Below are 71,811 nucleotides of genomic sequence, written 5' to 3'. Positions count from 1 at the left end.
CACAGCCTCTGGTCTTTGATGAATGTGGCTAATGCAAACTACTGGTTCCTTGGTGTGGATACAGCCTCCGAGGTCACCGAGAGCTTCAAGGATGTGGACAGCAGTAAGGATGGAGAGAGCTTTGAGATGAACGTGAAGGTGGTGCAGGTCACGCTGGAGTCAGGTTTGGGGCATCGGACTGTTCCCCTGCTGCTTGCAGAATCGTCTTTCACCGGTACTGCTCAGAACTGGTCGTCATTGCTCAGTGTCTCTGCAGATATGACACTGGAGGTGAATTACTTCAATGAGACTCATGCAGTTTGGGAGCCACTGCTTGAGAGAGTGGACAACGGCAAACGGAGGTGGAACCTTAAATTAGATGTTAGTAGAATTGCATCTCTTTTTTCACCCAGCTCCAACCCTGTCAGATATGTTGCGGGTTGTTCTGTTGGTGATTATTTGTTTGTGTTTCTGTGTGTAGATGAAGAATAACCCTGTTCGGGATAAAAGTCCATTTCTTGGGGATGATTTTATTATGTTGCCAGATCCTCGCACAGCCATCACCATATGTTCCAAAGACACCATGAACATCACAGTGTCCAAGTGCTGCCTCACTGTCTTCATCAACCTGGCTAAGGTAAACCATTCAGTCCAAAGAACAGCATTCACACACACACACACACACACACACACACACACACACACAAACTCATTTTCTGAGCATGCAATATCATTGTAACATTATTTAATTTCCCCATACATTTACTTAGACCTACATTTTTGAATTACACCTGAATCTTTTTGGTTTTTTATTGATTAATTAATCTTTTTAATAAGTTGGCATTTTACATTTTCTTTTTAATGGTGTCAAATCAGCATATTAGAATGACTTCTGATGGACACTGAAGACTGAAGTAATGGCTGTGAAAAATTCAGCTTTGTGGTAACTCTTTATTTTAAGGACCTGTCCTCACGATTAACTAGTTATGCTTATTAGCATGCATATTATTAGCATATTGACTGTTTATTAGTACTTATAAAGCACATATTAATGCCTAATTCTGCATGAGCCTATTTTAGATCCCATAATCCTACCATACCTAGACTTAACAGCTAACTTACTATTAATAAGCAGCAAATTAGGAGTTTATCGAGGCAAAAGTCAAAGGTAATAAATAATTAGTTGGTAATAGTCTATTAAGAATTGGTCCCTAAACTAAATTGTTGCCAGCTTTGCCATCAGAGCAATAAGAAAGTTATTCTAGTTTTTATTAATGTGTTTTTGATCAAATAAATGCAGCCTTGGTGAGCATAAGAGACTTTTAAAAAAGCCTCACCAGCCTCAAACCTTTGAATGGTAATATATGCTACACATCTAAAAATAACATTTCTCTCTCGTCAGGCGTTCTCAGAGAGCACAGCCTCCACGTTTGACCATTCTCTGAAGGAGAAATCTCCCTACACCATCCGCAATGCATTAGGCATTCCTCTCTTTGTTCAGCACAGTGCTAACCTGCGTTTGACTGGCTCGTCCTCGCTGGTTAAACTGCATGAATTGGCCGTGGATAAAAGTGTGGATTTCGAACATTCATCCTTTGAGCGTTCATCACCACTGTCTGCCCTGCAGAGGCAGGAAAGCTGCTTATTCAATCTCAGCATAGGTCAGTAACACGGACAACATACACCTCGTAAACTGTACAAATGCCTTGGCTAATGCCTCACCTAAACCTACCTAGACAGCATTTTTTGGGCATAATATGTTCTTAGAAAGTTCAAGCAGGTCTTTAATCCCCAAAAATGCTGTCTTGGCAGGTCACTCTTAAAAGTTTTGAACAGTCTAAATTCCTATACAAAAATAAAAGAAGTCAGATCTGTTGTTCTATTTGTTAAATTACCTTTATATATTTTGATGTTATCCTATAATATTTCAGCTATAGTCTAATCATTTTTAGGTCATGAATTATAGGTAAATTCATAAATGTCCCCTGTGCAGTTCCCTCAGGTTACAGTGAGATTTCAAATATCCCGTTGGGTAAGCCTGGCCGTAGACTCTATAATGTCAGAGGACCCATGCAACGGGATGCTGTGTCTGTTCTGCTTCAGATCGATGCCAGCGAGGGCAACAAGGTCATCACAGTACGCTCCCCCCTACAGGTTCGTCTGCTCACTTTAACTACAGAGTCCATACATCTGTTTACTTGTCTGGATAAAGAAATCATTAGTGAAAATGACCCTGTCAAAATCCCTGTGACATTGATTTCTTTTTTATGTGTTAACAGATTAAAAACCATTTTTCGGTGCCTTTTGCCATTCTGAAGTATTCTTCTGAACTTGGAGGGATGGTGAATGTAGGGGTTGCCGAGCCTGAGAAGGAGTGTCATGTTCCTCTAGAAGCTTACAGGTATAAATGAAGGACAAATGTAATTGCTTACTTCATTTGATTGAATTTTGCATTCATATGAGTCAAATACCGTGAAGAGCAACTTCTTTCAAGAAGAGCAAGAAGTTCTTTCACTACATATCATGCATATTTACTATTCAGTCACTATATCAGAGGTGTCAAACTTATAGTTTTTTTTTTTAACCTAGGCATACACATGTGGAGCACATGATGAACAATAGTCTAGAATCAACTTTATGCTTTGTTATGAATTAATTTCATATGAACTAATCCAAATGGAAACACTTGCTAGTTGCTTATTTAATGCACCGGTGGGCTTTAGATAACATCTACATTATATGAAATTGCTAATTGGAGAATATAAATTAAACACAAACACACAAAAAAACACATACTTTAGATTTTTTTCCACATAACTGCTCTTGGTTGGATAACTGTAGCTTTAATTTGCCATCTTAGAGTGAATATTAATACAAAGCTAAAACAAAGACCTAAAAATGGTCCAAAATAAATACATTAAAGAATTCTGCTACTCTGTCCTGCGGTAACTGGAAATATATATAGTTTTCTTTTCCTTGCAGGCAGTGTGTTTTTATTGGTTTTGTGCTTTATGATGTAACTTTCTGTGCTCTGTGTATTACTTCAGGAGTCAGTTGTTCTTGCTGCCTGTCGGTCCTTTAGAACATCTGTATGGTGCGTCCACCACATGCATCGCATGGAAGGAGCAGGTGCATGTGAGCTTAGAGGTTCAAGCAGTGCTGCAGTGTCCCGCAACAGACAGTAGCTTTCTGCCACTGGTGGTGAACACACTGGCCGTGCCTGATGACCTCAGCCACATCGGCAGCCATGAGGAAGGGGACTGGGACCCTGCTTACGTCATCCACCTGCACCCAGCTGTCACTCTCAAAAACCTGCTACCTTACTCAATACGTTACCTGCTGGAGGTGCAGAATATTGCTGTTTTGATACACAAATGCCTCAGCACATTTGGCATACACATGTTGGGGCTTGTTGACATTTTTATGTTTTTGAAGGAAGGCTGCATCAATTTAATAAAAAATACAGTAAAAACAGTAATATGGTGAAATATTGTTACAATTCAAAATAAGTGTTTTCTATTTTGAGTCTTCAGTGTCACATAATTCTTCAGAAATCATTCTATTAATTTACTCAACAAATACATATGCATATAATGATAAAAAATATAATGCATCCTTGCTGAATAAAACTATAAAAAAATCATAATCAAAATCATACTCGCCACAAATATTTGTATATGACACATTTGTATTGATTATAAAATCAGTATTGACATCAGTGTAATATTAGCCAGCAGTTGTTTATTAGAAACGCATCTCATCTCCCACAGGGTTCTGCCGACTTCTACGAGCTTCAGGAGGGCAGTTCGGCGGATGTGCTGAATTCGAATGTTGGCGGTGAATTAATGAAGCTTGTTTTGATCAAGTACCACGGTCGCAACTGGAATGGAAATATGAGGATTAGCAAAGAAATGCCTGAGTTCTTGTCCATCAGCTTCACCTGTGACACACAAGAAGGACTGACCGTGGACCTGTGTGTGCATGTGTCTCGAATGAATGGCAAAATGGTCCTCTCTGTTTACAGTCCGTACTGGATCATCAATAAAACGTCCCGTGTGCTGCAGTATCGTGCAGAAGATACATATATGAAACACCCATCTGACTTCAGAGACGTCATTCTGTTCTCCTTCAAAAAGAAGAATTTCTTCAACAAGAATAAGGTTGGATTGGGCTCTTTGGCAGTGTTTGATGGATATGCCTGTACAGCTATATTAGCCAAATATCTAAATCAATTAAATCATAAATATCAACATGAAGCTTAATGTGTTTGGGCTGTAATGTTCAGAAAGCCATGTTTTACTCCACTGTTTTAGATTTTGGTACGAAATGTTCTGCAAGTACTTCATAAATGTACATGCTGCTCTTCCTTTTAGTTGCAGCTCTGTGTGTCCACCAGCTCATGGTCCAATGGCTTCTCGCTGGACACCGTTGGTAGCTACGGATGTGTCCGTTGTCCAAACAAAAGCGGGGACTACTTGGTAAATGCTTTGAACATTTAATGAAATAAGATCAGAGATGCACTCTGAGAGTGATTACATTTGACTAAAATCTGTTTTGATGTCCAGGTTGGGGTTAGCATCCAGATGAGCAGCTTTAATCTGACACGGATTGTTACCATGAGTCCTTTCTACACGCTAGTCAATAAGTCCTCGTTTGAGCTGGAGGTTGGAGAGGTGCAAAACAACAATGGTTTCAGCTGCAAGTGGCACTACATCTCCTCCACAGAGGTCAGTGCTGAATTCATCTTTTATTAAAGGCAGAAGTATTCCTACACCATGTGTGTGTTTACCGTATGATTGTGTGTGTTACAGTGTTTGCCTTTTTGGCCTGAGGCCAGCACTGGGAAGCTGTGTGCACGAGTTGTGGGATCTGAATCTAGCTCCAAATCGTTCTTCTTCAACAAGCAGGACAACGGGACTCTGCTGCGCATGGAACAGGTGAACATGATCTGCCTGTAAACATGATGCTAAATATACTTTATTGAACCATACTGATCGCTTAATTCTAATCTTGGTTCCCATCAGTATGGTGGCGTGATAGTGGATGTGAATATTGCAGACCACTCCACTGTCATCAGCTTCACTGATTACTATGATGGAGCTGCACCTGCATTGGTTTTGAATCACACAACTGCAGCCACTGTCAACTTCAGACAGAGGTCAGTACCTCTTCAGTATTTTACTTCATATATACTTGATGAATGAAAAGTCTGAATATGTCTGATTAGAAAGTCCCTGAAAAACATTTCTGTGATTATAACGATGTTTCAGTAGTTAATAGTATCAATACCATAATTTCGCAAATCTTTTTTACTAGTTATGATACCATAGCAAAAACTAATTGTTATTAAAAAACATTGTTATTTAAACGTTAATGTAAATAATTACATGAGAACAATGTTTACTTACATGAGAAATACTTGAAGAGTATTACTAGGTTACTAGAAAAAAAGGTTACTAGAAATATAAATAAATTGTTTGTTTGATTTTTTTTTCATTTTTTAAATTTTTTATTTATCAAATAATCCTGAAAAAAAAAAATATATATATATATCACTGTTTCCACACATTTATCAACATTGATAATAATAAGAAATGTTTCCTGAGCACATTAGAACGATTTCTGAAGGATCATGTGAAATGATATACAGTACTAGGGTGGACTAAAAATTCAACTTTGCCATCATAGGAATACATTAAATTTGAAATTATATTAAAATAGAATATATTTTAGTTTGGCCAAATTTAAATAGTCTAATGCACAGATTCAGTACAGTATTCAGTTTTCATGAATTCAAATGAAGTGCCTTTTGACCATTCATAAGCACACCTGTATGATTATCAGGCACAAATGCTCCTTTTTATCAGCTGTGGTACCAAAATAATGGTACTTTTGACTGTGTCTCTGTGCTTGTGCAGAGGCTGTGAGGAGTCTTGGGCACTGAGACCAGGTGAAGCTCAGCGTTTTGCATGGGATGATCCAGCAGGGGAGCGGAAGCTTTGCTGGAGCTGTGAGGACCACAGCGGAGAACTGGACCTTGTAAAGGTTAGAGAGAAATCCTGGGTTAGTGAATCTCATGATCTGCTAATATTACTGGTCATGTCATTGCCATGTTGTTTTCTTTAGGACGAGTGTGGGCAGTTTGCTTACAGCAGCTTAGTTCAGATACACTGGGTGTCTTTCCTGGACGGCCGACAGCGGGTGCTGATCTTCACTGAGGATGTTGGCATAGTCTCAAAAGCACGGCAGGCAGAGGCACTGGAGCAGTCCCAGCAAGAAGTCAACATTTCATTAAAGAACCTGGGCCTGTCACTCATCAACAATGACATCAGGCAGGAGATCGCATACGTTGGCATCACCAGGTAACTAAACCCACACACAGCAGCCGTAAAATTACATTACATTATTAATTTAGCTGACGCTTTTATCCAAAGCGACTTACAATTGCTATATATGTCAGAGGTCGCACGCCTCTGGAGCAACTAGGGGTTGTCTTGCTCAGGGACACATTGGTGTCTCACAGTGGATTCAAACCCCGGTCTCTCACACCAAAGGCATGTGTCTTATCCACTGCGCCATCAACACCCCACTAATGAATCAATCAGAAAGATTATGGACTTTTAAAGAGGAACATAAATGCCACTCTTGTGATTGTTGATGGTTAAGAACTGTGTTTTTAAGTTCTGGTGTGGTTTGGGAGATGAGACCAAAGAACCGCTGGAAGTCCTTTAACCACAAGAACATTGGACTGTTGGAGAAAGCCTACCAGGACCTTATCAACAGCAAGAGTGAACCAGGCTGGACTAGACTAGAAACTGGCCTAGAGGTAATAAAGGATTTTACTGAAAAAAGTTTGATTAGTAAGATCATTATGATGCTGAGACATTATCGTCTTCTCTTTTTTGTTTATATTAAAACAGGTGAACTTTGAAAGATTTCCTATGGTGATGAGACAGCCAATTCCCTGCGCTATCAGGAGAAACTTCCTGCCTGGCATTCGTATTGAGTTGAAACAGTCGCCTCACCAGAGGAGTTTACGTGCACAGCTCTATTGGCTACAGGTAATGCCCACACACAATGTACCTGTTGAATATCACACTTCCATCATTTTTGCCATTTGTTCAATTGTTATGTGCACCATTCCAGGTGGATAATCAGCTTCCTGGAGCTATATTTCCTACCGTGTTTCATCCTGTTCCTCTTCCAAAATCTATTGTTCAAGACTCAGGTACGAGCACCAGTTAGCATATGAAGGCTTCATTTAGGCTAATCCGCTTCTGAGTGCACATTTAGAGTGAGTGGACATGAACACACCATATCTTAACTTTTATCTTTAGAGCCGAAGCCGTTTATCGACGTTAGCATCATCACAAGGTTTAATGAGCACAGCCAAGTCATGCAGTTTAAGTAAGTGATGGCACAGTTATTTCATAGTTTTGATGACTATTGTTTTAATTTGGGAAATATAGTGAAGTAAAGAATGAGTAGATCCAGCCTTTGACTGGCATCGTTTGTTTTTGTGTAGGTACTTTATGGCATTAGTGCAGGAGATGGCAGTGAAGATCGATCAGGGCTTCTTGGGAGCAATCCTCGCCTTGTTTACCCCAGCTACCGACTCCCAGGATAGTAAAGAAAGGGTAACTACTGCTTTTTTCTGACATGTGTTGTTGTCAGTAAAAAATTTTTACTAATAAAATAATCCATAATGATTGCATTAGTAACCACTTCCTCCAAAATTACTTTCTTTTGTTCTTGTGTTGTAATCCCGTGTGGCTTTATGTAATGTGACTGAAGAGGGGACTGGAGACATCAGTTTGTGTTTCTCTCTGCTTCAGAATAAGCTGATAGAGAAGGATCTGGAGGCGCTGCAGGCTCAGCTGATGGAGAGCTCCATGACAGACACCTCAGGCCTGAGCTTCTTTGAGCATTTCCACATCTCTCCTATTAAAGTAATGAACCAGCACCACTGTCCACTCCAAAACACAGCACATGTTCTCTTCAGGCTCACTTGTCACAGAATTCTCAGAAAAGACCTGCTCTCTAGTTTCAGTTTTTCACATGCAATAGCATGGCAGGACTGTTACATACAGTGCACTACCATTCAGTACATTGGGGTCGATAAAATGTTTCTCAACAAAGTCTCAACAATATTGCATTTATTTGTCAAATATACAGAAAAACAGTATTATTGAGATGTTGAATAACATTGAATTAAAATAATTGTTTGGAAAAATATGATGACAAAGCTGAATTTTCAGCAGCCATTACTCCAGTCTTCAGTATCACATGATCCTTCAGAAATGTCTTAATTATTTTATTATTATTGAACATGCTGAAAAACTGTGATCTTTAATTCTTTGATTTAATAGAAGGTTCAAAAGAACCAGGTTTATTTATAATAGAAATCTTAAAGGGATAGTTCACCCAAAAATCTAAATGATGTCATTAATGACTCACCCTCATGTTGTTCCAAACCCGTAAGTCCTTTGTTTATCTTTGTAACACAGTTTAAGATATTTTAGATTTAGTCCGAGAGCTCTCAGTCCCTCCATTGAAGCTGTGTGTATGGTATACTGTCCATGTCCAGAAAGGTAAGAAAAACATAATCAAAGTAGTCCATGTGACATCAGAGGGTCAGTTAGAATATTTTGAAGCATCAAAAATACATTTTGGTCCAAAAATAACAAAAATTACGACTTTATTCAGCATTGTCTTCTCTTCCGGGTCTGTTGTGAGAGAAAGTTCAAAACAAAGCAGTATGTGATATCCGGTTCGCGAACGAATCACTCAATGTAACCAGATCTTTTTGAACCAGTTCACCAAATCGAACTGAATCGTTTTAAACGGTTCGCGTCTCCAATTTAAATTATTTGCGTCGCGTGTTCCGAAGATAAACGCAGGTCTTACGGGTTTTGGACCAACATGAGGGTAAGTTATTAATGACATAATTTTAATATTTGGCTGAACTAACCCTTTAAATGTGTTTATTCTTTTGTAATAATGTCAAATGATTAATAAATTGCTAAAGGATTTCCTTGACAGGTAGCCACATCAAACTGTAAAATGAGATGTGATTGTTTATGACTGTGTGTGTTCATGTAGCTGCACCTGAGTCTGTCTCTGGGCTCCAGTGGAGATGAATCTGAGCAGGGTGATATGGTTGCAATCCAGTCCGTCAACCTCCTGCTCAAAAGCATAGGTGCCACACTCACTGATGTAGATGATCTGATTTTCAAGTAAGACTTTGAGCTGTGCATGCACCCTAAAAATGTCTTCCACATGAGCGTCGACTGACGTCCTTTTGTCTCACTCTTTGTTACAGACTGGCTTACTTTGAGGTGAAATATCAGTTCTACCGACGAGAGAAACTGATGTGGACGGTGATCAGACACTACTCTGAACAAGTGGGTGATCTAAATACACCCTCGTGCAATGTCAGAGTTCATTACATGAACAAACGCTCTCCAACACAATTACATTTTCACTTGAAATCAATGTATCAGAAGGATGTTCAGAGTCTGTTTCTCTCCTCATAGTTCCTAACGCAGATGTACGTGCTGGTTTTGGGTCTGGATGTTCTTGGAAATCCATTCGGGCTGATCCGAGGCTTATCAGAAGGAGTGGAGGCTTTCTTCTACGAGCCCATCCAGGTCTGACACATGCTGTTCATTTATCTGTTCAGGCCACATCATTTCATTCACTACAGATGTGAGTGTGTTGTCTTTCAAATGACAGACATGAGTACAGCTTTGACTACAACCCGAATTCCGGAAAAGTTGGGACGTTTTTTAAATTTTAATAAAATGAAAACTAAAAGACTTTCAAATCACATGAGCCAATATTTTATTCTCAATAGAACATAGATAACATAGCAAATGTTTAAACTGAGAAAGTTTACAATTTTATGCACAAAATGAGCTCATTTCAATTTTGATTTCTGCTACAGGTCTCAAAATAGTTGGGACGGGGCATGTTTACCATGGTGTAGCATCTCCTTTTCTTTTCAAAACAGTTTGAAGACGTCTGGGCATTGAGGCTATGAGTTGCTGGAGTTTTGCTGTTGGAATTTGGTCCCATTCTTGCCTTATATAGATTTCCAGATGCTGAAGAGTTCGTGGTCGTCTTTGACGTATTTTTCGTTTAATGATGCGCCTAATGTTCTCTATAGGTGAAAGATCTGGACTGCAGGCAGGCCAGGTTAGCACCCGGACTCTTCTACGACGAAGCCATGCTGTTGTTATAGCTGCAGTATGTGGTTTTGCATTGTCCTGCTGAAATAAACAAGGCCTTCCCTGAAATAGACGTTGTTTGGAGGGAAGCATATGTTGCTCTAAAACCTTTATATACCTTTCAGCATTCACAGAGCCTTCCAAAACATGCAAGCTGCCCATACCGTATGCACTTATGCACCCCCATACCATCAGAGATGCTGGCTTTTGAACTGAACGCTGATAACATGCTGGAAGGTCTCCCTCCTCTTTAGCCCGGAGGACACGGCGTCCGTGATTTCCAACAAGAATGTCAAATTTGGACTCGTCTGACCATAAAACACTAATCCACTTTGAAATAGTCCATTTTAAATGAGCCTTGGCCCACAGGACACGACGGTGCTTCTGGACCATGTTCACATATGGCTTCCTTTTTGCATGATAGAGCTTTAGTTGGCATCTGCTGATGGCACGGCGGATTGTGTTTACCGACAGTGGTTTCTGAAAGTATTCCTGGGCCCATTTAGTAATGTCATTGACACAATCATGCCGATGAGTGATGCAGTGTCGTCTGAGAGCCCGAAGACCACGGGCATCCAATAAAGGTCTCCGGCCTTGTCCCTTACGCACAGAGATTTCTCCAGTTTCTCTGAATCTTTTGATGATGTTATGCACTGTAGATAATGAGATCTGCAAAGCCTTTGCAATTTGACATTGAGGAACATTGTTTTTAAAGTTTTCCACAATTTTTTTTACGCAGTCTTTCACAGATTGGAGAGCCTCTGCCCATCTTTACTTCTGAGAGACTCTGCTTCTCTAAGACAAAGCTTTTATAGCTAATCATGTTACAGACCTGATATCAATTAACTTAATTAATCACTAGATGTTCTCCCAGCTGAATCTTTTCAAAACTGCTTGCTTTTTTAGCCATTTGTTGCCCCCGTGCCAACTTTTTTGAGACCTGTAGCAGGCATTAAATTTTAAATGAGCTAATTAAGTGGATAAAAGTGTAAAATTTCTCAGTTTAAACATTTGCTACGTTATCTATGTTCTATTGTAAATAAAATATTGGCTCATGTGATTTGAAATTCCTTTAGTTTTCATTTTATTAAAATTCAAAAAACGTCCCAACTTTTCCGGAATTCGGGTTGTACATAGAAAAGAGTGTGTCAGATATGATACCACAGGTATTTGAGGAAAAAATGTAAATGTCAGTCACCACTGTAATGCATGTAATGCTGTATTATGGCCATTAAACTGACCATCAAATCAGTTAATCCTTAAATTAAACAATACCATTTTAAGATATTTTTAGAGTGGGAAATGATATGTACATGTATTTTTATATACAGTCGTGGCCAAAAGTTTTGAGAATTACATAAATATTGGAAATTGGAAAAGTTGCTGCTTAAGTTTTTATAATAGCAATTTGCATGTACTCCAGAATGTTATGAAGAGTGATCATATGAATTGCATAGTCCTTCTTTGCCATGAAAATGAACTTAATCCCAAAAAAACCTTTCCACTGCATTTCATTGCTGTCATTAAAGGACCTGCTGAGATCATTTCAGTAATCGTTTTGTTAACTGAGGTGAGAATGTTGACGAGCACAAGGCTGGAGATCATTATGTCAGGCTGATTGGGTTAGAATGGCAGACTTGACATGTTAAAAGGAGGGTGATGCTTGAAATCATTGTTCTTCCATTGTTAACCATGGTGACCTGCAAAGAAACGCGTGCAGCCATCATTGCATTGCATAAAAATGGCTTCACAGGCAAGGATATTGTGGCTACTAAGATTACACCTAAATCAACAATTTATAGGATCATCAAGAACTTCAAGGAAAGAGGTTCAATTCTTGTAAAGAAGGCTTCAGGGCGTCCAAGAAAGTCCAGCAAGCGCCAGGATCGTCTCCTAAAGAGGATTCAGCTGCGGGATCGGAGTGCCACCAGTGCAGAGCTTGCTCAGGAATGGCAGCAGGCAGGTGTGAGCACATCTGCACGCACAGTGAGGCCAAGACTTTTGGAAGATGGCCTGGTGTCAAGAAGGGCAGCAAAGAAGCCACTTCTCTCCAAAAAAAACACCAGGGACAGATTGATCTTCTGCAGAAAGTATAGTGAATGGACTGCTGAGGACTGGGGCAAAGTCATATTCTCCGATGAAGCCCCTTTCCGATTGTTTGGGGCATCTGGAAAAAGGCTTGTCCGTAGAAGAAAAGGTGAGCGCTACCATCAGTCCTGTGTCATGCCAACAGTAAAGCATCCTGACACCATTCATGTGTGGGGTTGCTTCTCATCCAAGGGAGTGGGCTCACTCACAATTCTGCCCAAAAACACAGCCATGAATAAAGAATGGTACCAAAACACCCTCCAACAGCAACTTCTTCCAACAATCCAACAACAGTTTGGTGAAGAACAATGCATTTTCCAGCACGATGGAGCACCGTGCCATAAGGCAAAAGTGAGAACTAAGTGGCTCGGGGACCAGAATGTTGAAATTTTGGGTCCATGGCCTGGAAACTCCCCAGATCTTAATTCCATTGAGAACTTGTGGTCAATCCTCAAGAGGCGGGTGGACAAACAAAAACCCACTAATTCTGACAAACTCCAAGAAGTGATTATGAAAGAATGGGTTGCTATCAGTCAGGATTTGGCCCAGAAGTTGATTGAGAGCATGCCCAGTCGAATTGCAGTCTTGAAAAAGAAGGGCCAACACTGCAAATACATAAATGTCATGTTATTGTCGATAAAAGATCTAAAAGCAGTTTAGCAGCAAACTTTTTGAAAACTAATATTTATGTAATTCTCAAAACTTTTGGCCACGAGCTGTACAGTATGTAGCCTGCTATATTATTAATTAAATGTCTATAAATGTATATATATATATATTATTTATTTATATGACTTTAATATATTAAAATTCCGCTTTTTGTCTCGTGGTTCTACAGTTCGATTTAAAAAAACTTCTACATTTCTGACAGTTCTTTCATGTGTCAGGTTTTACAAGGTTATCATGTTATGATTTGTGTCGATTGATAACATTTGTTTGTGTGTGTGTAGGGGGCTGTTCAAGGACCCGAGGAATTTGCAGAAGGTTTTGTTATCGGTGTTCGAAGTTTACTGGGCCACACCGTGGGTGAGACTCCCTGCTTTCCTGCTTTTCTCTCTCAAACCCACATACAGTATACTCACAGAGGATCCTTAATGCACATTATTTTTGACATTATCTTTCTAGGGGGCGCAGCTGGCATGGTGTCTCGTATAACAGGCACTGTAGGAAAAGGCTTGGCTGCCATCACTATGGACAAAGAGTATCAGCAGAAACGGAGGGAGGAGATGAACAGACCCACTAAAGACTTTGGAGAGAGTCTGGCTAAAGGAGGAAAGGGTTTCCTCAAGGTACACAAATAGAAAAGAATCCAAGACGACATCAAAGCATTTTCCTTTCCAGTTTATGCAATATAGATAATACCACTCCATTGTTTTTTAGCATGAACTGACTTCTGTCATTCCTCTGTTCTCCTTCAGGGAGTGGTTGGTGGAGTAACAGGAATTGTGACTAAACCAGTGGAAGGTATGGCTATTTACTGCTCATGCAACACTCACTTGTATAACTTTGATCTTTTATGTATTCAGTAATGCCAAAAATGATTGGGAATTGAAAATGCACAAATACATATAAATCCGACCTTCACAGTGATGCATAATATATTGTCATGGGTTTAGGGGCGAAGAAAGAGGGGGCTGCAGGCTTCTTCAAGGGCATTGGGAAAGGCCTGGTTGGAGTGGTGGCCAGACCTACAGGGGGCATCATAGACATGGCAAGCAGTACTTTTCAGGGCATTCAAAGGTGAGAGACAGATGCACATGAATATTATATCTACATCCACACATATAAACACAGGCTCACACATTCGGACAGCCATGTACACATATACCACCGCTCAAATGTTTTGGGTTTGTAAGGTTTTTTTTTACTTATACTGGCATATTAATTCAGCAAAGACACATTAAATATATTTCAAATAGAGCTATTTTTAATTTTTATATTTCACAATATTACTGTTTCTGATCAAATAAATGCTGCCTTGTTGAGCATAAGAGACTTTTTTATTAAAAAACAAAACAAAAAAGAAAATCTTACTGACCCCAAACATTTAAGCGCATAATTCTTACTTCTAAATGATTTTTGTTTAAGCAATATTTTGAACCCAAAACTTGTATGTGGTCATAATAATACCACAAGTGGTTTTACAAGGGCACACGTTTAGTCATTTTTGCAGAGTAGAAATCTTGTCATTCCTACTGATGTGCACTTTACATACACATTTTGGAAAAGAAAATTAGATTAATGATATCCATTAATTTTCTAATATACTGTCAGCTGTCAACTGAGTGTCGGTGTCCTAATTCGTGTCTATGTTGTCTGTTTTTTGTTTTTTTTCTCACATTGTGTTGCTTTTGTTTTTCTGTGTGTCAACTAATTTTGTGACTCTTTCTTTCATGTTTTTCATAAGTTAATTCCTGGATGTGTTTGTTCTTTTTAGTTCAGTGAGTATTTGGAAGCTCATGAGTGTATATATGTACAAATGTGCATATGAAGGACTGAATGACTGAAGTGTGAATGTATGTTACCCAAATACATGACGGTGAATGATCCCTCTGCATTCACTCAGTAGGGTTTGCTTGTTTTCTTGGGTCTAACAAAAGTGAATTTTGCAGCATGAAAGAATTTTTAATCTACAGGGAATGAATGGTTGAAAGGTAAGCATTGCATCATGGGAAGCAAAGGATGTGAGCTGTAGTGCAGAGCATTCTGCCATAATCTACAGTTCAAGAATCCCCTTATAACTGGAGTAATTAACATGTGCCTATTTTCCATCATTGTTACATTTGCTTCTGATCTCCACACCCCTTTCACTGGTGCATTTTGGGGCCAATGGAAAGTCTGATGAGCAGAGCACAGTACAAAATAAGTACAGATAAGCACATATACTCATGTAATATGCTCCTTTAAACCAAAGGTTCAAATGGTGTGTAATAGTCATCATTTACTCACCTTTATGTCATTTCAAACCTGTTTGAAATTCATTCTTCTGTGGAACATAAAATAAGTTATTTTTTTAAAATGTTCCATGGACCCTTTTTACAGACAAGTTTGTATGTGATAACGAGTTATTATTAACATCATTAATCTAGTAAAGAGTATATACTTTTGTTTCATTTCACATTATTTCGGGCTCAAAGATCCATATCAAAAGACAAAAATACAAACATAAGCAGAAAACACACATACACACACAAGTCTGACCAGTGTAATCAGTCTCTTTTTCTTTCTTTTTTTCTTTTATAAAGTCAGAGAAATGCTATCATGCATAGTTTTTTCTTCTTTAGCTATTGGAGCAAATGGAAATTCAAAAATGATATTTGTTGTTGTGTCCGTTTGCCGCTGTTTTAGAAATTTACCAAACTTTGATGACTTCTGCTGTTGACATCTGCAATGACTGACACCTAATGTGAAAAGGATCTATTGAGTTTCATTATATGGACAAATTCATCTTTTGTGTTCCACAAAAGGAAGAATGTCGTAAAGATTTGGACCAACATGAGGTTGTGTAAATGAGTGTAATTTTGGGTGAACTTTGGATAATGTCCCTCTTTCTGACTGCTCTGCTTGTCAGACCCAGTCCTCTGCATGAGCTCACTGCGCTGGACTCTATGATACAGCACTGCCTAGTGTGACCATGCACTCTCCAACCAATAGCAAAAGAAGCATTATGATTTCAAAGGCAGTCGATGACCAGGCTAACCAAACACATTGTGCACCCACGCCTTTAATTCTGCCCTGGAAAGATTAATTGGCCAGTCTGTGGTGTTCCTGCCCCTGGCTTTTTCATGCCAAACCTTTCACGACAAGCTGGAACAATGATGCCCCCGACAACCCCTCCAGTGATTCTCTAGCATATATGCACTCAATCATCACCATTCATTCTGCTCTCCATCTTATACACTTGAATCAATCTACTGTCTGTATGAACTAATCATATTGCTTTTCCATGCTCCAACTATAGAAGTAACCAAAGGTGAGAGAGGGCTCAAGGAATCAACACACTGCACGCAATAGCACAAAGAAACTTTGTAGTTTGATGATTTTTAAATGACTCTTGAGATGAATTGTATTTGTTCGAGGCTGTTCGGGCATGAACTTCATTTGAGTAGATTCTGTTCACTACCTGTTGTTAAGAATGACTCACCCATTGCCCACACATTTTAGATGAACAAAAAACACTAGATCCCAGGATGTTATCTTTGTGAGAGTTATGTAACATGCTGCTGATGATTTGATTTGCAGAGTGGCAGAATCGACTGAAGAGGTGACTAAATTAAGGCCAGTGCGTCTCATACAAGAGGACGGCATCCTACGGCCCTACGACCAACATGAGTCGGAGGGCTATGACCTCTTTCAGGTGAGGTCACCTGTCAACCCCACTGACCAGACTACTAGACCCTGATGAGATGGATTTTAATCAGCATAACCCTCCGTTTTAATTTACAACCACTAACTACTAACAGCCAAATTGTTTTAAGGACTGGAGTCAGTTTGACAAATGAAGGCAAAACCATTGTTTTTTCATGAACTGGTCAATTTCAAGATTTTGGACTATTTTGCTTCCATAGCATTGTCATATTTCGACTATTCCTCATGCACTGAGCAATAAAACTCCACTTCAGTAGGACTTACATGCACTAGATTTATTCTTATTTATATTCAGAAGGTTTTTACAGAGGGGTTCGTTCATATATAATATATCATCCTTATTTATGAAACATTTTATTCCTAAAAATGTGTAGTTTTTTTTTCTATCTCCTGAATGTTAACAGCACTTTCTGATTTATGGAATAATGATAATAATAATGATAAAAATATTCTCTCTAAAATCCTCTCTGTAAAACCTTCTCAGAGGTTGAACTGACTCCTGCCATGCTGTGAAGAAATTAATTCCTGTTTGCCTACTCATTTTTTCTTTTTCTCTCTTTTCTGTCCTTTCCCAAATGCAGCCTGAGGAAATGTAAATTGGGAGTGGGAGATGGGATTGGAACTATTACCTTAAATATGTTACTGAAAACATTTGAGAACACAGAGATATTGTAGCACTTAAATGAACCAAACTGGATATCCAGTACTGGACTCAGTCTAGCCTGGTCCACCTACAGTAGAATGTTACATCATTGTGTTTAGAAAATTATATATTATCCTAAGTCTGCATCTGAAGTTGTCTGTCTTGTGCACTTTTATGAATGTGCTACTTTTCTTATCTAGAAAACATTTGTTTTGTTTATTGAAAATAATTTCAGCATTATACCTCAGACATTTTTTAAGTTATAACAGTTTTATATCAGTATAATATATATATATAATTGCATTTAGTAGTTATATATATATATATGAACTCACTAGTCAATATCATATTTCTTTCTAGAATCTATTATTTGAAATTCACAAAAACAAGGTCATTTTAAGACTTTAGAGCCACACTGGCAAACAATAACAGATTTTCATTATTAATATTTAAACAATTATAAGATTTGTTAGAAATAGGATGTGGAACTTCCAAAGTTGATCTATTTTTCTAAACTTCATTTTAGTTTCTTTGAATTTATGTCTTTAAATATATTTCCATGAATCTCAAGTCTGTTAACACAATATCACAGTCTATATAAAAGTCATTCATTAAAAATATAATGTAAACATTATGAATACATAAAAATGCATATTAATATATGCAAACCTATATTTATGCACTAAATAGGCATTTTACAGTGCATGTTGGAATTAATGTCTGATGTATTTTCCTATATTTATATGCTATATCTTATATGAGACGCATGGTTCATAACTGTCGTGTGATTGTTTGTTTTAATGTGGCTTTACTGTATTGTAATTGTATTCATTGAAGAGGTTGCTTGAGGCCTGTGTTTTGACCCAAATAATCTGGAATAAATCAATACTCCTCTTTGCCACGATTGGTTTTATGCATTTTCTGATTTTTTTAGTTAATTTTGATGCAGGTCATTATTGCTGAAAATACTGCGGTGCAGTCACTACTGTATTTTGTGTATTGTGCTGTATGAGTGTGCATGTTTTTCAGAGGTCTGAGATTAAACAGTTGAAGGGAGAGATCTTCAGAGAGCACTATGTGTACCCGGGGCGCAAAAAAACAAACATCATTATCACCAACAGGTATTCCAACAACCGAAAAATGATGAAACGGTGGCATTTTGCCAGTTTTCCCTCCTCCATATGTTCTTGCTGTGTGTTGGTTTATTTATCATGCAGGAGAGTGATGTGTGTGAAGGAGATCGACGTGATTGGACATTTCAATAAAGAATGGGAATGTAAATTTGAGTACTTTCAAAGCCCTCCAAGCACAGAAGGAGGAGATTTGAAGATATATTACCGGGTACATAAATGGCTTCCTTTTACATGCTTCCTAACAGCACAGTGATAAGTGTATAATTTAAAACATACTGATCAAGTCATGATCAACTAATTAACATTGCTTAACAACCATCTGGATGTCGGTGCAGGAACACAACAAATTAAACCTCATTAGGAAGGATGGACAGACGCCTGTCAAAGTGATACACATGAGACATGCTGACATGGCTGAGGTAAAAATCACAAGACATGTGGCTTTTGTGTGTGTGTGTGTGTGTGTGTGTGTGTGTGTGTGTGTGTTTGTGGATTATAAGTTAAAACTGCTGCTTGAAAATGATTTAGCTTTTGAAGGGATAGATCACTATTGAAAAATTGCTGAAAATGCATTCATCCTCGGCCCATGTAGAATATAGATGTGTTTGTTTCTTCATCGGAATAGATTTGGAGAGATGTAGTATAACATCATCCTCAGCACTGAATGGGCGCCATCAGAATGAGAGTTCAGAAAGCCTAAAAAAAACCAACATTGTGGATTGTGATATTTTTATAAGATGTCATGCTAATGGCACCCATCCACTGCAGAGGATCCACTGGTGAGCAACTGATCTGTTTTAAATGAAGAATCAATCTCATCTAGATCTTGCATGGGCTAGTACGTTTTCAGATCATTTCTCATTTTTGAGTAAACTATTCCTAAAATGAATGTAATTTCATTCATGTGAAACTGGCAAGCAAAATGTCAATGTCCAGTGTTGAACATGACACTTTACATTTAGCTTGCTGTTTCAGAGATGCCAAGATGTGATTAAGCTAGTTCTACAGGTTGCACTAGTTTTATCTCCTTCAAGCTCACATGCCTTTATGCTGAGTAAAAGTACAAAATGACTGCTCTTCATTTTCTGTCAAGAAGAAGCGGTGGCTTCTTTGACCTCTTTTGCTTCACACTCCACAGAGACTGCGACAAGGAATTGACAGTGCCCAGTTTGCACGCACGCAGTATCGGATGGCACGGCAGAAATCACAGCGCTTCATCAAAATGGGCAACATTTAAATCAGCCAGTCGAACCATGTAAATGCATTCCCACATCTTAGTTTAACATACTGCCTAGCATTCAAAGCATCAATTATGTATAGAAATATATGTTAGCAAATGTATTAGTTAATCTTTAATGTGTCTGAATTTTTGGAGTAAGAACTACTTTTTTATGTTTTAAGCACTTCCTCTTGTGTTTTGCTCAAGGTCTTTTTGATGGGATAAAAAACAAATATGGAAAAGAGATTTCGTTGTTAAATATTTTGTTTGATTATTTTGCACTTGCCATAAAAACATACATCGCTTCGATATGTGCAATATGAGTCTTGAGCAGTTTAGCTCACTTATCTGTCAGGAAAGAATGGTATACAACATTTTGTGTTCTAGCTCAACACACATAATACACAAAGTTGCTCTCAGCTTCTTAAAAATTTTAACCCTACAAAATTGTTCTCTCTCGTATTGTTTTAAAGACACACATATGCATCTTTTATCCGTTGCAGAGGGAAGTCAGTGTACTATGAAAAAAAGTTACAATTACAGACCACACCTGCTATTTGAGGTGGAGAATATGATATAAGCTTTACCTTTCATGATTACTTGTTTGTTTTGGAAGTAACCAAGAAATTGTTAAAGGGTGTGTGTCTATATGGCAATGAAAGATTGGGCTGTATTCCACAGTTTTCCCACAATGATGTACAGTGAATAGATCCTCTCCATGTTGCTAAGTAACTGGGCTTCCTGTATGTTGGTGCAAGTTGGCCTGGTGTGGGCAGGAAAGGAGAGGTTGGTTATCCCATGCCCTAGCGCTGGGTATTTCCATGTCCTCTTATTTCCTATACATCAGTTGATAAGACATACACCCACAGGTCAATGCCACTGTGTGTAGACAGCTGTAACAACTGAAGACACCAAATGTCCTAAATAATCTCCACTTATCCATTGCAAACACTGGGAATGTCAGGGGTTACAAAAGAATTTTCCAATCTCATCTGCCTCTCTACATAATAGCTGTTCTGAGAAACATTCAGTTTACTGTAACTCTTATCACAACCTCATACGTCAATGCAGCACAGTAAATCTGCAGTATCTCAGATCAGTCTCATGACTGAACTCTACTGTAAAAACTATCATGGGTTCATGCCACTGTAATTAAAACTATAGTATTGCACCTAAAATTAAAAGCTTAAGAGAATCCAGTTGGCTAAAAAATAAGGGAATATAACATTACACATTATTTTCATGACATTTTAATATAATTACATTTCTAACAAAGCTCTGTTGTGCATTATATAATATAGTAATGTTTATTCTCATACATAACGTTATTAAGTATTATCTAGCAGATCTATATTTTATACTGGGAAAATTGCGTCTTTAAAAGTTGCAATTCTCAATAGTAAAATACTTTTAAAAACTTGAAAAGACCTAATACCTAATAAATGTTTTGGACTCGTCATAAATCTGTTGTTTCTCTGTCTTTCTTATAGTGATTCTAGCTTTAAGATAAACTTCTTCATACACGACCGACCACACATGCGCCTCGATCGATTCTTGCAGGCTCTGAACGGTGTTTAGCGGAAGTACGTCAGCAGTAGAGTTGTGACGTTCGCGAACGAACCGATTCTTTTGAACGGCTCATAAACATGAACGATGGGAGCCGAGTCGCGGCTGGAGGGGAGCCGTTCTTTCTGTCGTTCTTTTTTCCTATGCGTGTTTCACACAGATGCACACAAATGAGCTCCTCCGCGAGACAGAACAGTTATAGGGGGAGGGGCGCATCCAGCGCAGGCCAACCCTTTATAGCGTGATGATATTAGTTATTAGTTGTGCACGCATCCTTCACGTGAGTAGGACTCCAGTGGAAAAAAAACCCTGCGTGCCTCTGTCATTGTCAGCTGTCACAGACATTCATTGCAGCCCACTTTGTTATTGTTCATTGACTTGAAGTGGCTGATGTCCTATTTGCAAAGTTTACAGTAGTATGTAGAAATTTCCATTTTATTTATTAGAATTTTATCTACTTTAAATATTTTTAGTTTTCTATCAAAATGTTCTTGTGTGATAACAATGTTCTTGTGTGGAAGTGTTTGTAGTAAAAGCTGTTTTGCACAGAAATTCATTGCAGCTGGCTTTGTTTTTGATGTTTATTTGTGAGTAGGTATTGCATGAATAACATAAGTCAACGTAGCTTTACACACACACACACACACTTTGTACTAAAGGTAAATCCAAAATAGTGATGTCACTGTCTAAGCAGAGGGATTTGTGCAACCCTATGGAATATAGTCCACACATGACAAACGAGGTAATAATCAATATTTCAGAATAATTCAAACTCAGATATTGGTGTGTGATATCTGAGTTTTAATTATTTGACTACAAATCTCACCTCATCATTCCTCCCAGTGATTATTTCCAGGATAAACTGAGATGCCCCCAAGCTGGCTTCTTAAAACTGACTAAATATTTAAAAGAGCCGTTCTTTTGAACGGCTCTTTGAAAGGAACGGATCGCGAAGATCCGGATCCCCTCAAAGAGCCATAAATCCCATCACTAGTCAGCAGCATGTTCGCTCATCACATGTCAAGCATGCTGTGTGCGTGTTTGTGTGAGTGAGGGAAAGAATCTAGGCGACACAACATTTGAGTCTCTGAGAACATACGGGCATTTATTTATAACATCCTGCATCTTGAGATAAAGAACTTGACAATGCAAATAAATTGTTAAATTAATATTCTAAAAAATAATATATATAACTCAAATATTAACGACGAGCCTCACTCAATTGTCCATATGAGCAGTTATACCTGCCAAAGATTATTAAAGTGCACCGATGAACAAATATGAGTCGAACCGGTTGAACTGATTTTGATCTATATTTGATTATGTGTCTGTCTAAACGATTCATTCGTTAACTGAATAGTTTCGAAAGGAATCGCGGTGATTACGGTAAAAATTCACAACTCACCGACTCATTGAGCCCTTTAAGTATGTTTAGTTGCAGTAAACGTTAACAAATGAAGAAGATTTTAAATACGATATAGTTTAATTATTTATTTTAATGAATAACAATTAGCATTTTTACTTTTACTAGGAAGAGATGTAAAAAAAATTAATGTTATTGTGGTTCATTTTAGATGCAAATTACATTTAGGTTCTAAATTAGGCTACATTTACATTAGTATTAACTGATTCATGGTTGCAACAAACACAATTATGAAGCAAGCAACTATTTAACACTCATGTAAATAAATCTTAAGCGAAATGTCCCCCTTATGGCTTCGCTGGAATGTTTGGAGCATGTCAGTGTATGTTTTGTGTGACTGTGACCGTGTCTCGCGCTCAACAGCGCTGTCTGTGGACAGAAGGGCCACACCCGCTCCCATGAACACTAACAGATCTGTCACACGCTAAAGTGCAATCCGCACCAAAAGACGATGTAAAACGAATCCGAGTTGTTCAACAAAGCTTTCCCTTTGTAATAGTAACTGAAGCCCGCAGATGAACATGGAGTCTCCGCCAGAGTCCGTCTCGTCGCCGCGCAAGGGCGCTTCTGAAGCGGACGCTTCGGTGGAGGACAGCCCGGTGAAACTGGACAGCAAAGCTGAAACCGACAAACCAGCACCAGTTCGGCGGCAGAGTTGCTCGAGTACCAACAAGGGTAAGGCTTGAAGAAAAAGAACCGAATCTTGCTTGTGAATTATTTTCCATCTTAATCAAGTTGACGGAGATCAAATCTAGAACTAATTTGATCTAGAACTAACGTTAGCTGTTTCATACTTGCGCTGAATTTACAATTGATTAAATAGATTAAACATCATGTTATTTTACCTATATATGGAGGCCTGGTGGAAGTCAAGTTAGCATATTAACTGATGATATACACATTTGTCGGCGAGCCCAAACATTCAGGGCTACTTGCTATCTGTCATTTCTTAATTAAGTAGTTAATGAAGAAGTGCTGTTGTTTTTCACGACTGTCACAGCTTTATTTTCTGCTCTCATTGTGTTTGTAGTCGATAGACAGCGCTGTGGCCAACGTGTCCGTGTTTCAGCACTACTACACAGAATCTCTTATTTGTGGATGTAAGTCAAAGAAATGTCTGTGTCATTCGGTAGACGATCATAATTGACACAGTCAAAGCAGATTTCGGGTCCGCTTGGCTTTTGGCAGTCATGTCTGCGGCTGTGTCTCAAAACCTAGTCTGTCTATCAATGCAGCATTCTTGGGCATCATATGCAACCATGTAGCCTTCATATGCAGTCTAAATAGGCAGCTTATTCGGTATTGAGACCCGTGTGTCTGGCAGGCGTGCTGTGCTTGCGCGCGCGCTGTTATGTAACAGGTTAAGTCACACACACAAGGAGAGGAAATGAAGGGGTATTTTCACGTCTTTACCGCTCGTGTAAACAATTTGGGATTTATGTCATACTTCGGTTTTTAAAGCACGCCATATTTTCCCTGTTTTTGACACAGTTGCACAGTTTTCTCTTCGCGGACACACTGTCTAGTGTAGTGTCCCTGTTACATAACCAGAGGACGGAGCCATGTAGGCTACGGTTATGGATCCGGCTGCTCGGGGAGTTTCAGTTAGACTCGTTAGACTCGGGAAAAGAGTTAGGATACTCCTAACCCGCGAACTTATATTCTCATATTCTCCTGCTTAGTTAAGATAACTGTCCCTGAGGATTGGCCAAATGAGTCGCTCAGTATTAAAGACTAATTTCAAGGTGCGCAGGAGAATGTATTTATTTATTTATTATTTTACACTGGCTGAGATTTACAACATAGTTTACTTAAAAAAAAAGATCCCCATGAATCCATTTCTCCTTGGTAAATTCAAAAAAAACTTTTCGCTGTCTTTGACCCATGTGAGTTAAATAGGCTATTTGCGATTTTATGTGAGGGTGTTAGTATGAAACATGAAGACCAATAAAGTCAGCATGGAATTAATATTCACCCTAAAGTCATCTGGCTGAACTTGTGAATGATTCATCCATGAATGTGTTTCATTTGTAAGGTTTTTTTCTTCTTCTCAAGCTCGCATTCACATCTGCCTCCATCCAATCAACAAATGATGGATCAGACTAGTCTCCACCCTAATTTTTTTTTCTTTTTTTAATAATTTATTTTACTTGGATGTACATCACAATACGGAAGAAAATATGTCACATCTCAACTTTAAAATGATTCTTATATTATTCCTCACACCAAGGCCCAAACAATGGAAATTCTGTCCTCATTTACTCATTCTTATGTTGTTTCTAAACCTGAATCACTTTCTTCAGCATTTGTCAAAATATCTTATTTTGTGTTTGACATTTTTGGGTGAACTATCGCTTTAATGTAGTCTTCTTCCGCTTCAGCAGCTGAGACTCTTCCTCTCAGCAGTCTCTAAAAGCTCCATATTTTACACAAGTGCAGGGACTACCTACCCAAACTGATGTGAGTTACATAACTCTGTTTCCGCAAATTATTCACCTCAGTGGAGGTGGTGGGCTTCAGGGTGGACAAGTTGCTACACACTAGCACTCTGCTAAAAATGTGCAAGGCCATCGCAGAGCATCTAATGTCCACTTGAAGCTATTGTGCAGTGGGCCTCAAAATTGATCCTGATTGAGCCGACTTGTGGGATGTTTTTCAACTTTGTGGGTTGACGCGACCCCACTAATGCGATGTTTATTTAGTAAACAGCTATACAAAAAAATCGGATTTGAGAAAAAATTGTAATTGAGCACTTAGGCTCGCAGTGTGAACGTAGCCTATGAAACATACTCTCAGAAAGAGAGCAGACACCCAAGCCTAGGGTTTTGTACTGTAACAGAGGGTTTTTGCAGTGGTGACAGGCATAATTGGCTACAGGTGCGCCCCATCTAATGCTGCTGGGCAAAGTACTTTACACACCCTCCAAATCACAGTTGCAAAATGGCCATTGCATGATGTTTGGTGAGAGTAGGTGTATGCATCAAAGTGAGAGTTATGTAGGATCTTCACTTCACTTCACTCACTCTAGGCTAATAGAATATTGCTACCAGGCCTGACGGTAACCTGAGATTTGCTGGGGATTTAGACAAGTTCAAAAGTACAGAACACTGACGTGATTGTAAATGTGGTTGTTGAGGAGCTGTTGATATGAAGGCAAGGTCTCAGGTAGATACTAATCACTAACTGCTGCTTTTAGGTAGAGTAGAAGCGTGTTGTCCATCTGGTGGAATATTTGATTGCGTGATACACTCTGATCATGGGCGCCGTATAGGGGGGAAAAGTTAGGACAATTCCGAGGGCCCCTGGCTGACAGGGGGCCCAACAAATAGGTAAAAACTAATTAAAAATTTGTATTATATTATACACTATATAAACCATCATCGAGTATATTTCAAATAATAATAAAATGAATGATGTATTTGATTTTACTTATTTTGGCAATAAAAGTTATATCACCATTGACCAAAAAATAAAACATCCATATTGATACCCCCCTGTATCTGCATGAAATGGTTTGGTCCTGCCTTAGCGCACTCATCAGTGACGGTGTTTAGTTAAGCCTGGTTCACACGGGACGATTTTAAAATTGTCGGCCGATTTTCCAAACCTGAGAGACCCCACACACGGCGATAAAAAATCACGGGTCTTACAGTTGTGGTCATACAGCGTGTGGTGTGCAGCCACACGGCAAAATCAACACATCACACACGAACCGATTCGACTCCCGAGCATTCCCAGGTCAGACGGGAAATCTCGCAAAATCCCTCGAGATCAAACGTGACTTCAGAGTAAACAATCATGGCGGCCGAAGAGGATGCAGTGGCCATAGTTTGTGCTTTGTTTGTAACCGAAAAAAAACCATAAGAAAAACAAGAAAAGGCGATGGTCAAAGAAGTGGAGACAAAGTCCTCCATCTCCGACATCCACCGGACGATCTGGTGCGCCAAGCCGCCGGCTGTTTTGATTCTGTTTCCCGGTACTTCCTCGTCACCTCGCTTTCTGATTGGCTACACGCTACAGTCCACAGGCTGCGTGATCGTTTGTCCTCGGGGGACACCACACACGAGAAGAAATCGGGCCAAATAAATCCAACATGTTGGATATCCCCGATTTGAGATCGGAGCGGTCCCGACGTCCTTCCGAGCAGAGGAGAGCAGTCTTAACACACCACACACGGCAGGAATATCTGATCAGATTATTTTACGATAATCGGAGCATCCTTAAGATTGTCGGAAGGTGTCAATCGGGGCTAAAATCGGCCTAATTATCCTGCCGTGTGAACCAGGCTTTAGTTGCAAACAGTCAATCAATGCACAGCGCGCTAATAAATAATAAAATGCAAACTAGCAATCTGAAACAATGGCCTCATCACCCGAAGGGGCAGGGATGAGGTGACCAGACGACCCGTTTTTCCCGGGAGTCACAAATAGTGGTCGATTAACTTAAAAATAATGAAGGTGGGGATAGGCGGAATCACTCTGATAGAAGTTCTCTCTCGCGCGCGCTCTCCATTTCAGTGTCAGTATTTAATGCATGCCTTCCGTCTGAAAAGGACAGCATTCCAAATTAAAAACCTATGTCATTAATTTTAACCAACAAAAGGCGTTAAATAAATGTATATGTTAAGTAAAACCTACAGTATCTGAAAAATGAGTTTCATTGTTGCTCCTTTTTCACTTCTGTTGAATGGATAGTTCACACAAAAATGAAAATTGTCATAATTTATTCAAGATTTTCCAAATGTATTCCTTGATTTAAAATTCTCATAAGCTTAATTGATTTGGTCTAAAGAGAGAAGAATTAATGATTATTTTAATTTGAAAACTACATATAAATTAGCTACCACTGTGTTAATGACTTAGCGTCATTCCAGGGACTCCAGGGAGGCATAAGTGCCTTTCACCCTGTTACAACTTGATGAACCACTGAAACGATTTTGGAAACATTATTTTAAGGTAAAAAAAAGTTACAGTGTTGCTTTAAGGACATTTTTATGGTGGCTAGGGCTGGGATAAACGATTGTTTTTTAAACGATTAATCTAGCGATTATTTTTTTCGATGCATCGATTAATCTAACGATTAATTTTTCGGGCCGATTCGATTTCGATTATCTCCCCATTAATTGACTACTAACAATTTATACATGTTGATTTACATATCTGAATGAAAAAAACATGAATTCCTTAACATTGCGATATATGTTTATTGCTCTTAAAATTACAAAATAAAAGACTGACTAAGAATGCATTACTTTGCAATTGTATAGAGCATAGCATTCAATAAAACCTTGAAGCCTTGAAAACACATAGCTTACTGAAACAAGCTTACTGAACACATAGGGCCTAGCTTACTGAAAAAAAGTTCTTCTTTCAGATGAAAATAAAACAACTTGATGTTTAGCATTCAATAAAAAAGTTCACCCAAAATACTTGTTTAGAGCAATTGAAAGAATACAGTAACCAATGTAAACTTTAGGGCTTTAAGCTAATACAGAGAGTGCTTTTCCAAAATAAAAATAAAAAATTTAACAGTGGGAGCCAGCAGCCTGTCATGGAGAAAAAAAATCCCCGATTGCTCCACGTGAAACTTTGGCGTTCCGCCCTTTTTCTATCGTGTCTAATGATTTTGGTTAATATTCACGAGGGGTGGGGGAAGAGAGAGAGAGAGCGCTCGTGTAGTTTGAAGACTGTGAGTGAAACTGCGCGTGAAACTTTGGTGTTTCGCCCTTTTTCTATCGTGTTTAATGATTTTGATTTTGCACAAGGGAGGGAGAGAGCAAGAAGCGCTTGTGTTGTTTGAAGACTGTGAGTGCGCGCGCAGCCGGGGCTCTCTCTCGTACGCGCTCTGTCACTGTCACTCACCGATCAAATAAGGCTTTGACACCCGCCAAAAAAAAAGATCAATGCAGAAAAACCCCTGGATTGGTTATATAACGTTGGACAGAATGTTGATCCGGCCATCGCGTATATTCAGCGCACATAAGGTAAACGTTTTGCAAACGTTTTATAGAGAAATAAAAACAGGTCGACGAATCAATGCGCATATTTTGCGTCGACGTATTTTTTGCGTCGACGTCATCGATGACCTCGACGCGTTGTCTCAGCCCTAATGGTGTCTTTTAATCTTGCATCAACTAGTGAACTGCATACTGTATGCAGATTTGCATTTACAAATCACCAGCAGTAAATATTGTACTAGCCTTTAATCATCCTTTGGGGTCAAAATGACCCCAATGGATTTTTCCTTCATTTTTTAAAAGTGTTACCTTCATCGCAGGGGCATGAAACTCGGTGACATTTCCTAAATCATCTATCTAAACATGCACAAAAAAACTGGGCTTGATTTGGTTGTTCTAAAGGTGTGTAAAAAAAAATTTACCTTTTAAGGTCTTCCACATTGAAAATGAATGGGAAAATGCAAAAAATGACTTTTTAAAATTTTGTTTGTCAAAAAAATAAAACTAAATCCATTATAAATCTGAAAATTTCTACAAATAAACCAAGATCTGGTCCTAGAGCATAAATAAAAAGTAGAACGAACTTTGTATCTCATACACACACACACACACACACACACACAAACACACACATGTATGTGACTGCAACAGAGAGCATTTTTACAGAAATTGGCAAATAAAATTAACTAAACTGGCATAAATCTAAAAATTTTTACATTTATTTCAAGGTCTGGTCCTAGAGCATAAACCCAAAGTGGAACAAACTTTCTATCTCATACACACACACACACACACACACACAAACATACGTATGCCACTGCAACAGAGAGCATTTTTATAGAAATTGGCAAATAAAATTATCTAAACTGGCATAAATCTAAAAAATTTTACATTTAATTCAAGGTCTGGTCCTAGAGCATAAACGCAAAGTGGAACAAACTTTCTATCTCATACACACACACGCACACACGCACACACACACAAACATACGTATGCCACTGCAACAGAGAGCATTTTTATAGAAATTGGCAAATAAAATTAACTAAACTGGCATAAATCTAAAAATTTTTACATTTAATTCAAGGTCTGGTCCTAGAGCATAAACCCAAAGTGGAACAAACTTTCTATCTCATACACACACACACACACACACACATACACACACACACAAACATACGTATGCCACTGCAACAGAGAGCATTTTTATAGAAATTGGCAAATAAAATTAACTAAACTGGCATAAATCTAAAAAATTTTACATTTAATTCAAGGTCTGGTCCTAGAGCATAAACCCAAAGTGGAACAAACTTTCTATCTCATACACACACACACACACACACACATACACACACACACAAACATACGTATGCCACTGCAACAGAGAGCATTTTTATAGAAATTGGCAAATAAAATTAACTAAACTGGCATAAATCTAAAAAATTTTACATTTAATTCAAGGTCTGGTCCTAGAGCATAAACCCAAAGTGGAACAAACTTTCTATCTCATACACACACACACACACACACACACACACAAACATACGTATGCCACTGCAACAGAGAGCATTTTTATAGAAATTGGCAAATAAAATTAACTAAACTGGCATAAATCTAAAAATTTTTACATTTAATTCAAGGTCTGGTCCTAGAGCATAAACCCAAAGTGGAACAAACTTTCTATCTCATACACACACACACACACACACACACACACACAAACATACGTATGCCACTGCAACAGAGAGCATTTTTATAGAAATTGGCAAATAAAATTAACTAAACTGGCATAAATCTAAAAAATTTTACATTTAATTCAAGGTCTGGTCCTAGAGCATAAACCCAAAGTGGAACAAACTTTCTATCTCATACACACACACACACACACACACACACACACACACACAAACATACGTATGCCACTGCAACAGACAGCATTTTTATAGAAATTGGCAAATAAAATTAACTAAACTGGCATAAATCTAAAAATTTTTACATTTAATTCAAGGTCTGGTCCTAGAGCATAAACCCAAAGTGGAACAAACTTTCTATCTCATACACACACACACACACACACACATACACACACACACAAACATACGTATGCCACTGCAACAGAGAGCATTTTTATAGAAATTGGCAAATAAAATCAACTAAACTGGCACAAATCTGAAAAATGTCACATATGCAACATGGAACAAGCTTGTAATATATATTCTATAATATTCTGCTTGTTCTTTCACATGTTTATTAGCCATGTGATTTATAAAAAAAGTTGTTCTGTGTACCCTTCACTCCTGTTCATTACAGTTTATTGGTGCTGTTGTTTTGTATTATATTGGTTTATTTACTTTTAAAATTCATCTTGTTCTAAAATCTCTTGTTCTAAAAAAATAAATAGTTGTTGATAAATAATTTTCTGAAATAAATAGTGTGTGATTACAATCATGTCATAGTGGTGACTTGTTTTTTTCAAATGTATGTATAATAATTTGCAAAAGCAGATAATTCAAAATATATTAGAAAACAACAACAAATTCTAACTCTGACAAAACTACAGATTTTTTTATGTATTTCAAAATGTTTAAATAAATATTCACAAAATATATATCATAAAGTTGTGAGGAGAATTTGAAGCATCAAGAAAAATTAAGTGAAAATGAATGAGTCTCTATAGCACTCTAGTGGATACATGTGGCCATTGCACTTTAATTCCTAACCCATAAGAAATAAAGTTTTTTGACTAACCTTTAGATGGCAGTATTCTATCCCTAACACATAGAGCAATGTCCAGAAACTATTTAGATTTAATTAAGATCATCATTTAAGTGATTTTTTCTTTAAAAAATCATTTTTCATGAGCCAATTTATGGCCTAGTTATGTAATTGTGCAGTAAATAGGTAAAAAACTTCAAAATTTCCACAAAAACACAGCATAAATGTATAGTTGAGAAGTAAATAAAAAAAATGATATATAGTTTTCCATATAAAAAATGTATATTTCCTTATGCAATCGCTTTTTAAAAGTTTGGGGTAAAAATGACCCCAAAGACTTTAAGTGTTGTCCTTTTTTAGGAGTGATTAAAGGCTAGTACTAGTATTGAACTACAAGCAGCAAGACAGTTGCAAGCCTTTGATTAGAGTTATGTAAAGCTTTTGATGGGACAGTTAGGTCCTAGAGATGTGGTGACAACAGCTGCACAGAGGGGGCCCAATTAGATTTTTTTGTCATGGGGCCCAAAATTCCTGGCAGCGCCCCTGCTGATGCATGGAATCTCACTTTACACTCATTTACTACAAGTCGGTAGTTTGAGGAAATTGTCCGTTTGTTATGTGTAAAGCTTCCATTTCTTTCCAAGGTTTTGTATTTTGTTTGAAATGCCAAATACAAAATCAAAGATTGAAAATGACTGAAAATGACTCTTTGTAAACCACTTATACTAAGTCAGAGAGAAACATGTAGGTAAGCTGACATTCTCAGGAAAGGTGTTTTTTTTTTTTTTTTGCTGTTTTTACCTTGTTGCTCAGTCAGATTCCAGAAGAATGGGGGGCAAGCGTTCTGGTTGAGTTTATCTGAATACTCTGCACTGTACTCTGTGTACTCCCCGCTGGGCTGTAACCGTGGTTCGAGTCCCTTCGATGGCCTCATGTTTCCCCTGCAGCATATACCAGAAAGCTGCTAGATTGTTTACATTTAGAGCAGCTTCAGCTTGCGGGTTCCTCATGAACCATTCTGGTATATATTGTGTAATAATCAGGTGATTTCTATAGTTGGAAATCAAAAAAAAGTTGAAGTTTGTGCTCCATAGGAGTGGAGCTAATTTGTCAGTGATGCTGACTAGCACAGAGGTTTTCAAAATGCGGTCCTGATTTCTAAAGACCATGTGAAGTCAAAAATCATAAAATGAACTGAAATAATTTTATTCTACTGGCAGCCCTAATATTTAACAGAATAAAAGAAATAAAATTTAATTCAAAGCATCTCTTTTCAGGTTTAAACGTGTACCACTAATAGTTTGTAGAAATAATACGTTAATATACTGAACATTTAAAAGTAAAATATGTTCCAGATAATATTTGATTCCATTTCTTTAGTACAGTCATGAAGACATAAAAGCTGCTTTTTAGCAGAAATTTGGATTTACCTTATTTTTTGAAGTTTGCATCATTGATTCTATTACTTTCCTGTTCACTACTGTAAATCTGCTTTGAAACAACCTCTGTTTTATGAAGTGCTATGGCTATAACAATAAAGGTGACATGGCATAGTTTTGACATAGCATTTTCAGATAGTTTACTTGTATTACTATGAGTTGGAGAAAGTTAAATGTGCAGAATAATAGGAAAAAAGAGACAATCACCAGTTGGTAAAGTCTAGGGCTGTAGCTATCGAATATTTTAGTAATCGAGTATTCTACCAAAAATTCCATCGATTAATCGAGTAATCGGATAAAATGTGTTTTTGCTTAAACGTGCAGTATGGAATTTTTGGCCACCAGGGGTCACTCAATCAAAACAATTACATGAGACGTACTTTGATGACGTCGGGAAAGAGCGTAGGCTCATGGGAGTTGTTGTTCATTGGAACACGCGCTCTGTCACTCCCCACATTCCTCACTCATTTTAACTGAGGCCGGCGACACACTGGATGCGTGGCGCAAGCGTCTCAGCTGCGTGGCGTGTCAGTTTTTAATTCGGTTCCCATGTTAATAGGTTAGAGCTTGCAGACTGCTGCGCGGAAAACGTGTGCATGCTAGAAATAGAACCCACGCCCATTTTTCACGCGACACGCACACGTGTTGGAAGCGTTTCCAGGCAAAATATAATAGGAAAATATGTTTATATGTAATTTTGTACACAAATACATATTAATTCATGACATTTTGATGTTTGAAAGTCTATAGGTTGACATAAATTCAGATAAAAATGTAATTTAAAAAATAAATAAATAATTATCGATTTTCAAATATTGCACCTGTCAAACATAAGTCTATTTTGCCGTCAATACTGTTGACGGTGTCCTTTATCAGTAGGCTTTATATTTATGTTCAACATGAAGTATAGATATTGTTGTCATGAAGACAAGAGCCTGGTCTGTCGGCGGTCTCCCTCTATGTCACCTACAGCAGCAGCAGCAGCGCGCCGCGCAGCCAGTGTGTCACCAGCCTTAGTATTTTGACAATCACGTATTTTCGAACTGAGAGATATATGAATTATCAGACCCCTATCAAATCAATATTCCATCTAGCTAGTAGTAATATATGTTAAAAAAAAACACGGATGCCTTTCGTTAATAATTATGATTAGGCTACGTTTATACTATGATATCGAACAAGATAGTGAACTGCATTTGAAGCTACTTTATCCAGCTAGATATAGAACACATGTAGATTTACATTATATTCTACATGAGAGCTAGTCTGTCTGCGTTTTACACAAGACATCATCGTTTCACAAAATATATGGATAGATATAACGTTAGTTAGCTGAAAGGATGCATACCTGTTTATTATAATGCAAGCATCTCTCTGTAGTTTCAGCTTGTCACGAAGCTCTCTCTATCTTGGAAATGCAACTCCAATATTTACCCGTGTCTCGTTTCTTCTTCGTCCCAAAACCTTCTCAGGTCATTTATTCAACCGTACGTTTGTGCTTCACAAAACGTGCAGGCAAAGCATAATCATGATCCATAACTAAGTTATTGATTGAGGTATAAATACGAATATAAACAATATAAATATAAAATATAATAGTCTCGACCAAGGCTAGCTACTTCTTTTTCTTCTTCGTCTTTGCTTCTGTTCACCTTTGTATTTGGCGGTTCTGCAGGAAGTTAGATAAACTAGAGGGGTCAAAGTTTATATGACGCCATAGACGGGCGACAAAACGAAATAAAGAAACGTGCCGTGTCTTCTAATTAAACTATAATTTTCTCCGGATTTTAAAGTTCGTGGAAACTGTCGGGATAAAGTAAGTACACAAAAAAAAAAATATATAACATAGATATAGTGATATCTGCTATTTTTAAAGCAGAAAAATTACATATTGTGCCTTTAATTAAAGTGCAATATTAATTATGCAAGAGAAAATAAGACTCCTGGGTCTCTTAAAATGAACAACTAAGTTTCCTTTAAATGCATAGAATGCAATGCATACATCAAAAATAAACATTTAATTATTACCCATTGTTTCTCTGTCTGTACTTGTAATGTGAACAATGACAATAAAGTTGACAGATGAATTAAGTGCATTTAAGTGCCATTAAGTTGGGGTTTTAAATAAAGCATTTTCTGAGATGCACATTAAACATTAAACACATAAAACATTAATTTAATTGTTTTAATTATTGAAAATTAACTTAACTTTTTGGTAAACAAAGGGGATTTACTATTAAAAATAAAACATGGAAGAAATGTTGTGTGATTAAACCTTAAAAAAATATGCTTGATTTTTTTTTTTTTCAGTAGTAGGCTATGTACATTCTTTAACCGGACTTTTATTTTGACGTGTTGACGTACCTTTACAGTTCTGTGTATGTGATGTGACGCTAGTTTTACTCAAATCAAACAGTCAAATGCTCATGAAGTGACTGTCAGAGCAGTTCTGGAGATGTTGTTCATGTGTTCACGTCTTATTTAGTGAGACAGCAGACGCTGAAATTACCGCGAGGGTCACGCGCGCTTCCGTGTGTTTAATAAAGGAAGACGCGCTTCTGCTCCATTAATTAACAGAGACACGCAGAACATGCAGGATTCATATTTAAATAGACTGTTCCGGCTTAATATTTACAGATATTAGTCCATATCATGATTTGGTGTAAGTGCAATGACCTATTTTTTTAATTAATTCAAAACGTAACAAATTCCTTGGCATTCCGCGTTAAACTGTAAAATCCGTTTTTATGACTGGATTCCGCGTTTTCTGCATCGCGGAAATCAAAGGGCCCTAGTTGTGGTATGCCAGCTCTATTTTACAATGGACACACGCCACGACGTTCTCTTTACGTTTTCCCTCAAATCAAAACACTGACTCCTTGCAGTATGCGATTTCAGACTCAGCGCTTGTGTCTCCTTCCGCTTTGTGGTAAACGCGTTGTCACATTAAAAAAAATCATTGCGAAAGAAGCTGACGTGAGATTTAAAATAAATTAAAAGAGGCTTCGAGGCAGAGGAATTTGCCTTGATCATTTTTGTAATCGAGTTACTCAAGGAATCGTTTCAGCCCTATTAAAGTCATCGCATTACTGCAGCTGCCATTAGAAACTCCAGTTCCCATAGAAACAGCCAGGGACCTGAGATGCACACTTGGTCTAACCAATGAGCGCATACAGTCCCAACATGAAATATACACTTTTTAATGCTATTTGAGCATAGAAACAATATTTAAGCAAAAGGTCATGTCAGAAACAAGTTTTTAAATGTGGGTTTGCTAAGCTTTATTGTTGCAATTTTGATATTTCTCCACTCAAGGAAATGGGAGGTGTTCTTGGATGCCTGAAATAGCTGCTCAGAGGTGTTGCAAATACATTTTTTACTTGGAAAAACAACCCCCAGCCCAGTTAAACAGGGCTTTCTTAAGACTTATCAATCAAACAGTTGGTCAGCTAAAGCAGCCAAGTCTCTCCGAGTGACTATTTCATCATCGCTGATGATGTTCACAACATTCTTGTGACAGAAGCTTTAGTGCTTGGGTTTAGTCGAAGCATTTCTTTAATCTGATCGGCTGTCAGTACGCACACTGGCCTTCCAAGAGAAGATGTTTTGTGTTGAATCCCATTTTCCAGTGAGCTGCTTTCCAGTCTAAACACTGCGATAATCTCTGTGCAATATATCAGAGTGTCATGTCAGGCAAGCTGGACAAAACATCTTCCTTTGTTTTGTGCAGCTGGGGGAATACACACACACACACACACACATTCCTGGATGGATGCATGATTCGTGGCATTGGCAGAAAGTTACACTTTTGTTGAATGATGTCAGAGCAGCTGGAAGACAAACCATAATCTCAAACAGCACATTGTTAATTCAGCACAGAGAAGTGAGTGAATTAAATATTCAGGGTGCATCTGGTTTTCCTTTAATGTGGCCTGTGATACCTGCACAAGGGCAGCACTTAATGGGTTTCACAGACACTTTTGTCCAAAGTGACAAAGATTACGTCCAATCCATCCCTGGGAATTGAACCCATGACCTTGCTGTTGCCAGCGCCGAGCTCTACTGTTTGAGCCACTGCAGTGCATCTAAAGACACAGCTGTAAAAGACTTTTAGTTTGTGTTCAGAATACATTTGTAGTTTAGTGCTAGTATGAGAATAATGCACAGTATATACTGTATAGCAGCCAAATCCAGCCTGTTTCACAATTTCAGTTTTAAAATCAGACTATCCATCATTTTGATGCATGTACACTTTCACCAGAGAAGTCATTGTTCTATAAAACATAGTAACACTTGATCTTTTTAAGATGACTTCTCTTTTATTTCAGTTTTAGCTGTATTTTATCTGAAATCTGCTATAGGTGGAAATATTTCTTGTGACAAAAAACAAACAAACATGAGAATCTATAGACACACTGATGTTTGATGTAGTGACTAAATATTAAAGCATTGTAATCTGTAGATAGTTTTTCATTACAAAATAATCTATCTATCTCGCATGCCTTAATTTATTTTTTTGGCCCTCTTGTTGATGAATACAGTGGTGGAAATGGCCAAAATTCACTGTAGGGACTCTAGCTTGGAGGAGGGGATTTAAGATGACCTTTCACATGTATTTAGTTATAAAAAACCTTTATAATCTATAACAACATTAAACTTATTTCATGTTTCCTAGTACCATATGTTTTCTTGGGTATTGAGACATGTGACCCCACATTACAGGTCTATTATGTGGGGTATGAACACATTTATTCAACATCATCTCTGCTTGGAGATAATTAGATACAGTAATTACCTGTGCAATTCTAATTACACATGCAGTCTTATTCAAGTGAAAGTGTCTTTTTTTTCTCAGTGTACTGAAAAAAGCCAGTTGGCCTCTGCCCTGTAAGAGTAAACATCTCGTTCATTGAGCTGCTGGATTGAAGCCAGGCTATTTGTCTTCAGTGACAGTTTTCCCACTGGTTAAGGCAGGTGAATTATCTATTCTGACACAGCACATGTGCAAATGAGCTGGTATGTGATGCGCTTTAGCCGCAGTACAGTACAGCGAGAGAACATCTGTTATTTCATGAAGCTGGGATTCTTTTTTTCTTGTGACCAGTGTTGTCATTTGTTAGACCTTTTAAAATGGGCCGTCTTATCTTGATCAACTAAATGTGTCAGGCGGCGTCAGGAATATTTAGTGAAGCATTCATGTAACTTCATAAATCTCATAAGGCTTATTTACATCCTCTGGGTTGTTACCACAGACCTTCTTGTTGAAGTTATACTGTAACCACAGTGACCATAGAGAAGTACTAGTTCAGCTTTTGATAAATGTTCAGTATGTTCTCTTCTCCTGTTCTTGTTTTGCCATTGCCCAGAAAAAAGTTTCAGTTTATTTAACGCACGTTCTGTAGGATATGTTGTCACACTACTGTAAATGGGGTAAGTGATCACAGTGGGAAGCTCTAAATAAATAGAATATTATACAATTATATAATTTAGAAACAATTAACGAAACTCATCTCTTATTTCTAGAAGGTGATTACAAAAATGTACGAAAAATAAACGAAAATAAAGAAATATATAAATACTCTAAGTAAAACTACATGTTTGAAATTAACATACAAATCCACTTTTAGTGTTCAAATATTTGGAATCTGTTTAATTTTTTTTCTTTGTTCATGAAATCTTACCAGTAAAAAAGTAATCTTGCGTAATATTATTACAAATTAAAATGACTGTTTTTTGTATGGTTTTTTGTTTTTAAAATGTCATTTATTCCTGTAACACAAAGCTGAATTTTCAGCAGGCATTACTTCAGCCTTTAGCGTCACAAGGTCCTTCAGAAATCTTTCTAGTATGCTGATTTGGTGCTCAAGAAACAAAGTTGTGCTGCTTAATATTTTATGTGGTGATTCTTTGATGAAAAGAAAAAGAACAGCATTAATTTGAAATACTTACAACAATGTAAAGGTCTTTGCCACTTTTATAAACAATTTAATACATCCTTGCTGAATAAAAGTGTAGCTTCCATTTTTCACTTCTCCCTGATATTCTTTGAATCTGCTCCTATTCTGCCGCTAATTTAAAAATGTGAGTGACAATAGAGCATGGTACATCTGTGTACATTACACAAGGAATATTTTAGGCGTGACGCTAGCCACATCCAAACAGGGCAAACCAGTTGCCCCAACAAGCACATCAGTTAAAACTAGGCGTTGTATGTGCGAATCTCTCATTTCATCAGGTGTCTGTGGCATTGTCAGGCTTTTCGTTTGCATTTGTTAATAAATGAAAAGTGAGAGCGGACCATGAGATAACATCTGTAAGAAAATGCCTTCCCCTATGTTAAGGCAGTAGTGTTGTGGATTAGATGAAAGGCAGAGGGCTTTGTGCTGATGAGCAATCTTTGATGAATTCGAGATCGTGAGAGTGAGCGGAGCCGTAAGAAGCAGGCCCGGGGAAATCTGCATCCAGAGTAAGACCGATGTGGAATTTTAAAGCGGCGGTGACGTCAATAAAGCCATTACATTTTTCCATTAAACTTATCCTCCATCCTGTTAAACACAGCAGCAGTAGGACTGAATCTACCAGCTCTCTCGCTGCACTAGTAAAAACACATACACTTCCACCTTCAGCAACCAGTTGAAGTTTGATTGAGCAGAACAGCTCTTAAAAATGCTTCGTCATCATGTCTGACACATGTCTGTAAAGCACTATGTAAATAAAGGTGACTTGACTTGAATTGAACTGTAATGTTACGGCTGGCTGTAAATCTGTATGTGTTGGTGAATCAGATGCATTAGCTGCTCTCAGTCACACCACTTCCCTTCAGTGGGAGAAATGGCAAACTCTGGTTATTTACCTGGGATTTCACAAGTGTCACAGTGTGGGTTCTATGTAATATAACAATATGCATCAATACACATCGATGTTTTTTTTTTAAGTGGCAGTCATTTGGAGAGGAGATGCTAGTGGATTTGTTGTTAGTGGAAACCTGGCAGTGGCTGAAATGAGTAATTTGACAGATGCAGCATCCGGATGGGAGGGAGGAGAGAGCTGAGCCGTGGGCTTATGTAAAATGAAGCTAATCCTTAGTGATTGGGATTATATAAAGTCTACATTCAAAGAGTATTTTATAAAGAGTTCTTTCTACTATTTCCGCCTCTCCTTCTCTGCTTTCATTTTTTGCCTGTATGTAAGAAATACTTTATTGACAGGAGACATTTTCAATAAGAAGGAAACATGCAGATTTTACAGATTTTAAATTTTTTATTTGCTTTTTTTTTTAGAATGATGCTGAAGGAGGTTCTGTAGTTAATGGATTTGATCTTGTGTCATTTTTTGTGCCATGAGGGGGCAGTAGTCTTTGTAAAGCTTTGTAAAGACATCATGAACCTTTTCTCATGCTGTGAAATGTGATAACATCTTTTAGTGCAGTTGAGAGTGACATCTCGTGGGTGATTCATAAAAGCAATCTGTTATGTAAGAATTTATACTGGCGTCTGCTCACTATGCATCTGGACATAGCAAATGGTTTTATGAATAGATTATTGACAGAACAGCATTTGCTCCTAGTCATAGTTTAAACAAAAGTGGGGACCAAAAGTCTGAGATCATGCTGAAAACATGGCATTCAAGATATAAACAGGATGTTTGAGGATTTGTAAATATTTACATTATGAAACATTATGACCTAAAATGAAGAATACTTTTTTTTCTTATTCTGTTTTGTTTGTAAGTCAGTAATTAATCAGAGCTGTAACATCTATCATGTGAACTCCTCTGCACAAAGACGGTCAGCTTTTCTTTCTTCCATTTAATTCTTTATTCCATTTTTCAAGTCATACTGGAGAACTTTTTTTTTTCTTTTTTTTTTTCTTTTATCAAAAACCTGTGGAGTTAAGTTGGTGCTCTCATTAAAGCAAAACCGGAACAAATTATGCTAAGGATTTCAAAAAAATATTTAAATTTAAATACATTTAATAATTATTAAGTCATGTTTTTAATTATGTTTTTTATTTTTTTAAATACTTTTTTTATTCATTTATTTATTTATTTATTTATTAAGTAGTAGCAGTCATTAGTCATGCTGATTTGGCTCTCCAGAAACATTTCTTATTACTATCAATGTTGAAAACAAATAGAAGCATTTTCACAAAGAGGTATTAGACTCTTGAGCCCCACTTTATCTTTTGAATTGTTTGACAAACGTGCTACAAAAAAAAAAAAAAACTCTGGAAAATATTTTCCAGTTCTCTGGCTGTTGTGCATGGTTAAACTTCACATATCCCAGAGTCCCTGAAAACCAGATTTTATTAATCCCTTTGAACGTTTGAGCTCTGTTATCCTGCTGCTAACACACACTCTCCATGATCTCTTTGTGATCTCTCGCTCTCTTCCTTCATTTGGCACATAACCATTATTTTCCTCTCCACAGCAGGAGCCGATAGCCCCCTCATTACGCCCGGCAGGGGCACATCAGCATGCTTTTTACTCGCAGAGATTAACATGCAAAGCTGGTCATAAGCAATGAACAGAGCTGATGTTGGCAGTCCACTTCATGACCACTCGTTCCCCTCCCTTTAACTTCCTTCTTGTCTTCTCCTCCCCTCTCGTACCTTCTCAGTGTGTGTGTGTGTGTGTTTGTTGTTCTGTGTAACCCAGTCCTGCTCTACTAACCCAATTTGGCATAATCTCAGTGCTGTGCTGTAATGCACAGTGGGAGTGTTTGTGTAAGTGCTGTCTGGATCTCCATGGGTTTGTGTGTGTGTGTGTGTGTGCGTGTGTGCTCGTCTGTGCCTATTACGTAAATGCCATCATCATCTCTTGGAAGCTTGTCAGCCAGAAATAGACTGATGGAAAAATACAAAAGAAAGAGTGGTCTGAAGGATGTGAAATGGACTGGAGAGGCAATTAAATATGATGTGAAACTCTACCTGCCATTTTACTGACTGATGCTTGCCATTCTCCATTTCCTCTGGACCGTCATCTTATAGCCTTAATTCAGCACTGACTGTGTGTAGCTCAAATAAAGAGAAGGCCAGTATAAAGAAGACTACAACATCTGCTAAATGGGGTTGTACAATAGAGGTTTCTGTGTTGACATATAAAATCTGTTATTCCATGTTGCGCTTTAGTTACTTGATGGTCCATTGCTCCAGAAAGTTGTGATTGTGAATATATATTTTCAGTTACACATTGTCATATTGCCAGTCAGTAAAAAGGTTGATGTTAGTCTCACAAGCTAGTAATATGATACAAACGAAAAATATGAACAAAGCAGGAGATCAGCTCACGATTCAGTGATTTAGTGAGGGAGTCATTTCTGAGTTTGTCAGATGTAAACCTCTCACCAAACTCACCATGAGCTTGAGTTTTGGTTTAAAAAAAAAAGTTCAATTATGCTATAAGTTCTCAAAACATCTCGTTTCACCAAAATGAACTCATCTTTATTCAGATCATTTTGTTCATCCATTTAAACAGAGTTAAAATACTATAATTTCAATAGCAATAAATTCCATGTACATGTTCACATGCTCAATATTTCATTATGTTCCAAAATAGAAAATCTTTAGAATGCAGCCAAAGATAAAACGAGAAATGTTAATGATCAGTTCATATCCCAAGTCTTTTGTTTGTTTATTTATTTATACTGTATATCACATAACGGATGTAGTTTTTGAAAACCAATTATTATTGCGTGCAGAAAATGCAGAGTAGCACTGAAACAAGATAATGTCTAATGAACATAATCTATCAATCAATGCCAGGTGTATCTTTTAAAATATGGTTGCAATTTTTTGTCACATTTTTAATCTGTTTAGTCACAGTCTGAGGCCATATAAATTGGTAAGTGTGCACTGTGTAGTACAAATACACAACTTTTCTTATTTTATAAATAAATAATCATTTAAGTAATTCATCAATTTAACTAATGAATAATAGCTAATTGCATTAATTGATCAGTTATCGAAGTAAATAATTGTTCTGCTATGTAATGAAGTAGATTAGCTTAGCTGTTGTTTACAGTTGCCAAACAAAGTAGAAAGCTGGCACATTAATATAGTCTGTGGTCACAGTTAAAGGTTTATCTGCATTTAACAGTAGCTTCCAACGCGGCTCTTCCAATCAAAATCCAGAGTCTGAACTATCCGTTATATAACATATTTCCATTTGTTTAATAATTAATTTTTGATTGACGTTAATGAATTCCAGGGATTATCAGTATGTCTGAACCCCAGGGAGTGTGTTCAGCCTGTGCTAGAGCCTGTCATGAATATCAGTGTGATCTTCAAACTGCAGAGAATACCTGTCATCAGTGTAACTGACAGCTGCTGATGCTAACATAGTTAGGAGTTTAAAGAGGACTGCAAGAGTCAAACAGAGTGCAAGACAGAGAGGAGTGGAAACAACATTATGGCCTGCATTCCAGCTTTAACTCGTGGTCTAGAAACCATGTGTAAGAAAAGCAGGTCCTTTGAGCATCCATTTAACCCCTTTAACCACTGGAATGCCCACAGTGCTGGAATGAATTATATATATATATATAGATGACCTGGCCTCCACAGTCACCGGACCTGAACCCAATCGAGATGGTTTAGGGGTGAGCTGGACCGCAGACAGAAGGCAAAAGGGCCAACAAGTGCTAAGCATCTCTCGGGGAACTCCTTCAAGACTGTTGGAAGACCATTTCAGGTGACTACCTCTTGAAGCTCATCAAGAGAATGCCAAGAGTGTGCAAAGCAGTAATCAAAGCAAAAGGTGGCTACTTTGAAGAACCTAGAATATGACATATTTTCAGTTGTTTCACACTTTTTTGTTATGTATATAATTCCATATATAATTCCACGTGTTAATTCATAGTTTTGATGCCTTCAGTGTGAATCTACAATTTTCATAGTCATGAAAATAAAGAAAACTCTTTGAATGAGAAGGTGTGTCCAAACTTTTGGTCTGTACTGTGTATATATATATATATATATATATATATACTGTACTGTATATAAATATATACTGTATATACTATATATATATATATGTATATTTATATATATATTTTTTTTTTATCTTGCAAAAACATTGAGAATTAGATAGCGACAAAAGTTAAACTTACCTCTTTTTCTTTATTTTTTTTTTTATTCATTTCATTTCCCATAATAAAAGAAGAATTTAGACATGCTTACTATAGTGTGGTGTTTTGAAGAAATGCTTTTGTAGCATGTCCAAAAAAAATGCTGTTCTTTTGAACTTTCAGTTCATCAAAGAATCCTGAAAACAATGCATCGTGGTTTTTACCAAAATATTAAGCAGCACAACTGTTTTCATAGTAATAATAAAAAGAAATGTTTCTTGAGGATCACGTGACACTGAGGACTGGATTACTGGCTTCTGAAATTAAGCTTTGAATCACAAGAATAAATTACATTTTAAAACATGCTAGAATTATGTAATTTTTTTTTTTTGCAATATTACAGTTTTACTATTATAATATTTTTTTATACAATTATAATAATATTTTTACATTTCAACAGTAGTGAATTTATAATCTATATTCATTTTATACACGTTTGGTCAGTTCATTCATTGGTAAGCGGCTTAGGTTGTAGAGCTGTATAATTCCGGCAAATGAGGGAGAAGGTTTTGGGATTTGTGTTGTTTGTTCAGGGAATGAATCCTTGTGGAACATGTTTTTGATTTGAAGATCCTTCTTATCATGGATTTGTGCTTTGAGCGCTATAAATACTTCATCAGTCATATCAAACAAAAGACTCCACATCATCAGGAAAAAAAAAGCTATTTTCATAAATAGGGACAGCATAAACATGGTGAGAATACTGCCCTTATCTGATTAAACATTACGCCTGAACAATGAATAAAACATATCAGATTCCTAAGTGTTTCCAAGTTAAAACCTCAAATATTTATGTACTCCCATCCCCCAACATGGTCAGCTCACCTGAAAAAAAGCAAAGTGCAACTCTAACCATGAATCATAAGCTCTTCAGTTGGTTCACAGAGTCACTGTGTCAAACTCTCATTAAGTTTCTGACACCAACTGACTTTGACAACCTTTTACCTCTCATATGAGCAGGGCCTCAAAACTATTCGGTGTGGGAATGAACTCAACCAACCGTGCACAAACCCATTCAACTCTGCATAACTCAAAATCACATAAGTACACATCCATGTTGTGTTTAGCTTTGATAAAACCAGGGAATAAAGTAATCAGACCCCCAGGCTTTGAGCTGAAGAGGCCATCTGTTTGTTCAGTAACACAATCATCATCGGTGGTTCCACTTATTAATTGTTAAAAGTAAAATTGAGAAGTGAATGATCTATTAAAAATATTAAACAAGGTTTATTTGGCACATTATTGGATGATGCTAGTCCTCTCAGCATCCGGTTTAAACAGGATTGAGAGAATCACCAAATGAGTAGTTTTAGCTCAATCCTGAGGCAGTTTCTGTGTGATTTCAGCTCTGACTAATCTCTCAAAGATTGAAAGCACACACACTCCCCTAAAAGCCATCCTAAAAAATTAATAACCCAGTATGCACCCTGCATCCCGCCAACTGACACGCATTTTGAAACCCAGTGGGTCATGTGCTCTCCGTTTGTTTTTTTGTGTAGGTGTTACATTTTAGTATGATTGATTATGCCTTGAGTGTATATAATTGTGTGTGCGTGTGTGTGTGTGTAGATGGATGATTAAGATGATTGATTTGAATCTTTTAACCTAACAAATTTGGATGGCAAAACATTTCACCGCAAGTGCATTTCACTGGATACTAGCCGTCCATCTGACCTTTGCTTTCTGTAATGTTTCATTGTTATTGCGGTCTAATCCTCTCAAGCCTCAGCCGTTTTTTTTTTTTTCCATGCACATCCTCATGCTCTCTGTTCTTTGGAGCATGGAAGGAGAATTACAGGGAAATTTCAATGTGAACAGACAGAAACAAAGAGACTCAGGGGGAGACTGTTTGCGAGTGAGACCGAGTAGTTAAACCAATTAGAAATGAGTGGAAAGAACAATGACAGGAGATTCGCTGTCTTTCCACTGCTGAGCATCATCAGATCTGAAGCCACTTCTTTCTTAGCATTGTGAAGATGGGAACGAGACAAAGCGGGATAGTTTTTTTTTCCACACCTCTCCTGTTTCGTTTCATAACTTGATGGATAAATAAAGGTTTGCAATCAGATTCTCTCTTTTCATCATTCAGATTTTCAGCTGGAGGGGGAAGAATGAATGTGCTTCCTCAAAAGCCTCAAGCCAGAACATTTGTCCTGGTCCAGCTGAAAATAAGATATGGAAAAGAGAAAGCTCTTCTCATCATCAGTTTATTGAATATTCTGGTTTAAGCTTCAACCAATTATAAGCTCCTTAAGATCCTCCAGTCATTTAACAAGTACAGAGATTTTCAACAATATCATGGTCACATCCGTGATGAAATGAATTCCTAAATCTAACATCTATAAGTTCCCGTCATTTACCACCTTATGTCTTTCATGAAAAATGTTCAATTAGTTGGTTGTCTCATTTGCCTTTTGCTGCGTGCTGTGATTTGGACATTTACAAGTAGATGGAAATTAATTTGACACAAATCACTGGTTAATGCTTTGTTGATGGGCAGTTGCCATTTACCATTTATATCTCATATGGACAGATTCACTAGTCACGAATCTGTCTCAGATGGACACTTTACATCACGATAGAGCTGGCTGTAGTACAATAGTCCTGACTAAAGGGGGTGGATGGATCAATGCTGATTGACTGCTGGACTGAGTTGCCCTGAATGTAAAAGTCTAAGCCAGGACCTGTGAGTGCCTTCAGTTCACTGCTATGTGTTTACAAAATAATGTACATTATTCATTGTTTTCATGTTTAGCAATATGTTGGCATATAACAAACACATGTGGGCATAATTTTTTTCATGATAATTTTTCATTATGCATTTCAAGGCTAAATGACTTCTGGTATTTGAATTATTTTTATTCCAAATGAAGCAGAGGTGAGAAAAGTCAGACAAGGTTGGATTTAAAGGTGGGGAAAGCTCCAACAGATACAATGTTGACAATATCAAATAGAATTAAAAAAAACAAAAACAAAAAACAAAAAGGATGGTAGACAATTAATTGCTAAAAACAGTTATTCTGTGTTTTACTGTGTGTTTTACTCCCCCTCCTAGGTGTATATGACTTTCCTCTTTCAGACGACTCTAGTCAGAGTTATATTAAAAATTGTCCTGGCTCTTCCTAGCTCCATCATTGCAGTCAGCGTTTGCTGCAGTTCAACAGTCACACTCACACGGATCCGGGGTGTGAATAAAAGCCTCCTGTAGCGAATCCATCATGTATTTTTGTAGGAAAAATATCCATATTTCAAACGTAATAAACACTTTTCTCTCACTTTTCGTTATCTCTCATACGCAGAAGCTGTTCCGGCAGATGACGTAGTACATTGGTGTGGCATGAACAAAACGCGGGTCATGAATTAGAAGTACAAACCAAGGATTTGCAAAGAAAAAGAGGAGACAGGTTTTCCTTAGCTAAAGTAAGGAAACATTGCTTCCTTTGCTCCTATAAACAAACTCACGAGACTAGCATATCTCTGAGTCGCGCACTCTGTGCATACTAGGGATGGGCGTTTTCCGCAAATATCATTTTCGAATATTTGAGCTCACAAAAAACGAATATTCAAATATTCGTTTATTTAAATTAAGTTAATAAGACAGATGTTATTTTTCAGCAACATTTATTGTTTCCATCATTTCTGAACAAGCTTACACACAATAAGCTTGAACATTACACATCGTGTTTTGTAGCTGAAAACCTTTAACAATGCATTCAAACAAACAAAAGTAGCTACAGATTAAAAGCAAAAAAAAAAAAGTGAACAAAGAAAAAACATAAAGCAGCGATTAGCTATTGTACAGAATGTAGCTTACACTTAACTTTGAAACTGTCAGCAAATCTTTTTTGCTTTTTTTCTATTGTTTTACATGTTCTTGTTAAGAAACACAGGCATGTAAACATGATCGGGGGAAAGTCGGCTCCTTAGTCTGTTAACAATAAGGCCGACCGCGGAGAAAACGCGCTCTGACGACACAGACGTTGGCGGGACTCACAAATAACGGTGTGCTAAGCGAATAAGTTTTCTGAAGCACTTCATGTTTTCGTTTCACCACTGAATGGGATCCTCATCTGGTGGAATACATGGCTCCAGCAAGAACTGTTCCCACTCGTCTCGGCTGGACTCTCTGTAATCATCGCTAAAGAACTGGCTCAGCCTTTTCCGATGAGTGGGCATTGCATCCTCTTCATCGTTGGTGGCAGCGGCTGCATCCGAGCCACTCGCATCAAGGAAAATGTTTTTTTGTAAAATGTTTTTCTTACTTCTCTCATGTTTTCATCGAGGAACCTGAGATGTTTATGCCGAGGGTCTAGGGCAGACGCGAGAAGAGGAGTTTTCACTGCATTCTCCAAGTTAGCGGTGTTTATTCGTTGCTTGAGAGATGCCGCAACAACGTTCTTGAATTCTGTCACTTTCTGTGATTCTCCACAGCATATTGAAAGCACTGTAAAAGACCACAGTTCTTATTCATTCATTAATTATTTTTTGCTTGCATACATCTTCAAATATGCCATGGAGAATCACAGAAAGTGACCAAATTAGGTTTTATTGTGGACTTTTTTTTCTTTCTTTTTTATGGCAAGCAAAAATATAGCGAAATTCGAATATCATTTTTATTTATTGAATAATTAGAGCAGAACGAATATTCGAATATTCGACTATCCGTGCACACCCCTAGTGCATACGTCCTGCGTCATCTGCCGGAATGAGAAAAGTGTTTATTACGTTTCAAATATGGATATTTTTCTTTAAAAAACACATGGATTCACTACAGGAGGCATTTATTCACCCCCAAAGTGGTGTGGGGCACGTTTATTATGAATTTGCACATTTATTTGACGACTTGTGGACTGTTCAACTGCAACACACGCTGACTGCAATGATAGAGAGCTAGGAAGAACCAGGACAATTTTTTTTATATAACTCTGACTGGATTCGTCTGAAAGAAGAAAGTCAAATACACCTGGGATGCTTCAAGTGTAAGTAAAACACAGTCTAGTTTTCATTTTTGAGTGAACTAACCCTTTAAACCTGGACTCTCTTTCCATGTTTTGAAGCAAAATATTTTTAAGAGTCTATGCTTTAATAAAAATAAAAAAAACGTATTGCTTTACAATCAGGGACAAGGCTGTATGAACTCTATCACAAGCCCTGTTTAAAATTTATTTTATTTCTTGTCTTTTTCAGATGTGTCCTCAGCAAAGAAAACACACACATGTAAGTACAGTCTTATGTCAGTACATTCCTGTGGCCTCAGATCTTTATGTAACACTCCATTTGCACGTAAGACCAAATGATCTGGGAAGCGGTTACGAAAGTAATTAAAGAGAGGAGGAGGCTGTTTCAAGAAACTGAAACTATATTGACACCCGCTTTGACATCCACCTCATTTTTGGTTTAATCAGATTGTTTGTGTTAACGTGAGCATGCTAGGATCAGATTACTGTGATAATAAATGCTGGTTTAAAAAGTGCTCTCCCACCAACACCTATCAGTTTTCGATGTAGTTTTATCTCTTAATAAGTTAAAGGATGAATGCAGTTGTTGTAACTAGTGTAAGATTATTGTGAGATATCTGTGCAACTGCTTTTTCAAAGCAGTGTTTACCAGTTTGTCAGTGGTGTAACTGATCTTTCTCACCTCCTCTCACCCTAAACCATGTTTACCATGCACACACAATACTCATATGTATGCATACATACATGCATACACACATTAACGTGTGTATATATAAAAATACAATTTGTTATTCTACATAATTTATAAATCATTTTGTTATTGCCGTCATTGTCATAAATATACATTGTCTCTTATACAATAAAAAATGTGAGTGTGTGTGTGTGTGTGTGTGTGTGTGTGTGTGTGTGTGTGTGTGTGTGTGTGTGTGTGTGTGTGTATATATATATATATATACATGAACATGAACATTCTGAACATTTTGGAATTATATGACTGAATCCATATTCATGTATGTGTTTATGGAAACAGAAGAGAGACATTTCTTAAATACTGGCTTCATGTTGAAAAGTTTGCCAACATGACAGAAAAATGCTGGTCAAGGTGAGAGGAGCTGCTTTAAGAAAATAACTGCACACTAGCGGGATGCTTCTGTGGTTACCAACAGAGACTTCCTGTTTGTGCACTGAATGATGTGAAATCTCCTTTACTGGATGACTTGTCCCTTGTGTACTTGTATGTACTGGAAGGAAAGTGTTATACTTAGAAAGGGTGTGAAAACGGTTAAAGATATACTGCATTCACTGTGCCATTCCAGTGCTTAGTTTCATATTGCATTCAGATTTTATTTAGTCGTTCTTAAAAGAGAACTGTGGGCGTTTACACATGTGTGTTTGTGGTGGAGACACCAAGCAAACAAGCAGCAGCTGGGAGCATGTATTAGCGTGTCTGTCCTGCTGAAGTTAAACCCAGCCCAGTGTGTGATGGGATGAATCTTTCTGTGAGAGTGTCTCGCACAACAGAACCCCATCCTCACACTGCTGTCATACCCGTGAAACATGAGATCTGCAGAAGCAGCTCCAGCATCTCTATTTCAACTGTTCAGCCCTCAGTTGGACAGCATGTGGGAGATATTTCTAGAAGAAACAGGATTGAGAGGCTTGTGTTTAGAGCAGTGGCTCTCAGACTATGGTCTGTGAGGTGATTGGCTGGGGGAAAAACACTATGAAACTAAGATGGATAAATAAATTAACAATCTCTAATGGTTTGTGTTTTCTGTAGAAGAAATATACAGCATACAGCTTTAGAGTTTGAGTAAATGAACTGTCCCTTTAAGTTCACATCTTTTAAACGTGTTGCCTGATGAGGTTAGCGAGCAGGTTCTTACCTAGAGCTTCTGCATTGCATAATAGGGATTTTCACAACCGCAGAGATGGTTTTGCACAGTACTTGGTTTAGTTAGCTGTGTGACTTCTTGTTTGAGCAGACATTTTGGCCATGGTGGACTGGAGAAGGAGTTGTGTGTTGTGCTGGGTTCTGGCCAGATCGTCAGCATTCAGATGGGCCTGTTCTCCTCCGCTTCAGCCAGACCTGTGTGAGGCTACACGTGTGTGTGTTTGTACCTCACACACATATATGGGTAGATTTTTAAATATGCCACTTATCCTGTGGGCAAACACATGCGATTTCAAATCACTGCTGTGCTGCGGATGACTTTACTATATATGGCTGTATTATGTGGAGATTAAAAAAAAACAGTGATTTTAACTAGGGGTCAGTCAATATAGGCTTTTTTTTCAGTAGCTAATGCAGATAATTATAAAACAATGCTCATTAAATAATGATCTATGACTGCTATAAATAATGCTGATAATTTTGTGTATATGAATGGATAGGCTATGAAATATGGAAAATACAAATATATTTATTTAAAGAATCATAGTTTACGATAACTTACAATCAATCAGAGTATAATGTAAATTATATCATATTGTTATATTAAAAATTATGGACATTAAATTTAAAATTGAATTTTGCATGAATGTTATCAAAATTGTGTATCTATAATGTGTTCAGCATACATTGTTGCATTAAAAAACATACATGCACTTGTAAGTTACTTACACTAAGTTAGTAAAAAAAACACAAGCCTGAGTAAAGTAACTTATTTAAATTAAAGCTATTAATTATTATTATATACAGTACAGACCAAAAGTTTGGACACACCTTCTCATTTCAAAGAGTTTTCTTTATTTTCATGACTATGAAAATTGTAGAGTCACACTGAAGGCATCAAGGGTTATTTGACCAAGAAGGAGAGAGATGGGGTGCTGCGCCAGATGACCTGGCCTCCACAGTCACCGGACCTGAACCCAATCGAGATGGTTTAGGGGTGAGCTGCACCGCAGACAGAAGACAAAAGGGCCAACAAGTGCTAAGGGAACTCCTTCAAGACTGTTGGAAGACCATTTTAGGTGACTACCTCTTGAAGCTCATCAAGAGAAAGCCAAGAGTGTGCAAAGCAGTAATCAAAGCAAAAGGTGGCTACTTTGAAGAACCTAGAATATGACATATTTTCAGTTGTTTCACACTTTTTTGTTATGTATATAATTCCATATATAATTCCACATGTGTTAATTCATAGTTTTGATGCCTTCAGTGTGAATCTACAATTTTCATAGTCATGAAAATAAAGAAAACTCTTTGAATGAGAAGGTGTGTCCAAACTTTTGTTCTGTACTATATATATATATATATATATAATTATTATGAATATATATATATATATATATACATATATATATATATATATATATATATATATTATAAATAATTATGTACGTGATATTATCATATATAAAATATACAGATAAAATTTATACATTTATTTAAAGAATGAAAAATGCAATTAGAATTTCTAATGATAATTAGTCTTTTTTTACATTTGGCATGAAATGTTATTATTAGTGCTGTTAAATGATTAATCGCAATTAATCGCATTCCAAAATAAAAGTTTTTAAGTGTGTGTGTGCTGTGTATATTTATTATGTTTATATATATATATATATATATATATGTGTGTGTCACCATGAAACACTTTCATGGAGGAAGAGAAAGTGTTTCAGTTTGCTCTGACACTGTGAAGCCTTACCTACAGACAACTTCCTGCATACAGTATGGTATCATGAAAACACGTTGCGGAGTAGTGAGAGGTTAGAACCAACACTTGAACCCTTTAAACCACAAAAACTCACTAACTACTCACCCATTGGATGACAAAGCTGTCATTCATGGGTTGAGGGGGCGGGAAGAAAGGTTTTTAGTCCTTATGTCACAGTCACATGGATTCTCATGCGGTAGAGACGCGAGGCAGAGGGAGGCACAGCAGCGCTCCCATCAGTCAGCAGCACAACACTTACGTCCCAGCCTGTACACGCTCTTGAGGCGAGGCTATTGACGGTCTTCTGCATGGCCACAGAGCCTCAGGATGTATTTAATGATCACAGCCATGAAAGGTAGGCGAGGGATTTCCAAGTTGGGATAGCCGGGGAAATGAGAGAAGGCACATGAGAGAAATGTCTCTGAGCTCTTTTGTTAATGTTTTTTTAATGTGTTGAGCTGTTAATGTCTCAGGCATGTATAATGTGGCTGTTTTGCTTTCAAAACAACTCGTCTCTTGTGCTGTTTTGCATGTTCATTTACATGTTTTCTACGATTTTGAATTGCAAAGTGAATATTTTGTGATTTGTAGTAATGCACATTAGTGCGGGTTCGAGGGAACATCTCAGTCAGTCTGAAACTGCCATTATTATATTATATTATTATGCCGCATAATTAATAAGTCAGTAAGTGTGTGATGTGATGTGATGTGATGTGATGCGATGGCATCTTTCTGACAGCTACTACATGGGCGGCCATGTTGGGTGTTTGGCATGGCATGGGAATGTTACCATGCTGGATGATTGCAGAATGTTGTTCCACTGACCTATTTACGGCAGGCAGGGGTGGACTGCCACAGAAGCTACTGGCTGTTTATTCCACCAACGGCTGTCTTACTTAATCCCCCCACCCCCACTCTGAATCACCACGACACACACACACACACACACACACACACACACAGGCAATGCAAAGTCTTGCTGGCAGCTGTCATTATCTATTAGTGATAAAGTATAGGGCAGTGGAACATCTGTGCGAGCTGCTGCTGCTTCTCTTTCAGACAGATTAGAGATTATTTCAGCACTTCACTGTGTTCAGTTCAGCTAAAAACATTCAGTTATCAACAATCATTTTTTGTCGAAGAACAAAGCTAGAGGTCGTTGTGAAAGCACTGCTTTTTCTTGGCTGACCTGCTGACATCTTGACCAAAGGTTAATAAGAGTTTGAAGAGTTTCACTCAGAGTTGACATGCTGGGATGGGATAGACCGAAACTCACAGACGCAGAGGGCACAGTGGGTTAATTTAGTGTCTTATTATGGTTAACCTTGAATGTTAATTATGTAGAATTTAAAGGGCTTATTCGCCATTCAGTTTGTTCTTGGAGCAGATAATTTGCTCTTTTTTTTCTTTTGTAAGTTTTTCTTTTAACTCTAATTACAGATAATGAATATGTATAAGCTAATAAGATAATAATGAAATAATATCTAGGTGTTAGCAAAAAACATTTATGCTTGATGATGGCTCAGTTTAAGGCTAATATGCACCAGAATGTTCTTTTCTCCTTTGTTATGATGGAGTGTTTAACTCAACCCGATGTGAGTCAGTGTTGACAACAGATTACAGAAGCGGGAGGGAACACGCGTGCGCCTGCGCCTGTGTGTGTATCTGCAGGCTTTGACTTTGGTTGGGTGTTGTGTTTTATGTTTCCTACTCTGGCAGCACATCAGCACTTTCACACCGGGAGGAAAAAAAAACATGTTAAACCACAGCATCTCATGAGGAGGAGGCGACGCTTGCAAACAGAAGAAGAAGAGAGTCTTCTGTTTGTTGATTATGGTACACACCTGTAAAATATTGGTTGGTTTGGTAGGTGCTTGTCTGTAAAAGTTATTCAGAAATTATTAAAATCTAGTGGTGGGCTCAGGGTTTTCCAGTCTCCTATATTGATGTAGAGATGTGGCTGTTGACAGATTGTGCTATTCAATATAGTAGGCAGTACATAAGAATATCCACCAATGTCGAAACTCTTCATGCAAACCCTTGTATTGTGCAGAATTCATGTGTTCACAATCCTCGTGAACGCTCCTCTTCTGTAGTCTGAAAGAACAAACCGTGCTCTTGCATCAGAGCCGAACAGCGGTAACTACTGCTGCAAGACTTCAGCGGCAGCTCTGGGAGAATGTGCCTTTGATGTATTAATCCATAATTCAGACTAGATTAGCGTCTTGTGCTTCGGAGTAACTAATTACTGCCGATTGGTTTTACACATCTAATGAGAGAGAGTGAGGATGCCCTTATTAATGAATACGGCATGCAAAACCAAAGGGGATTAGCCCTTTCTGTAATCATGAGAAAATATTCATTCTCAAACTGCTCTGATGCCTTTGCAAATATTGTCCGCAGCTGGAAAAAAACAACATACGAGTCTGAGCGTATTTGACCGAGAGAAAAGCGAGTGCTCTGATGGTGATGAGATGCATTTTACTTTTTCATCCTGTACTGTATGGGCCTCAGGGCTGCCGGAACGACTGCATTGCTCTTCTCTAAATGGATTTCTCCTCCTGCTCTATTCCCCCAGCACCCCTCTAAAAAGCCTCGCACACAATCTCTGCGTGCTCTCCCATAACCAACCACAGCCGAGACGCTGAGGGGTTCGTGCACGACGACTACGCCACACAATCCAGCACACACAAGTGCCATCTCCAACTAGGAGTGCATTTTGGTTTCAGTGTTCACCGAAATGCACAAAAGCACTTTCGTGAAGCCATGAGGGGGGGTGGCATTGTCATACTGTAGTTACCCAAATGAATGTTGGATGTTTAAAGAGCAGATTGTACTTACAGATGATGTCAGCCCCGTGGGTGATTTCAACAGTCATAGACATTTTTTCTTCTTGAATAAATGGAGTGTTTTATGTGGTTTTAAAAACAGTTTTTACTGTTGTTCTGCTAGCTAAAGCCTGAGGTTACACTCTGCACAGCAAACATCAGGCCTAGTTCTCACTGCATTAGCAAACTCAAAGGTCAGGAGCTGTGAAACTTGTCTTGATGTGATTATGGTCTGTTGATCAGTTTAAAGGAAGAAAAGAGTGTTTGCAAAGGGTTTTGTCAAACAGTGTTTTATCAACGTGTCCTATTGATTTGAGATTGATAATAGTTTGTCTGTATTCAAAATCCTTCATTTAGTCTTTTCTGCAGCAGTAAATTGAATTGTAACTTTTTCCAAACAAGTGTCCCAAGCACACTGCCCGATTTTGGTTGTTTGGGCCTACACAAAGTCATGCCATTGGTTGAGCCATTGTTGGCATGTTGGGCTGGTTGAACTACTCAAACAAACAGAGAAATGTTTAAAGCATCACAGTGTTCTGGAGGAACTTTACTAACAAATGTCTTATTTAAAGCTGTCTTTGCATGTTAAGCTGACATAGGAGAAAATATTGTAGCAAAGTTTGTTTGTTTTTTTTGGTGAAAGTGTGTTTCTTTCTCTTTGTAGCTCAGATTGAGAGTATTCCCTGTAAAATCTGCGGAGATAAATCATCAGGGATTCACTATGGTGTTATCACCTGTGAGGGATGCAAGGTAAAAAAAAAAAACACACTTACACACATCTCGTAGTTATGTCTTGTCAGTAAGATGACAATGCATCAATCAGTTTCTTTAAAAATGTGTAATTAGGCCTGTCATAATCTTGATCAAGCATTTTAATACTATACGCTGCCATTCAAAAGTTTGTGGTCAGTTAAAAAAAAAAAATTACTTAGCAAGGATGCATTAAATTGATCAAAAGTAACTGTAAAGACATTTTATAATGTTACAAAAGATTTTTAATTCCAATAAATGCAGTTGTTTAAAAAAAAATCATTTCATCAAACAATCATGAAAAATATTCATGGTTTCCACAAAAATATTAAACTGAACCAAATCAGCACATTAGAATGATTTCTGAAGGATCATGTGACACTGAGACTAGAGTCATGATGCTGAAAATTCAGCTTTGCCATATGGTAGTGTAGATTATTAATATTTCAGTTACAAAGAGTAAAATATATTTCAGTCCCAAATGTTTTAATTTTAGTCATGTTGTAATGGCCGAAATATTTCTCAATTTACACACACAAGAAAAATAAATAAATAAAACTAGAGTGCTTTGCGTTCACAATGCACATCAATGCCTTATTAATACGTTTGTCTGAGTGTAGCGTGAACCCCTGTAGAAGGTGCACACACACACACACACACACACCAGTGTGCTCGAGAGGCATTTACACTTCATGCATTCTTCATGCACATGAGTTCATTTGGAGCTCCCATAACGCACCACTGCACTGGAAAGAGAGGCATAAAAATGCACATTTCATGACATGTTCCTTTAAAATTCCCATGGAAATAGCGAAAGACGTGTTTAGTTACTGTAATAATTCACGAGTAAATAAATCATTCTGAAACATGCCGCAGTGCAAACTACAAAGATGCAAGCTTGAGGTGACCTATTTTTGTGTTCTCTTTCTCAGGGTTTCTTCAGGAGGAGTCAGCAGGGCACTGTGTCATATTCATGTCCTCGGCAGAAGAGCTGTCTGATCGACCGTACCAGCAGAAACCGCTGCCAGCACTGTCGCCTGCAGAAATGCTTGGCAGTGGGCATGTCAAGAGATGGTAGGCTCTCAACTCTCACAGCCGTCTGAGTGATGTGCATGTGACTGCTGGGGTATCTGATTCTCCTCAGGTCTATAATGTGAGAGTAGGGTTTAAAATGTCAAAATCCCATTCATTTTCTCCATAGACAGTTTTCTTCTACCATTTGTTGCTATTAAGCAATGGCATATGCTAATGTTATTGCATTTATTAGAATATTCTGTAATTCATTTCATTTGTGTCTTTTGCAGTGCTTTAAGAGATGAGTGGTTCAGCCCTTTTATAAAGATTTTGGCTTCTTTCTCGTTAACCTTGTTACTCATTACATGAAAAAACCAGTTCGATTCTTTGGTAACATTTACAATAAGTTTCAATTTGTTAACATTAGTTAACATGAACTAACAATGAAAAATACTTCTAATACTTTAAAAAAAAATGTTCATCTTTTAAAAACTTTCAACATGTTTAGACGTTGTATCTGATAACATCATTAAATGGACCATGAAATGAAATGACAAATAATCAGTTAATATTTTTACAAACTAACATTAAGATGTGATTAATAAATGCTGTAACAAATAACAACCCTTTGTTAGTTAAAATTAGTTAATGCATTAACAAAAGTTAACTACTTTAAAAAAACTGAAATAGTAATTTTTGTAGAACATGCTCCAATATTCTTAATTAACAACTTTAAAAAATCACAATTACAAAATTACAATGTTTACAGTGTAAAGGGACCTTACTGTAAAGTGTTACCAGTAGTTTGAAACATGCATTATGATATTAATGTAATTTAATGATAACCGCTTTCATCTTGTTTGTGTGTGTTCACACACAGCTGTGAAGTTCGGCCGGATGTCTAAGAAGCAGAGGGACAGTCTGTTCGCAGAGGTTCAGAAACACCGTCAACAGCAGCAGGAGGAGAAGGTGGGTGATGAGACCGAGAAGGGGCGGGAACCTCAACCTCCTGGAGAGGCGGAGCCACTCACGCCCTCTTACGCCCTGTCCACCAATGGCGTCACAGAACTCCCCAATGACCTCAGTGGATACGTAAACGGTCAAACCCCAGAGGAGAGAAAGGCGGATTCAGCGATTGGTGGATTTTACCTGGACATTCAGCCCTCTCCAGACCAGTCAGGTCTAGACATGGATGGCATTAAACTAGAACCAGTGTGCGACCTCAGCCCAGACTCTGGCTTAGATCAATATTGTTGCTATAGCAGCGGAGACTCTTCACCTCCTGACAACGACCTAGGTAACAATTATAAAGTACTAATCACATGCAAAAATATATATCAATAAAAATGATATTTTACTTTATTACTTATACTTAAGGATTATTTTTTCATTTTAGAATTTATTATATTTGTTATTATGGAAGATTGCACTGAATGCATCATAAATGATATCAAAGTAAAAAAGTTATAGTTATATTGGCATCATTTGGCATGTAATTGCAAAGAAAGAAAATATTGTCAAATAAAATTACATAGTGCCGCCCTGCATAATTATACGGGATGCTGCCATTATGGGCATGATTGACAGCTGTGGGGTTTGAAACAGCAGGGCTCTGTGAACTCTCCTCCATGGCCCATTTAACATGTCATTATTAAGAAGTGCCTCATTAACACAGACCAGTCAAAGACTAGCACAGGATTAAAATGAGCCTCAATGGTTTTAGAAAATGTGGCAATAGTATACGGCTTCGATATGTCTGATGTTCACAAACCCAGGAGTGTGTGTCAGCTCCAGCTGTTTGACTCTATTTGTGTGTTTCTGACACAGAACATCTGTCAGAGAACATCTGCAAGTCTCACATGGAGACGTGCCAGTATCTTCGAGAAGAGCTACAGCCCAGCAACTGGCAGACAGTTTTACAGACCGACCTGGACGTGTACCAAAAGAAGGTGTTTGGTTATGTCTGTTTGGGTCTATTACCATCTCAAATGGTCAGATGAGACAAATCATCTCAGTGGCTCAAATTAGTTTCACAGCCACCCCTGGATTTTCTAGTTGGTGTCTAAAAACGTTGGTAGAGCATGAAAAGAGTTTAAAACGGGACAAGTTTGTACTCATTAGTTCATTTGTTTTCCCCACATTTCTCTGTTGTTTTTATGTAAATGGATGGACAGAAAGATGGATGGATGCACTTGAGCGATCCCTGAGGGGAATAATCAGGTGTGTGTACTAACAGCCCCTCTCTCTGCGCCATCTAGTCTCAGGAGGACATGTGGCAGCTGTGTGCGGTTAAAGTCACTGAAGCTGTGCAGTATGTGGTTGAGTTTGCCAAGCGCATTGATGGATTCATGGAGCTGTGTCAGAACGATCAGATCGTGCTGCTCAAAGCAGGTACACCTCAGATAAACCTCAAAACATATCCAGGTTCACAAAACGGCATCAGTTCTGTGACAAACTGTGGCAGAACCACTGAATTATGAGCGTGTTTTTCTACTTCTCAGGTTCTTTAGAAGTTGTGTTCGTGAGGATGTGTCGGGCGTACAACTCCCAGAACAACACTGTCTTTTTTGACAACAGATATGCCGGGCCTGAAGTCTTCAAAGCATTGGGTGCGCAGTAAGAGCTGGATTCCTCTTTTAAAGGAAAAGGCAACAGCGAATGGAAAGCATTTACCACTGTTTTTGATGCTTTTCTAGGCTGTGATGAACTTATCAGCTCAGTGTTTGAGTTTGCGAAGAGCCTGACCTCTCTACAGCTCAGTGAAGATGAGATTGGCCTGTTTTCAGCATACGTGCTGATGTCTGCAGGTGAGGGAAGAACAGTACGCACAATGTCAGAGATTCACTGATAGGAGATGAAGTTTCATCAGTTTTGCAGAGGCTTTAATTGTACAATCTCTGAATGTCAGGGTTGTGCACCATTCATAATTAAATGAAAATACCTTTTAAATTCCAATTGAATTCCTGAATTTAAACTGAAGTAGCAAACTTAATTAAGAATTGCAATTTGAATTTGGATGTTATAGGTTTTTTTAATTCTAACAACAAAAATTAAAAAAAATGCTTTTTACTTTTTCAATTTATTAATACATTTTGAAGAAATGTATAAACAAAAACATTCATAATAATAAGAAATGTTTCTTTAGCAATATGTTTCTTTAGTAATATGTAATAAAAGTAATTTTGTGGACCAGGGTGAAAGAACAGTTCATCTTACTAGTGTTGAATTTCTTTGAATTGCATTTCGATAAATAATTCTTCCTGGCATTCCAATTCCTGTGGGGTATAACCAAATCAATTATTATTTTCAATTCATCCAAATTTAGCAAAGTCCTGCTGAATCTGCATAGGTGGTGAACTCTTCATGTGTCTGTAGATCGTTCCTGGCTGCAGGAGAAGACCAGAGTGGAGAAACTCCAGCAGAAGATCAAGACTGCCCTCCAGAACCTCTTTCAGAACAACCAGAGAGACGAGGGAATTCTCGCAAAGGTACATTAAACCCATGATTGCGGTTACATTTATGGATACTACTAGTTATATTCACTCATCTGATCACTGTTTCCCAAGTCAAAAATCAAATTTCTAAAATGAGAACAGTCTTATCTGATCAATAATAACCAATTCTGATGCTCTGCTCTGCCCCCCTCCCCTCCTTCCTCTTGTAGCTTATCTGTACAGTGTCCACTGTTCGGATGTTATGCCGTCACCATATGGAGAAACTGAACACATTCAGAGCTCTTTACCCAGAAACGGTTCGCACACGCTTCCCTCCGCTCTATAAGGAGCTGTTTGGCTCCGAATTTGAGGAGGTTCTTCCTCAGGAGGCCTGATAGAGACTTATCCTAATACTGCACAGATTCAGAAAATAGAGATGGAGTGATAATACTAACATGCTGACACGAATTCTAAGCTCACTTCAGCCTCAGTTCACGTACACTTCATTCTCACAAAGTCCTGCTACACTTTGAACCTGCCCCACTGGTCGTGCACCAGAAGGCTGGCGGTCTGAAGAAGAGGAGACTTCAGATGCAAGGAAAAAATGAAAAAAATAAAAAATAAAATAAACGATTGATGTCTTGTAATATGCCTCAGAGCGTTCCTCCATGCCACAGTTTTATCTTTGAGCCTCCTGTTCTGACTGCATGAGATCTCAGTGGAAACGCCCACTGCATTTGACAGCCCCAGCGGCGCCCTCTACTGGCCGTAGACAGTCATAGGCGTCTGACTGGGGTAGACTAAGACAGGAAATGACCGTCTGGTGCTGAAATCCCTGTCTTTTCTCTCCGGTGCCACAATGAACAGCCCACGTTGGTGCTAACATCCCAGCACTGCCCTTTACTGGCCTCTTCTGGTATATACAAATTCAGCAGGGACATCATTTGGCAAAACCACTGCCCCAGGAGAAGACAGTGGACAAGGCATGACATGGGACTCAAACTATGAGACCTGAATCACTATCATACTGAAACTTTTCAGATCAAATGGCACATTCGGAGGCAGTGAGCTCAAAAACTTGCATATATACTTGTTATATGGTTAGTTAAATCATGCAATGTATGATGTACAGAACCTAACGAAAGGTAGCACTTTGTGTTTTTCCCAGCAATAAACGAGTTCAATTTAATTAGTCAAAAAAGCCTGAAGGAACATGCTGTTATTTTAGATCTGTTTGTGTTTTGTTAAATCTCTGTCTTTTAAAGCCAGCTCGCGTTGTTGTCTAGATGGTGGTGTGATGCCCTGTTGTGCCATAGTGATTCTGTAATCAGATTTCTGTCAAAGTGAGCGATGATTGACAGATCAGGGGCATGTGTTGACATTCCAGGGGATCTAGCGGTTTGTATTAAATGTCATGGGGATGGAGGTGGTTGGCGTTGTTCCTAACGGACCCTTTTTGAGATACGTCTAGACGTCTTTTGCACCTAGTAATGCAGCTCATCAGGGAAGAGGAGAGAATAAAAATGGTCGCTTATTTTTTTCTTTCTTTAATTTGCAGCTGTGTACACAGGCTTGTTTTTTAAAAGATGTTGGATCTTTGTGTCAGCTTTTTTGTGCCCCTTCAACACACGCATTTGAACCAAATTGAATGCATTTAGCACACAGCGTACATACAAGGACAAGCAATAACCTTAGTGAAGATGTTCCGATCTGACATATCTGTTTAATGTTTTTTTGTAAGGGCTGGCACTGCTTTACCTGTAGTATTCTTGTTCATAGCTGTTCCGTGAAAGACAATCCATCAATTATCTGACCTCATTAAAAGGGTATTTTGGGACTGCTCAGGGAAACAATTGTTTTATAGTTGAGGAGGAGAGTGAACGTGTCAGAAACTATAAGGAGACGTTATAGTTAAGGTTGATTTAAAAAAAATGTGTAAAAAGTAGAGAAATATTGTGAAATTGTCCTCTTCGAGCATCAGGGTCAGGTGTGTAAATGAAGAATCATTCAAAATAATACTGAGCAGAAAGCAATAATAATGGCATAATCATGTTTTGAAAACAAAAAATGCATGGAAATGCTTTAAATGCAGAATTTTGTCATTTTGTTATTTTATTTTTTTCAGTTTGAAATTTGCTTGGTTTGACCTCTCCTACGTCCAGATGTTTTTTCCCCCTTCCTGTTTCTTTAGACACCTGATTGGGCCTGTGTATTCTCTGTGAATATTTTTTTAGAAATCCTCAATCCCACTGTTTGTGCTGGTTATATCTAACTTTCTGGTTTGCTGTTAAAGAAGTATTATGGCACTTAAATGGTTAGCAATTTCTTAAGACTCTCATCAATTAAACACATTTATTTCTGGTTTAATCAAGGTTCAGTATGGATTATAGCTGTTTATTATTACGACATGTGTAACGAACGTTTTCTGTTATCTGTGTGCTAGTCCAGAGGCCTGGAATGTTCTTTCTTTAATTTGCCAATTATTCTTGAGATGCCCATCACTAAGGCAGTATTGCATTCTTCTCTCGCTTTGGTTTTGGGGCATGAATACTTAATCTTTCTACTGTATGTGTATGTTAAGGCGAGTATCACAGTAACACAGTCCCTTTTAAGGTTGTCATATTTTCACTAACAAATGACCAAATGTTTTGTATGATATACAGTGGGGAAACTATTGATTTGATCCCCTGCTGATTTTGTAAGATTGCCCATTTACAAAAAAAAGAAGGGTCTGTATGTTTATTTTAACAGATAGAGACAGAATATCAACCAAAGAAATCCTGAAAAAATTGATTTGCATTTCAGTGAGTGAAATAAGTTGACCTAAACATGACCTAGTGCTTGGTGCAGAGTCCCTTGTTGGCAAGGACAGAGGAAAGATGTTTTTTGTAGTTGGTCACCATGGCCCGTATTAACAAGACATCTTAAAGCTAAAAGTATCTCATAACTCGCTGATTTAGGAGAAAATTTTTTAAAAAAGAGTGGACTTGTCAGTCCTAGATTATTTCCAGTCCTCTGAGTATTTCATAGAGCATTTTAGCACTAAAACTAGCTCCTAAATTTGTGAAAGGTTAGGAGTAGTTAAGAGGACTCCTAAGTCACTAAGACCGGTATGTGGGCAAACTTCCAAAATCAGCAGGGGATCAAACAAGTATTTTCCCCACTGTACACACCATAATATGCTAATTTGTGAGTAATTCTAACCGTTTGAGTGGATCACAGTTTGTACTGAAGAAAAACATCCTTCTGTTTAGAAGACCTGGGATTTTCCTATGTATAGTTTTCCATAATTTTGAACCGATTAACCAGTGGTCTTCTTTTGATTTAATCCACAAGCACTCTTCAACTAGTTCTCCAGTAGATCTGTTGAAATAGTCTGTTTCTTCCTATCTGTTCATTTTGAGGTATTTTGCCTTTGTTTTGTATATACACCTGTACAAAAATGCAAAAGTATTGTTCTTTGAAATACAGTTTTCATCTAATGTTGTGATTTTTGTATTTAGAGGTTTAATCCCCTAAATTACTTTTATTAAAGGCGCATGTCACACATTGACAAATAGTGTGTTGAACGTGCTGTTGACAATAAAACTATTTTAAAAAATCCCACAACTTGTGAGGAAAATTACACTTGTCCTTTTTCTCTTGCTGGACTTTTACTGTACATCTATTCTGAGCAACTGTTACATGGATTCTCACTTAGTTTGATTGGGTTTTGCATTTAGCTTTCACACAAAGAATAAGATCAGATAAAATAAATTCCCTACATAATGGGGACCAAATGTCCCCACAAAGGTAATAATGTACTGTCTGCTCTCGCTGTAAAACCCAGCCCTCTGTTATCAGTGCTGCTATGACTGAGTCAGACATTGGCAGAAACTCTGTTGATTGAGGAATACTTCTCCACCTTTAGCAAACATACATCCTTTGAATCTTTAAAGGACTTTCGTCCTCCCAATGCTGCACATACACCATGTGTGAAGTAGTTTAGTGCAACATAGATCCAGAGGAGCATGTTGAGCCTGCTAAAGGTTTATAAATAGCTGTTTAACTCACTCTTTTCACAACTTCTCTAATCTGTAATATTTACATCACAGAAAGATGGTGGTTTTAACTCCGCTACATTTTTAATAGCAAGTTAGATGTGTTTACTTTTTGGATTAATTGACTTTTTCAAATAACGATATGAATCACTGAGTGTTTTCATTCTCATTGCTTGTATGATCAATTAAACTGCATGGTGCATTGCCATTTCTGTTATTGTCATGTATTTAGTTAATATCTTTGTAGAATATATTGAACATTGAAGAATGTATAACTGGGATTAGTGGAATATTTATCTGATGCAGGGCTCGACATTAAGCTTTGACATGAGCTTGACAAGTAAATCAATCATTCACTTGTCCAAGTAAAAAGTTACTTGTCCAGGGGAAAAAAGGTTTTTGTTGTTGTTGATGTTTTTTTTTTTGGCACAAATGTAATTTATTCTAAAGCAGTCTCATCAGTGACATTTGCTTTAAAAATATATTTGCTGCGTAAATCAGACTTACTGAAAATGCTAATTCATTCTCTGCCAGCAGGAGGTGCTTTAAAGCACAAGGTTTCCCCGGTAACTGCTGTACACAAAGCTGCGCTGAGCTCACAATCGCTGCTTTATCAGGCATATGACATGAAAGATGAAATAAAAATGACATCAAAAATTTAATAGACTAATTAATCACCTAAACTTTAATTATGTTTGTAGACGCGCCATAGCCAGACTGATAAACAGACACAGACCGGAAGTTGAAGTCTATATGATTAAAATAAATGTAATATGAAAAAATATATATTTATGATGGCAGTAATGATTAATATCAAGTTCCCTTTGAAAATGCACAATTTTACTGTTTGACATTATGGCAGAAATTGTGCTAACCATAGTACATTTTTATAAGGAATGTGTATCCTAGTAAAAGAATAACTAATTAACTAAACAACTTTTGGGTCTGCATCTTGAGTGGGTAGATAGGAGGAGTCATTGGGTGAGTGCATTTAAATGGGAATCCCATATACAGAGAGATACAACTGGAACTCCACAGCTACACTTTCACACTCCACAGCATAAGGTAAGACTCTGGTCCTCTGTTGTGATTCTCCATTGATTAGACTAAGACACATAAACTGAATCTCTTGATTATGAATCTTATCAAAAGACTAGCCTTGTCACATTTTTATTGCTGATTGTACTGCTTCTCGTTTTCTACTCCAGGGGGATCTGCAGAAAGAGCTGTAGTGGTCTTGCTGTGTGTGTGTGTGTGTGTGTGTGTGTGTGTGTGTGTGTGTGTGTGTTTTCTGTGACATATCAGGACACAACTTTGTATAATGACATGGGTATGACACAGGTATTACGAGGAGAGGGTGACTTATGAGGACATAACCCATGTCCCCATTTTTCGAAACGCTTATAAATCAAAAAGAATGAGTTTTTTTGAGAAAGTAAAAATGCACAAAATTTCCTGGTAGGGTTGGTGTAGGGTCATAGAATATATATTTGTGCAGTATAAAAACCATTACGCCTATGGGATGTCCCCACTTTTATTTTTGTTTAAAAACAAACGTGTGTGTGTGTGTGTGTGTGTGTGTGTGTGTGTGAGAGAGAGAGGTTCACGGATCTGTGGAATGTGTAAAGGGTGTGTGTCCGGGTGTGTCTGAACAAAGTTCCGGCAAACTCTTCACAACTCACTTCATAATGTATTGTGCAGCGAGAAAATGATTTCCTGTTAGCACTGCAGAGAACCGCTGTAGTGTTGCTAGGAATAATACTGTAGCACAACAAAACTCTTTTCTGTCTTTTTTTTAATGACATGAAAAGTAACTTTCTCAGTTACACCTTTAAGGGCAGTAAAAGGCTAATTGACTTAGATAATTGCCTGTGATGACACTGAACTGGGCTTTTATCTACACAGTACTGCTAAACACTATCTAAGACACCCATCACTAGACCTTTGAAACCAAGGGCGAGGTTGTGTTTTACAGCGGCTTAAAACACAGATTGTTTGAATTTATTTTAACTTCTCATTATTCGCCTTGGATGATTACATGTCTTCTCTGTCCTTTGCAGGAAAATGGCTTTAGTGTCTGAGATTTTGACGAAACTCACATTGAGTAATGGAGGGGTACGGTATTACAGTTGTAACATAAAATGTAGTATTATCACAAACTCAACAAACAAAATACACTTCTTTATATGCTGAGTGGCTATTAAGATTTATTGTTTGTTTTGGCCCAAAAAAAAATATTTTCTGATTCTATCCAGAATATTATTATATTTCAGTATCTATATTTCTTGATATATGTTCAGGAGAGAGAACCTAAATGCCCTACAGTGGTCCCAGTTTCTGGGTTTAACCCAGAGGAGGATGCAGCCAAAATCGAGACAGCCATCAAAACCAAAGGTAAGGGATGGTAACATAAACACTTCACATGCGTATAGGAATATGTCATTTCTATTTTGCACCACAGATTATATTTCCAGTGGAACGTAAAAAAAAATCCACAGTGGCATTTCGTAATTTATGCACTGAAATATTTGTTTTAGTGTCTTTATATTTGCTTAGCAAATAAACTGAGCTTTGACTTTCAGCTTGCTACTTTAAACAGGATGTAATGATGCTCCTGTCAATCCTTTCTCAGTCCCTATCTTCTCCTCTTACTTTCACCTTCATTTATTCATTCAGGTATTGATGAGCAGAAAATCATTGACATTTTGACAAAACGCAGTTGCTCACAAAGATCCGAAATTGCATTTGAGTATGAAAAACGGGCAAAGAAGGTATACATCATAACACATCAAAATGTGAACTATCTATTAAAATATGCATTTTCTTAACTTTACAAAATATATCTTGTGTACCAAAGTTCCAATCGACCTGACACTGTTTGTGTTGTAGGATCTGGGGAGTGCCCTGAAGGGGGCGCTCTCAGGCTCTTTGGAGCATCTGATTCTGGGACTGATGAAGAGTACAGCACAGTATGACGCCTCTGAACTCAAATCATCTGTGAAGGTGTATTTGATTGTTTCTGAAAAATGATTGTTTACTGCTATTCTCTGTTTAAGTATCAAAATTAAACTCCTGGTTCATATTTTAAAATATCTGAATAATGCATGAATAATATGAATAAAAGAACCTACACTACTCATCAAAAACGTGGTCTTGTATGCTCACCAAGGCATTTATTAAAACAAAAATACAGTAAAAATGGTAATACTGTGAAATATTGTTACAATTCAAAGTAACTGTTTTACTATTATTTAATATGTTTTAAAATTGTACTTTACATTTATTCTGTCGCAGTAGAGAACAATTCTGCTGCTTAATATTTTTTATAGAAGCCATGATAAAATATTTTTTCAGTATTTTTGATGAATAGAAAGTTCAAAAGAGCAGCATTTATTTGAAATTAAAACCAATTCAATGCATCCTTGCCCAATAAAAGAACTAATTTCCTTCAAAACAACACAAAACAAAAGTAACACTGGCCCCAGTTTTTTCAAACGTTTAATATTCATATATCATTGTATTCATGTGACAGTATGATGTTTTTTGCAGGGTCTGGGCACTGATGAGGAGAGTCTTATTGAGATGGTCTGCTCCCGCAATAAAGAAGAGCTAATGGAAATCAAGAAGGTTTACAGAGAAAGTGAGTGACACTGGCCATTAAAAGGCATAAAATGCACACATACACTAGTATTCATATCCCTTTCTTTTTCTTTTTGCAGTGTTTAAGAAGGAGTTGGAGAAAGATGTTTCTGGAGACACGTCTGGTGATTTTGCAAAGCTGCTCCTGGCCCTTGTACAGGTAACATAAGAGATAACTATAACAGTTATTTGTGGTAATTATGATCAAATTCTGTTTTTTTTTCACAATATGCAACAGGTCATTTTTCTTTACCACTAACATAACTTGCATATTGCAGATTCTGTATCACTGTACTCAAACGATTTCCTTCATGTCCACAGGCCAAGAGAGACGAGCCGAGTAACGTGGTGGACTATGAGAAGATCGACAATGATGCAAGAGTTAGTAGAGCCCTTCTGATTGAGGAACGTCAATTGATTCAATTGATGAATGTTTATTCAGCATGATTACAATAATATTATGATAGTATATGAAACAACTGTGCGTTCAGGTGACTCATGTTAGGAATGCTGGAATTACCAAAATGTTTACGTCTTTGTAATCCTTTGTCAATTATGGAAATATTTAGTCTCTTCATGAAGCTGGAGTGAATCGAAAGGGAACGGATGTGACCACCTGGATTTCAATCTTCTCTGAGAGGAGTGTCCCACACTTGCAGAAAGGTGAGACATGAACGGAGCTGTATTTGAAGTCAGGTGCCCTTATCATTTCTGCAACAATCTAACCAAAGCCTCTTTTTCCTCAGTGTTTGAAAGGTACAAGAGATACAGCCCATATGACATTAAGGAGAGCATTCGAAAGGAGGTGAAGGGAGATCTGGAAAAATCCTTCCTCACACTAGGTATCTATCAGCTGTCCATTCTTCACATGAGCTGTCAGAGATGTTTATGGCAGATTTCTTGAAGGTTATGCCTGTTCGCTCGGTTATCTTTCACCCTTTCCTTATATCCCTTCAACTGTTTGGTGAGGAACGTTTTGTGGAAAGCCCTGTGGAAAGAATCTAGAGGAGAACTGAAGAGAGACTATCCTATCAAAATAAAAAAATAAAATAAATAAAAAAACTTTTAACCGTGTCTTAAAATGTATCTCTGTCTTTCTTCAGTTGAGTACATGGAGAACAGACATCTGTATTTTGCCAGCAGACTCAATGAAGCCATGAAGGTGAATATTTAATTTTGACTGAATGTTATTTGCCTTAGCTGAGCTGAGTTGTATTGATCAGTTTCTTCTACGGAAAAAAAGTGTGTCTATACTAAACATTTAGATTTTGATGTTTTCAGAGTAAAAGTGTTAAAGATAAGGTCGTAACCCGCATCATCGTCTCCCGCTGTGAAGTTGATCTCATGAAGGTCCGCACAGAGTTTAAAAGGAATTTTGGAAAATCTCTGTACCAGACAATTTTAGTAAGTTTCCAAATGTTTCTTTCTTTCTCATTTGTTTTGTTATTTACCACCGTCGTCTTTTATTTCTCCACTTCGTTTGCTTCAAGCATTTTAATCCTAACTTTTCTAACTCATTGTCTTTTTCTCCTCAGGAGCACACTAAGGGAGACTACCAGAGAGCTCTCCTGAACCTCTGTGGAGGAGATGACTAAACAGATGTCCAGCAATGAAGACTTTCCGAAACAAATAGTTAAAAATGCAGTATTATTGTAAGAATGCTTTGTGTTTTCTTGTATGAGTGTTGTTTAATATTAGTTAAATTGATCCCATTTCAACTGAAAGGAATACAGAATCATGAATTTTAAAATAAGATTTTGTTTATTGTTGTTGATATTAATATTAAGTACACATGGTTTTTGAATGTGATGTGGGGCTACAGTTTGTTGAGACCCAGTTTGAGTTATTCTTGTCTCAAGTCCTGTCTTGTTTCCACACTTCAAGCGTATCAGAAATGTTTATTCTACACGAATTAGGCCCAGTATATACTTTTGGACAAATACTGTGGTTAGGAAAATTTCAAGGGACCGAACAAGATTTCTTCTGTTTTCGTTAAGGCTATCTCTATATTTTGCTACATTAAGTGATCACTACAAAAAAAAACTCTGGTGCCCAGGGAAGATTAAAAAATAAAAGAAGAAGAAGAAACAGGACAAAGACAGAGGTAATGTGATAGATAAACTATGAGGTAAAAGTTTGTGAACAAACTGTATGTAGTCTAGTCTTAAAGTTTTAAAAAGGGTTTTAATTCGTGGCGGTAACGTTAGAAAGGGCTTTGGTTTAGCAGAACATTGCTGCCATCTACTGGAAATTAAACACTTTAACTTTATTTTGAAGATTAAACAGTAACGTTACTGTATGCTAGAGAAGTGTTCAAACAAAACTGTATTAGTTTTGTGCGGGAATACCATAATATTAAATTATTCTTGCTGTTAGTGTCTTAATATCATGTGTCTTAGGCAGCACTTATATTTTTAGTTATACTAATAATAATAAATAATGTAGTAAAGCAATTACTGATAGAGCAATAATAGTTGTTTTATAATTTTTTTTTATAATTTGATTCATTATCCTTCAGCTTTGTGTATTAAACACTATTGGAGTAAACATTTTGAGAATATTAACTGGAAAGTGAGTATTTGAGAGAACAAATACGGTCAACAACAAAATTAGTGAAATGTACCTTAAAATGAAAGACTTAAATTACCAAAAATGTATTAAAAACTTTCATCAATGGGACAAGTTCAGTATTTATCCAGAAAGATAACGAAAACGATTGGTTGCTAGAGCGTTTGTTATGTTGTTTAAGTGCAAGTGTGATCATGTACAGTCAGCTGTAAATTGTAAATTTGTAAATTAACAATCGATTTAATAACAAACCATAATAAACCTTAACATTCACAGACTGAATGGCTATTATAGTTCCTATAGAAATGAAATATGGATAATAATAAACAACTGAAATGACAATAAACTATTTTGGCCTGTCTTGATTAACCTTCACATTTTAAAAAGCATATCTTTATATTTATAAAGATATATTTATAAAGCATTTCAATGTTTCAGTTATATATATAATATATATATATATTATTTAATGTTTTTAAAAACCCATAACCAATCTTTATGATCAAAGTTTATAATCAACATTTAATTTCAAGTTATATCATAGGACCTAAGAATGCTGATATGATTGGCAGAAAAGAATGTGATGTGGTGTCTTCATAATGTATTGTTGGGCTTGTGTAGACTTAGAGGCCATTGCAGCACACCGAATCGACATTCAGACCCTCGGTTATTGTAATGGAGACCTCCAGGCCAACTATATTTCTATGATCACAGTCTGAAAGAGCATGAATAATAGTGAGTGTGCACTGCTGTGTGTTTTCTGAAGGTGGGATGGTAGTAAATCATCAGACGTGACAGTTTTTAATCTTCCAGATTAATATCATTCCTCAGAAGCAAGGAGGAAAGAATGATCAGTGTGGGTGATGTTGTCATTGCTCCTCTCCTCTGGTTTACCTCTCATCGCTCATTTCCCCTCTCTTTTATCTGAAAGCTATGCTTATATATGCCTATATATGATCTATTTTGTAAGTTTATTAGTTTAAACCTGGTTAGAGTGAGTTAATTTAGTTATCACCAGCTTCACATAAGCATTACATAAATCTA

General features: G+C 37.5%; 3 protein-coding genes across 4 annotated transcripts in view; all 3 read left to right on the top strand.

Moving 5' to 3' along the window:
• LOC132098680 (intermembrane lipid transfer protein VPS13C-like) overlaps nt 1-20,000 on the top strand; it is a 48,825-nt gene extending 28,825 nt beyond the window's left edge. Inside the window, exons 55-85 of the mRNA XM_059504800.1 lie at nt 1-360; nt 461-616; nt 1,382-1,640; nt 1,973-2,133; nt 2,259-2,380; nt 3,027-3,324; nt 3,750-4,139; nt 4,353-4,457; nt 4,545-4,706; nt 4,791-4,916; nt 5,004-5,137; nt 5,898-6,024; nt 6,106-6,341; nt 6,661-6,805; nt 6,900-7,040; nt 7,126-7,207; nt 7,317-7,386; nt 7,505-7,616; nt 7,815-7,928; nt 9,082-9,215; nt 9,302-9,383; nt 9,516-9,629; nt 13,247-13,322; nt 13,422-13,585; nt 13,715-13,760; nt 13,913-14,036; nt 16,539-16,653; nt 18,337-18,428; nt 18,525-18,648; nt 18,776-18,859; nt 19,579-20,000. The exon at nt 1-360 is cut by the window's left edge and continues 96 nt beyond it. Coding sequence (XP_059360783.1) covers nt 1-360; nt 461-616; nt 1,382-1,640; nt 1,973-2,133; nt 2,259-2,380; nt 3,027-3,324; nt 3,750-4,139; nt 4,353-4,457; nt 4,545-4,706; nt 4,791-4,916; nt 5,004-5,137; nt 5,898-6,024; nt 6,106-6,341; nt 6,661-6,805; nt 6,900-7,040; nt 7,126-7,207; nt 7,317-7,386; nt 7,505-7,616; nt 7,815-7,928; nt 9,082-9,215; nt 9,302-9,383; nt 9,516-9,629; nt 13,247-13,322; nt 13,422-13,585; nt 13,715-13,760; nt 13,913-14,036; nt 16,539-16,653; nt 18,337-18,428; nt 18,525-18,648; nt 18,776-18,859; nt 19,579-19,677 — 4,554 coding nt within the window. The 3' untranslated portion in view covers nt 19,678-20,000. The remainder of the gene's footprint in view (nt 361-460; nt 617-1,381; nt 1,641-1,972; nt 2,134-2,258; nt 2,381-3,026; nt 3,325-3,749; nt 4,140-4,352; nt 4,458-4,544; nt 4,707-4,790; nt 4,917-5,003; nt 5,138-5,897; nt 6,025-6,105; nt 6,342-6,660; nt 6,806-6,899; nt 7,041-7,125; nt 7,208-7,316; nt 7,387-7,504; nt 7,617-7,814; nt 7,929-9,081; nt 9,216-9,301; nt 9,384-9,515; nt 9,630-13,246; nt 13,323-13,421; nt 13,586-13,714; nt 13,761-13,912; nt 14,037-16,538; nt 16,654-18,336; nt 18,429-18,524; nt 18,649-18,775; nt 18,860-19,578) is intronic.
• A 2,979-nt stretch (nt 20,001-22,979) lies between these two features.
• Nucleotides 22,980-64,129, top strand: LOC132105017 (nuclear receptor ROR-alpha B-like). Of its 2 annotated transcripts, XM_059510417.1 has the most exons (11): nt 22,980-23,323; nt 49,065-49,094; nt 55,987-56,072; nt 57,005-57,146; nt 57,967-58,383; nt 58,914-59,035; nt 59,345-59,477; nt 59,588-59,695; nt 59,783-59,893; nt 60,462-60,574; nt 60,751-64,129. In XM_059510417.1, the coding sequence occupies exons 1-11, from the start codon at nt 23,164-23,166 to the stop codon at nt 60,913-60,915; spliced, it is 1,587 nt and encodes a 528-aa protein (XP_059366400.1). In that variant the 5' UTR covers nt 22,980-23,163; the 3' UTR covers nt 60,916-64,129. The 2 variants fall into 2 exon arrangements, with proteins under 2 accessions (XP_059366400.1, XP_059366401.1); XM_059510418.1 differs by lacking the exons at nt 22,980-23,323; nt 49,065-49,094 and adding an exon at nt 52,465-52,849.
• A 2,456-nt stretch (nt 64,130-66,585) lies between these two features.
• Nucleotides 66,586-69,849, top strand: LOC132097306 (annexin A2-B-like). Its single transcript, XM_059502936.1, has 12 exons — nt 66,586-66,675; nt 66,861-66,954; nt 67,237-67,331; nt 67,450-67,563; nt 68,110-68,200; nt 68,280-68,359; nt 68,521-68,580; nt 68,769-68,862; nt 68,946-69,041; nt 69,303-69,361; nt 69,481-69,603; nt 69,735-69,849. Exons 1-12 carry the CDS (start codon nt 66,625-66,627, stop codon nt 69,792-69,794), a joined length of 1,017 nt encoding a protein of 338 aa, XP_059358919.1. The 5' UTR covers nt 66,586-66,624; the 3' UTR covers nt 69,795-69,849.
• The last annotated feature ends 1,962 nt before the right edge of the window (nt 69,850-71,811 follow it).

Source organism: Carassius carassius, chromosome 2, assembly GCF_963082965.1.
Source record: "Carassius carassius chromosome 2, fCarCar2.1, whole genome shotgun sequence".
NCBI lineage: Eukaryota > Metazoa > Chordata > Actinopteri > Cypriniformes > Cyprinidae > Carassius > Carassius carassius.
Note: the sequence above shows the minus strand (reverse complement) of the source record. Positions and strands in the feature narration are given on the sequence as shown.

What these genes read in the sequence shown, in the direction of transcription:
- LOC132097306 (XM_059502936.1), top strand. Translation starts at nt 66,625, where the DNA reads ATGGCTTTAGTGTCTGAGATTTTGACGAAACTCACATTGAGTAATGGA. An exon ending in GACAGCCATCAAAACCAAAG is followed by an intron (nt 66,955 to 67,236) that starts GTAAGGGATGGT and finishes TTATTCATTCAG; the next exon opens with GTATTGATGAGCAGAAAATC. An exon ending in TGTCCCACACTTGCAGAAAG is followed by an intron (nt 68,863 to 68,945) that starts GTGAGACATGAA and finishes CTTTTTCCTCAG; the next exon opens with TGTTTGAAAGGTACAAGAGA.
- LOC132105017 (XM_059510417.1), top strand. Translation starts at nt 23,164, where the DNA reads ATGAACATGGAGTCTCCGCCAGAGTCCGTCTCGTCGCCGCGCAAGGGC. An exon ending in AGCAAAGAAAACACACACAT is followed by an intron (nt 49,095 to 55,986) that starts GTAAGTACAGTC and finishes TTCTCTTTGTAG; the next exon opens with CTCAGATTGAGAGTATTCCC. An exon ending in TGAAGTCTTCAAAGCATTGG is followed by an intron (nt 59,696 to 59,782) that starts GTGCGCAGTAAG and finishes ATGCTTTTCTAG; the next exon opens with GCTGTGATGAACTTATCAGC.